This window comes from Mus musculus, chromosome 9 (assembly GCF_000001635.26).
Source record: "Mus musculus strain C57BL/6J chromosome 9, GRCm38.p6 C57BL/6J".
Taxonomy (NCBI): Eukaryota; Metazoa; Chordata; class Mammalia; order Rodentia; family Muridae; genus Mus; species Mus musculus.
Window position 1 is genome coordinate 39,075,829 of NC_000075.6, and position 72,089 is coordinate 39,147,917.

The 72,089-nt window shown below is 36.7% G+C and overlaps 2 protein-coding genes and 4 pseudogenes across 2 annotated transcripts; 2 read left to right on the forward strand and 4 right to left on the reverse strand.

Annotated features, from left to right (window-relative positions):
* Gm8543 (predicted gene 8543) overlaps nt 1–17 on the forward strand; it is a 1,818-nt pseudogene extending 1,801 nt beyond the window's left edge.
* On the reverse strand, nt 1,968–2,915 carry Olfr938 (olfactory receptor 938). The gene has a single exon (NM_146438.1). The coding sequence runs from the start codon at nt 2,913–2,915 to the stop codon at nt 1,968–1,970; it is 948 nt and encodes a 315-aa protein (NP_666649.1).
* On the reverse strand, nt 8,668–9,024 carry Olfr939-ps1 (olfactory receptor 939, pseudogene 1; annotated as a pseudogene).
* Olfr940-ps1 (olfactory receptor 940, pseudogene 1) lies at nt 16,947–17,401 on the reverse strand (annotated as a pseudogene).
* On the reverse strand, nt 28,224–29,164 carry Olfr941-ps1 (olfactory receptor 941, pseudogene 1; annotated as a pseudogene).
* Olfr27 (olfactory receptor 27) lies at nt 52,339–69,244 on the forward strand. Its single transcript, NM_146829.2, has 2 exons — nt 52,339–52,393; nt 68,259–69,244. Exon 2 carries the CDS (start codon nt 68,274–68,276, stop codon nt 69,207–69,209), a length of 936 nt encoding a protein of 311 aa, NP_667040.2. The 5' UTR covers nt 52,339–52,393; nt 68,259–68,273; the 3' UTR covers nt 69,210–69,244.
* The last annotated feature ends 2,845 nt before the right edge of the window (nt 69,245–72,089 follow it).

Below are 72,089 nucleotides of genomic sequence, written 5' to 3' on the forward strand. Positions count from 1 at the left end.
CATGAAACTGGAATAAGTCCGTCCCCCCCTTTCCTTTTTATTTTTTATTCACTTAACATCCCAGACACAGCCCCCGCCCCTTTTCAGAGTTCCTCCTTTACAAGTCCCTCCCACCATTCCCTTTTCTCTTTGTCCTCAGAAAATGGGAACCCCGCTTGTGTACCACCTCACACCGGGACATCTTGTCCCAGAAGGATTAAGCATAGCCTCTCCCACAGAGGCTCAGTTAGGCAGTCCAGGTAGGGCGAAAATGCTTCAATGGCAGGGAAAAGATATCCAGAGAGTGAGACAGTCACAGCTTCACTAGCTAAGGGACCTACATGAAGGCCAAGCCATACATTTGCTACAAATGTGCTGGGTGCCTAAGTCCAACTTCTGCATACTCCATGGTTGGTGGTCCAGGCTCTGTGAATGGCCAAGGGCCCAGGTTATTTGACTCTGTGGGTCTTTTTATGGTGTCCCTGACTCCTCTAACTTGCTCAACTCTATCTTCATATCTTCCATAAGATTCATTGGTCTCCTAATGATGTTTGACTGTGGATCTCTGCATTTGCTTCAAATTGCTGCTGGATAAAACCTCTGTGGGAACAATTACACTAAGTTCTTGTCTGCAAGTGTAGTAGAGTGTCACTGGGACTCTTTACCTTCTTCTATTCCTATTATTCGTAGGTTAGGGGCTTTGATGGTATCCCAGTCTTCCTGTATGTTTTGTGTCCGCAAATTTTTAGATTCAACATTTTCTTTGACTGGTGTATCATTTTTTATATTGTCTCTTCTATACCTGAGATTCTCTATTCCATTCCTTCTATTCTGACAACGCATCAGTCTGTTGTTCCTGTTTTCTTTCCTATGTTTCGATCTCCAGGATTTCCTCAGTTTATGTTTTCTTTATTGGTTTTATTTCCGTTTTTGTGTCTTGAAAAGTTTTATTCATTTCCTTCACCTGTTTAATTGTATTTCCCTGCATTTCTTCAAGAGATTTATTTGTTTCCTCCTTAAATGCCTCTAACTGTTTGATTGCACTTTCCTGTATTTCCTCTTTAAAGACCTCTATCTTCGTTATAAAATTCAATTTAAGGTCATTTTCTCCTGTTTCCGCCATGCTAGGATATTCAGGACTTGCTATAGTAGAATAGCTATGCTCTGAAGATGTCTCATTTTCTTGTCTTTGTTTGTTTGTGTTCTTATGCTGGCCTTTAGCCTCCTGGTTGCTTCTGGATATTCCTATTGTAGCAGTTATTGGGAGAGCCTGTAACATTGATGATCCTTGTGTGGCATGCTTCTGTTGGGTATCCTTGGACAGGACAAGTGAACTCAGGGTGTGGTATATATCTCCCAACAGCTAAATGTGCACCTAGGTGCATGGTGGCAAGGAAATTATGTGGTGGGGTTGGAGGAAGAGAGTCAGTTAGGTGACTGTTCAATGGAGGTCTGGGAAACAGCATGATTCTCGGGGTACCTGAGCTTGCCTGAGAGGACTTGGCATGGTGGGAAAGGGAAATGCTACTAAAAGAGTTCTATACGCTTTTAAATCTCAGAGTTGCACATTGCTTATTCAAATGCTTACATTACACAAGAAAGAAAATACTGTTTTGAAATCTTTGCTAGTTAAACAAGAAGGACATCTACAAAACATGGAAAGAGCTGAAGTATATTGAATGAAAGTATTTATTCCCAATTTGATGTAATGAGTGAGGTCTGCATAAACAGAGCTGTGTGTATATGTGTAAATATACCCAAACACAGATTTTGAAGAATTTTCAGGAGGTGAACTAAGTCGCTATCTCTGCATGAACTCTGGTTTCATTGTGGGTATGAAACTAAGAATCCAATTCCAACTTAGGTACATTTCTTCCAAATAAAAATGTACCAACAACAGTCACACATAGAGTTATTAATGGCTGCTTATAGAATATATTCTACCCCTAATTGTAAAGTTATATGCTATAATCTATTGCCAAGGTAATCTAATTTTTTGTTTTGAGAAAACTTATCTTTTGTAGTAACTTTTTAAGGGAAACTCTGACATCTTTATTTCTCAGGCTGTAGATCAGAGGATTCAACATAGGCACAACAATGGTATAAAACACTGATGATACTTTCCCTTGGTCCATGGAGCTGACTGAAGATGGCTGTAGATACATGAATACTGTAGAACCAAAAAATATTGCAACAGCCATGATGTGGGAGCTGCAGGTGCGAAAGGCCTTGACTCTGCCTCCAGTGGATTGAATGTGGAGAACACTGACAATGATGAAGATGTAAGAGCTAAGGATGGTCAGAGCTGGTACAATAATATTAAATGCACTGAAGGAGAGTGCTAGAACTTCATTAATATAAGTACTAGAGCACGAGAGCTCCAGTAATGGGAAAAGATCACAGAAGTAGTGGTTTATTATATCAGACTTACAAAAAAGCACTCTTAGTAGGAAGACTGTGTGAGCTGTGGCACTGATTAAGCCAATACCATACACCACAGCTACCATCAACGAACAGACTTGATAGGACATGGTTACATTATAAAGCAAAGGATTAGATATAGCCACATAGCGGTCATATGCCATTGCAGCCAACATGTGACATTCTGAAACAGCAAAAGCACAGAAGAAGTAGAACTGAGCTATGCATTGTGGGTATGAGATGATATTCATCTCTGTCACAAAGTTCAACAGCATTTTGGGAATAATGACAGTGGATTGACAACAGTCAATAAAAGACAGGCTCCTGAGTAAATAATACATGGGTGTATGTAGCTGAGAACTAATCAGAATCAATACAATCATGCCAAGGTTTCCAACAACTGTAACCAAATATACAGCTAGGAAGATAAGAAATAGAGGCAATTGGAGCTCTGGGTTCTCTGTTAACCCAGTGAGGATGAACTCAGCCACTGAGGTATCATTGATTTCTTCCATTGTCTTCTGGAAACTCTATGTAAAAATTTTTTTACAGAATTAAATTTTGAAGTATTCATTTTACCATTCAATGGATTATAAATCTGAATTCAAATCTGAAATCATCTGTCTTTTTATTTCTTTATATGAGCAATAAGAATTTTTTTTTTGCCCTGGAGAAAAGAGACATGTAAAAAAATAATCGTGCACATATTCACATACTTGTAACTCTTATTATAAGAACTAATTTTATTGGTACCCATATACTACCATGGATGAATCATTCTAGCACCTTTAATTGAGTGTTTTAAGAATTTCTTTTGGTAGGTTTTTATTTCAGGATAAAATAAAAGCATTATACACAAGAGGTCCGTAGCCATAATTACATTTGATAGTGAAAGAACTGAAGATTTTACACTAAAATAATGAACAAGAGAACCTCTTCATTTTAATTCTAGATATTTTTCTATGCAAATCAGACACAAAATTTGAACCTAAAATCCAGTAGACTAGAAATCAAGCACATTTAATACAGTACATAAATATAAGCAAATATATTTAGAACAATAAATGGCTAAAGAAAAAAATTTTATGTACAATTACAATTCACGGTATATTTAAGTAATGTAAGAAAACAGAAATCACAGAACAGTTGAAAAATTTTTTTAAAAACTAACAAATAAACCCAAATGAGAAATCCTGAAGTTATTGTTTGATGCTAGTCTTAATTTGACTCAGCAGTTGCTGGTGCCTATGCCTCACAAAGGAAAGAACCAATTCTAAACCAAAAGGAAAAGTTTCGCAGTGAATATAGGTTGATAATATTAACTCATGCTCACTTGAAATAGTGCTTATACAGCAATACCAAATGCTTAATTTTCTGAATGCCTATATACAAAGATCTCATTTTTAGTTTAATGCTTCTTTTAAGTCTATTTCTACTATAAAAGCTGAGAAACATACATCATAACTTTGTGTTATTTGTCTTAGGCTCACTTTTTCAAATGCATCTTAAATATAACCATTATTAGCAAAAATACAAATGGTTAATGATGAAGAATTGTTTCATTTTTCCTATCAGCAAATGGAGATGCAAAGAACAACACATATTTAAAATAAATTATTTTCTTGGTACGGACTTTGTAAACATTCACCATACCATGACCATTATCAATATAACTGATGCATTTAACAGTTCTCTAAATTTCCTTGTAACAATTAATGCATTTTGCTTGTCTGATTTTTTCAGTAAGAATATGCTAGAATTAATATTTAGTAAATTCAAAAGCAACATAGTTTTGAATTATACAATGTATTATTTTGAACGTTTAGCATGATACAACACAGAAAATCTTCCTGAAGATGTTCAGATGAAAAACTGACTCACTTAAACTACTGGAGATGCTGAAATACTAAAACTTTAAAATTTAAAATATTATGTATCTTATCCTCCCCATGTCGCATCCTTGTATTTTTCTGGCTCACTGGTCTTTATTGTTACAGATAATTCATATTAGTGTATCTATGCACCCTTTTTAATTTTATAGTTAGCTTATTTATTTAAGTTTCCTTCAAGCTATTCTGTATTTTTTTCAGTAAGTTCAATTTCATCTTTAGGGAATACAAAAAGTGAAGATTTAGAATTATATAATATACCATCAAATTTTTGTACACACTATTTACTAATAGAAAATATGAGTGAGAGAGCAAAATAAATCAGTTTTAATACATCATTTTTATAAGATATAATTAGGGATTGAAACTAAAAAAAAGGAGAACAGCACTTCATAGTTATAAGAATTCAAGTAATATCCAGTTTTAATATGTACATTGTAACATTTGTATCTTAGTTTTTAATATTTAATTCTGTTTTGAAAACAACATTATATCAATAGATAATACCAACTAAACACTTGTTTTAACTTTTATTAGACAAGGTACTGTATACTTACATGCTGATAGGGATTCAAGTAGATACTGTTAGGATGTTAAAGTGAACAAATATTAAAAACAAATTTCTTGTGACCTTAAAAAAATAAAGAAATAAAATACAGATTATCTGCTCTTTAGAATTGTGCAGTCTAGAAGACTATATGGAGGCACACAAGACACAGTAATAAGTATGTTATTTATAAAATCCCTGAAGGACCACAGCCACTATAATGCTTTTTCTTACTTTGTGATGGTATCAACAACGGTATTTTAGAGAATCATAATAACACTTCCGTTCCATTTGGTCTATCCTATGACCTTACCATTACAGAAAACTTCACTGAATATGCCACAGTTATAATTTGTCAGCTTCCTTTAAGCATTACTCTTATCTTCCTATCTTTTAACATAGTTTTTGTTGTTGTTAAAGGTAATGTTTGTATTTTACTCAATAATTGTTTACCATTTTTTGTAAAAAATTAAAATCAATACAATAAAGCAAAGTAGCCTAGTAAATAAGCACCATCTTAAAACTAAAGAAATGGCAAAGATATTTTTATTTTTATATTATTTAAAATACTTTTAAATTTAAATATATGTTTATATTCTTCTACTCTCCCAAGTCCTTTTGAATCCTTTCCTGTTCATTACCCACCAAGTTTACATTTTTCTCAATGAACAAACGAAACCCCAATACAATTACAACCCTCCCCAAACCCAGAAAACAAAATAAAACCACCCCCTCCAAATAAAACTACCAAATTTTAAACAAATAAACACACGTACAAACACACACACACAGACACCACAAATATGAAGCCCAGTATGTTTGTCAACCAACCCTAAACCTGAGTACATGAGCCCTGTATAAAGTGCCTGATATAGCCAGTGTTGCTGAGTGACAAAACTGATTTTTCTGTTTTCCTGCAAGAATAAATGACAGTTCAGTTTTTGTACTTTACCCTGTCTAGTTATTAACCAATCATTAATAACTATAGAAAAATGAAATATAGTAAGACTAAACAAAAATTAAAATACCAAAGTTGGACAAGGCAAACCAACTGAAGGAAACAGCTCTTTCTTTAAAAAGAAAGAATCAGAGGCTCACTCATTCCTACACTTAGGAATCCCATAAAAACACAAAACTGGAAGCCATAATACACACACGCGCATACACACACACATGCACACACACACACACACACACACACACACACACATATATATATATATATATCCAGAAGAGCAGGTACATTTTATGTTTATTTTATGCTTCTTATTTTACATTTAACAAATGCTTAACTACACATATATTGTTAGAACCCATGAATTACGTTTTCTTTCTCATTAAATTACATTTGTAGCAGTTAACACCATGCCTTGAATATATGAATTAAAAATTACTAAACAACTTAAAGTAACAAGAAGCTTCAAAATGACTGTCATGACTGTCAAATAATCACACTGCCTGAGTTTAAATTTGTGTACACACAAGAGTTTATTGTGATTTTATATTTTAACGATTAGGATACTGCTTATGGCTACTGTGGCAATCAAAATGTCTGTATATATCTTGACTGATTTCAGTTGACATGAAAGAAGGTAATGGGGGAATCTCACAAGACCATGCCCATCAATAAAAAGCTACAATTTTATGTTCTATTGCTGTGACAAATCATCATGTTCATGTCAACTTACAAAACAAGGCTTTAGCTTGTGGTTTGATTAGAGTTCCAGAGGTTCAGTCCCTATTTCTGATAGTAGGGAGGCATGCAGTGAGCATGTTACTGGGGCAGTAGATAAAAGCTACATCCTGATCTGCACACAGGAGGCAATGAGGGAAAGACTACACCTGTCACGGGCTTCTGAAAACTTAAAGCCCATCCCCAGTAACAAATTTCAACAAGGTCACACTTCTTTTAAGGTCACAAGTAAAAATGCTTCCTAAACTGTGTGCAAGCTCACACCACTTGCAAGGCTATGTTTCTTCCAAAAATTTAACATCTCTGAATCCTTCTTAAATTGTCTATCGATTGGATCTGTATATTCAATATATATGGAACTGTGTGGGCCACTATCATTCAAATTGTGACAGCTATTCAATTAAAATTTATTAGTCCTAAAGACATACAAATATGAGCAATACTTACTGAACACATCATACTGTGTGTATTTATATATATAATATACATTATATATAGTATAGATATTATATATGTTATATATTGTGTATACATATATAATACATGCATATATATCTAACAATAATTTTAAATATTAGTGATTTGAGAGTAGTTGTGAGTCAGTAGAAGTTGTAGCTAACAGAGGGAATGTTTAAGTGATATACATACATAGCATTCATGTGCGCAAACTCCTAAACAATTTTAAGTAATAACAAACACTAATAAAAAATAATATAAATACTACTTTGAAAAGGAAGTAAGGAACTTGAAATGAAAGCGAGTTCTGCGAGATAAAACATCACACATGTCTATTAACAATGAAATGTAGAACAGACTAGGGGAATCTAACATTTTATGCAGTAAGGACTTTTATCTGAACATACCTTTCCTTCTTCATAGACAGCTCAATGCCGGGAGCTTATCTATTCATTTTCACTATAAAACTGCCTGGAGCATATGAGGGGCAGATTCTGCTGAAATATTTAAGGAACTATTGCTTAAAACCCAGTTCTTACAGTACTTTGTTGTTCTACAATGGTTGGTAGGTATAAGCATTTTATAATCTGGACACCATTAACAAGAGATTGGCTATTAAAAGAATAGTGCTAGTTATCAACCTCTAGAATCTCATTACTCAAGTGTCATCTCTGGGGAAATCAACAACAAGGATTATTGTACATTCCCCAGTGGTTTTCAAATGTGTAATGTAGTCCATGGGAGGATTCCTAGTTCTTTTTAAAGAATAGACATAATAAAACCATGTTATAAGTACTAAAGTATATCTGAAAAACCTAAGATATACACTGAGGCAATTTTCTATAAAAAATGCTTTTTCAAAAGAATTAAAGAGCAGTGTATACAACTAAATATGTGAACTTTGTAATTATCATTGGCCTCTATTAAATTTGCTTAAGTTGTATGAGGGAGTCGAAAAATCCTTTTACGTAGGAAATTTCACATCAGAATTGAATAAAAGCAGTTTTCTCCCCACCCAAATTATAACGATTTTGATATTTTAAATGATTCACAAAAAAATGCCCAACAAAACCAGTAAGAGGACATTAGGATGAGAAATGGGAACTGTGGCAACAGTTAGGGCAGATGCAACAAAGAGCTACTGAACCTTTCTAAAGAAGCTGATTACATCCCAAGAGGAGAGAGATGTGTTCACCCTTTCCTCCTTTCAAGAACATTCAGTAGGCTCTCTGATTGATAAAAAATGTGAAAGTTATCAGAAACAAAAGAGAAGTAAATATATATGAATATATAAAATATATAAATATATAATATACATAATTCTTTGCTCCTATATATATTCACACATGGAAATATAATGCATACACACACACACACACACACACACACACACACACACACACACACATATATATATATATATATATATATTCCTGTGTCAAATATGGGACATACATAAAGTATATTTCCAAGTGTGAATCTAAAAATATTCATCTAACTTTATGTTGTCTTTTAAATGTGTCTTTTAAATGATTATATACTGGCATACTGGTGAAAATTTTATTAATGGTAAGACTTGATGTTGCTTATAGCCCTTCCGCATTCTCCAAACAACAACAAAAAAGTTCCTCTTTGTTCAGAAGAAATTTCTTTTGTCAGGAATGTACTCATAACAATATTTCCTAGCTATTGATCATACGATGCAGCACGGCCATAAGGATGTTATAAAACAAAGATGATACTTTTCCTTGGTCTAAAGAGATGACTCATAATGGCTGAAGGACATGAATGTTGGCAACCAAAAAGAAAGAAAGACAGACAGACAGACAAACACAAAGAAAGAAAGGAAGAAAGACAGGAAGAAACAAAGGAAGAAAGACAGGAAGAAAGGAAGGAAGGAAGAAAGAAAGAAAGAAAGAAAGAAAGAAAGAAAGAAAGAAAGAAAGAAAGAGAAAAACAAAGAAACAAAGAAAGATTGATAAAAGAAAGACAGCAGCAAACAAAATATTGGAGCTGCAAGTGCTAAAGACTTTGTATCTTTACTCAGTAGATGGAGTATGGAGAATGGCAACATGATGAATGATAAGGAAGGACCATCCAGAGACTGCCCCACTGAGGGATCCATTCCATAAACAGTTACCAAACCCACACACTATTGCATATGCCAGCAGATTTTGCTAACAGGACCCTGATATAGCTGTCTCCTGTGAGGCTATGCCTGGCAAATACAGAAGAGGATGTTCACAGTCGTCCATTGGATGAACCACAGGACCCCCAGTGGAGGAGCTAGAGAAAGTACCCAAAGAGCTAAAGGGGTCTGCAACTCTATAGGTGGAACAACAATGTGAACTAACCAGTACCCCCCCCAGAGCTCGTGTTTTTAGCTGCATATGTAGCAAAGGATGGCGTAGTTGGCCATCTTTAGGAGGAGAGGCCCTTGGTCTTGTGAAGATTATATTCCCCAGTACAGGGCAAGGAAGCAGGAGTGGGTGGGTTAGGGAGCAGGGCAGGAGAAGGGTATAGGTGACTTTTTGGATAGCATTTGAAATGAAAAATGAAGAAAACATCTAAAAAGAAAAGAAGAGAAAAGAAAAGAAAAGAAAAGAAAAGAAAAGAAAAGAAAAGAAAAGAAAAGAAAAGAAAAGAAAAGAAAAGAAAAGAAGTCCTTCCGGTCTGAGCATCACCGGGGTAGCTAGGGGGCAGAGTCGGCTGACAACTGCCAGCTACCCACAACACCCACCACAGGATCTTAAGACTTCTAGTGAGTGGAACACAGGATCTGCTCCAATCCAATCATGCAGGACCTGAGACTGCATTAGTTAGGGAAGCAGAAAACCCGGCCTGAGTAGGGGCACAAGCCCCTTCAGGTCCAAGCAGCACTGGGGTACCTAGGGCACAGAGTCGGCTGACACCCGTCAGCTACTCACAATACCAGCCACAGGATCTTAAGACTTCAGGTGATCCGGCCACCCTCCCAGCCAGAGGACAGGTCTCCGCCAGGCCCGGGAGCCCTTTGCCTCAGGATCAGAGGTAGCCATCTTGGTTCCGGGACTCTGCTGAACTTAGTCTGCTCAGGAGAGGACAAGTGTCCACCCGGCACGGGAGCCCTTTGACTCAGGAGCGGCGGAAGCCATCTTGGTTCCGGGACTCCACCGAACTTAAGAACTTAGTCTGCACAGGTGAGAGTGTGCACCACAGAAGCTGACAGCTTATGGCACAGGCGGGAGTCACAGAGCCTCTGGGGCAGCGCCCTTTTCGGGCCCCAGATATCCGGCCACCTTCCTGGCCAGAGGACAGGTGTCCACCCAGCCCGGGAGGCTTTTGCCTCTAGATTGGCAGTAGCCATCTTGGTTCCGGGACTCCACCAAACATAGTCTGCACAGGTGAAAGCGTGCAACACACAAGCTGACAGCTTCTGTGACCCGCCAAAGCAACACAGTTTCTGGGAAAGGTCCTGTTTTGGGCCTTCATCTTCGGCCAGGAGGAGGTCCAAACACCAAATATCTGTGCACCTTCCCTGTAAGAGAAGAGCTTGCCTGCAGAGAGTGCTCTCACCAGTGAAACTCAGAGGAGAGACCCTGTCTCCCAGGTCTGCTGATAGAGGCTAACAGAATCACCAGAAGAACAATCTCTAAACAGAGACAACTATAACAACTAACTCCAGAGATTACCAGATGGTGAAAGTAAACGTAATAATCTTACTAACAGAAACCAAGACCACTCACCATCATCAGAAACCAGCACTCCCACTTCGCCCAGTCCAGGACACCCCAAAACACTGGAAAAGCTAGACCCGGATCTAAAAGCATATCTCATGGTGATGGTAGAGGACATTAAGAAGAACTTTAATAACACACTTAAAGAAACAAAGGAGAACACTGCTAAAAAGGTAGAAGACATTAAAGAGGAAGCACAAAAATCCCTTAAAGAATTGCAGGAAAACCAGACCAAACAGGAGATGGAACTGAATAAAACCATCTAAGACCTAAAAAGGGAAGTAGACACAATAAAGAAAACCCAAATTGAGGCAACGCTGGAGATAGAAACCCTAGGAAAGGAATCTGGAACCATAGATGCGAGCATCAGCAACAGGATACAAGGGATGGAAGAGAGAATCTCAGGTGCAGAAGACTCCACAGAGAACATCGGCACAACAATCAAAGAAAATACAAAATCCAAAAAGATCCTAACTCAAAACACCCAGGAAATCTAAGACACAATGAGAAAACCAAACCTATGGATAATAGGAGTAGATGAGAATGAAGATTTTCAACTCAAAGGACCGGCAAATATCTTCAACAAAATTATAGAAGAAAACTTCCCAAACCTAAAGAAAGAGATGCCCATGAACATACAAGAAGCCTACAGAACTCCAAATAGACTGGACCAGAAAAGAAATTCCTCCCGACACATAATAATCAGAAAAAACAAATGCACTAAATAAAGATAGAATACTAAAAGCAGTAAGGGAAAAAGGTCAAGTAACATATAAAGGCAAGCCTATAAGAATTACACCAGATTTTTCACCAGAGACTATAAAAGCCAGAAGGGCGTAGACAGATGTTATACAGACACTAAGAGAACACAAAAGCCAGCCCAGGCTACTATACCCAGCCAAACTCTCAATTACCATAGATGGAGAAACCAAAGTATTCCACGACAAAACCAAATTCACACATTATCTCTCCACGAATCCAGCCCTTCAAAGGATAATAACAGAAAAAAACCAATACAAGGACAAAAACCACGTCCTAGAAAAATCAAGAAGGTAATCCCTCAACAAACCTAAAAGAAGACAGCCACAAGAACAGAATGCCAACTATAACAACAAAAATAACGGGAAGCAACAATACTTTTCCTTAATATCTCTTAATATCTATGGACTCAACTCCCTAATAAAAAGACATAGACTAACAGACTGGCTACACAAACAGGACCCAACATTTTGCTGCTTACAGGAAACTCATCTCAGAGAAAAAGATAGACACTACCTCAGAATGAAAGGCTAGAAAACAATTTTCTAAGCAAATGGTAGGAAGAAACAAGCTGGGGTAGCCATCCTAATATCTAATAAAATCGACTTCAAACCCAAAGTCCTCAAAAAAGACAAGGAAGGGCACTTCATACTCATCGAAGGTAAAATCCTCCAAGAGGAACTATCAATTCGGTATATCTATGCTCCAAATACAAGGGCAGCCACATTCATTAAAGATACTTTAGTAAAGCTCAAAGCATACATTGCACCTCACACAATAATAGTGGGAGACTTCAACACACCACTTTCACCAATGGACAGATCATGGAAACAGAAACTAAACAGGGACACAGTGAAACTAACAGGGGTCATGAAACAAATGGATCTGACAGATATCTACAAAACATTTTATCCTAAAACAAAAGGATATACCTTCTTCTCAGCACCTCATGGTACCTTCTCCAAAATTGACCACATAATTGGTCACAAAACAAGCCTCAACATATACAAAAATATTGAAATTGTCCCATGCATCCTATCAGATCACCATGGACTAAGGCTGATCTTCAATAACAAAATAAATAAAAGAAAGCCAACACACACGTGGAAACTAAACAACACTCTTCTCAATGATACCTTGGTCAAGGAAGGAATAAAGAAAGAAATTAAGGACATTTTGGAGTTTAATGAAAATGAAGCCACAACATACCCAAACTTATGGGACACAATGAAAGCATTTCTAAGAGGAAAACTCATAGCTCTGAGTGCTTCCAAACAGAAACTAGAGAGAGCACACATTAGCAGCTTGACAACACACCTAAAAGCTCTAGAACAAAAAGAAGCAAATTCACCCAAGAGGAGTAGACAGCAGGAAATAATTAAACTCAGGGGCAAAATCATCCAAGTGGAAACAAGAAGAACTCTTCAAAGAATCAACCAATCGAGGAGCTGGTTCTTTGAGAAAATCAAAAAGATAGATAAACCCTTAGCCAGACTCACAAGAGCGCACAGGGAAAGCATCCTAATTTAAAAAATCAGAAATGAAAATGGAGACATAAGAACAGATCCTGAAGAAATCCAAAACACCATCAGATCCTTCTACAAAAGGCTATACTCAACAAAACTGGAGAACCTGGATGAAATGGACAAATTTCTAGACAGATACCAGGTACCAAAGTTAAATCAAGATTAGGTTAGTGATCTAAATGTCCTGTATCCCCTAAAGAAATAGAAGCAGTCATTAATAGTCTCCCAACCAAAAAAAGCCCAGGACTAGATGGGTTTAGTGCAGAGTTCTATCAGACATTCAATGGAGATCTAATCCCAGTTCTTCACAAACTATTCCACAAAATAGAAACAGAAGGTACTCTACCCAACTCATTCTATGAAGCCACAATTACTCTGATACCTAAACCACAAAAAACCCCAACAAAGATAGAGAAGTTCAAACCAATTTCCCTTATGAATATCGATGCAAAATCCTCAATAAAGTTCTCGCTAACAGAATCCAGGAACACATCAAAAAAATCATCCATCCTGACCAAGTAGGTTTCATCCCAGGGATGCAGGGGTGGTTTAATGTATGTAAATCCATCAACATAATCCAGTATATAAACAAACTCAAAGACAAAAACCACATGATCATCTTGTTAGATGCTGAGAAAGCATTTGACAAAATCCAACACCCATTTATGATAAAAGTTTTGGAAAGATCAGGAATTCAAGGCCTATACCTAACCCTGATAAACGCAATCTACAGCAAACCAGTAGCCAACAGCAAAGTAAATGGTGAGAAGCTGGAAGAAATCCCACTAAAATCAGAGACTAGACAAGGCTGTCCATTCTCTCCCTATCTATTCAACATTGTACTTGAAGTCCTAGCCAGAGCAGTTAGACAACAAAAGGAGATCAAGGGGATACAAATTAGAAAAGATAAAGTCAAACTATCACTCTTTGCAGATGATGTGATAGTATATATAAGTGACCCTAAAAATTCCACCAGAGAACTCTTAAACCTGATAAACACCTTCAGTGAAGTAGCTGGATATAAAATTACCTCAAGCAAGTCAATGGCCTTTCTGTACACAAAGGATAAACAGGCTGAGAAAGAAATTAGGGAAACAACACCCTTCTCAATAGTCACAAACAATATAAAATTCCTTGGCATGACTCTAACTAAGGAAGGGATAGGTCTGTATGACAAGAATTTCAAGTCTCTGAAGAAAGAAATTAAAGAAGATTTCAGAAGATGGAAAGATCTCCCATGCTCATGGATTGGCAGGATCAACATTGTAAAAATGGCTATCTTGCCAAAAGCAATCTACAGATTCAATGCAATCCCCATCAAAATTCCAACTCAATTCTTCAAGGAATTAGAAAGGGCAATCTGAAAATTCATCTGGAATAACAAAAAACCTAGGATAGCAGAACATCTTCTCAAGAATCAAAGAACCTCTGGTGGAATCACCATGCCTGACCTAAAGCTCTACTTCAGAGCAATTGTGATAGAAACTGCATGGTACTGGTATAACAACAGACAAGTAGACCAATGGAACAGAAGTGTAGACCCTGAGATGAACCCACACACCTATGGTCACATGATCTTTGACAAGGGAGCAAAAACCATTCAGTGGAAAAAAGACAGCATTTTCAACAAATGGTGCAGGCACAACTGGCGGTTATCATGTAGAGAATGCGAATTGATCCATTCCTATCTCCTTGTACTAAGGTCAAATCTAAGTGGATTAAGGAACTCCACATAAAACCAGAGACACTGAAACTTATAGAGGAGAAAGTAGGGAAAAGCCTTGAAGATATGGGTACAGGGGAAAAATTCCTGAATAGAACAGCAATGGCTTGTCCTGTAAGATCGAGAATCTATAAATGGGATCTCATAAATTTGCAAAGCTTCTGCAAGGCAAAAGACACCGTCAATAAGACAAAAAGACCACAAACAGATTGGGAAAGGATCTTTACCTATCCTAAATCAGATAGGGAACTAATATCCAATATATATAAAGAACTCAAGAAGGTGGACTGCAAAAAATCAAATAACCCCTTTAAAAAATGGGGCTCAGAACTGAACAAAGATTTCTCACCTGAGGAATACCGAATTGCAGAGAAGCACCTGAAAAAATGTTCAACATCCTTAATCATCAGGGAAATGCAACTCAAAACAACCCTGAGATTCTACCTCATACCAGTCGGAATGACTAAGATCAAAAATTCAGGTGACAGCAGGTACTGGCGAGGATGTGGAGAAAGAGGAACATTCCTTCATTGTTGGTGGGATTGCAAGCTTGTACAAACACTCTGGAAATCAGTTTGGCGGTTCCTCAGAAAATTGGACGTAATGCTACCAGAGGATCCAGCAATACCTCTCCTGAGACTATATCCAGAAGGTGTTCCAACCGGTAAGAAGGACACATGATCCACTATGTTCATAGCAACCTTATTTATAATAACCAGAATCTGGAAATAAGCCAGATGCCCCTCAAGAGAGGAATGGATACAGAAAATGTGGTACATTTACACAATAGAGTACTACTCAGCTATTAAAAGGAATGAATTTATGAAATTCCTAGGCAAATGGATGGACTTGGAGGGCATCATCCTGAGTGAGGTAACTCAATCACAAAGGAACTCACACAATATGTACTCACTGATAAGTGTATATTAGTCCAAAAACTTAGGATACCTAAGATATAAGATACAATTTGTTAAACGCATGAAATTCAAGAAGAACGAAGACCAAAGTGTGGACACCGTGCCCCTTCTTAGAATTGGGAACAAAACACCCATGGAAGGAGTTACAGAGACAAAGTTTGGAGCTGTGATGAAAGGATGGACCATCTAAAGACTGCCATATGCAGGGATCCATCCCATAATCAGCTTCCAAACCCTGACACCATTGCATACATTAGGAAGATTTTGCTGAAAGGACCCAGATATAGCTGTCTCTTGTGAGACAATGCCGGGGCCTAGCAAACACATAAGTGGATGCTCACAGTCAGCTATTGGATGGATCACAGGGCCCCCAATGGAGGAGCTAGAGAAAGTACCCAAGGAGCTAAAGGGATCTGCAACCCTATAGGTGGAACAACAGTATTAACTAACCAGTACCCCAGAGCTCTTGACTATAGCTGCATATGTATCAAAAGATGGCCTAGTTGGCCATCACTGGAAAGAGAGGCCCATTGGACTTGCAAATTTTATATGCCCCAGTACAGGGGACTGTCAGGGCAAAAAAGTGGGTGTGGGTGGGTAGGGGATTCAGGGGGAGTGTATTGGGGACTTTTTGGATAACATTGGAAATGTAAATGAGGAAAATACCTAATCAAAAAAATAAAAAGAAGAAGAAAAGAAAAGAAAAGAAAAGGAAAGGAAAGAAAAGAAAAGAAAAGAAAAGAAAAGAAAAGAAAAGAAAAGAAAAGAAAAGAAAAGAACCTGCTGGGGCAGGGACCGTCAGTGCATCACATGCAAGCATGTTAATTCCCATGAAATTTGGGGAACTAATTAACATAATAAAAACAATAAACCAATTCATAAAAAAAAGAATTATCAAATTATGGGGCAATGAAATTAGATGCATTGGACAATATATCACTTATGAAATCACTAGAACAAGGGAGCTCTAGCAATAAAAGTGGATCACAGAAGTAGTGGCTTATCATATCAGCCTTCCAGAAAAGTACTTAGAAGGAAGAAGGTAAAAGAGGTGGCACCGGCCAAGTGGTGGTGGAGCACGCCTTTAATCCCAGCTCTTGGGAGGAAGAGGCAGGTGGATTTCTGAGTTCGAGGCCAGCCTGGTCTACTAAGTTAGTTCCCAGACAGCCAGGGCTACACAGAGAAACCCTGTCTTGAAAAAACCAAAACAACAACAATAACAACAACAACAAAAAAGAGGTGGCACCAAGTGGATACCATATACATGTATACACACACACACACACACACACACACACACACACACACACACACACACATATAGCTACTAGCTACTATCCAAGAACATACTTAATAGGACATGGATATATTGTAAAATAAAAGGGTTAGAGACAATCTCCATAGCAATCATATGCCATTGTAATGAACAGATGATATTCTGCAACAGCAAACACACAGAGATAGAACTGAGCTATACATTCTGACTAATGGATGACATTCTTCTGTGTCACAAAGTTTACCATCACTGTGGGAGTAATGACAATGAACTGACATTAGACATTAAAAAACCAAGAACTGAGAAAATGATACACGGATGTGTGCTGTTAAGAATGTAACAGACCAGTTTGACCTCTGCTGTATATGTGCAGTGGGAGAAGACAGGCTTAATTCTAGAGAGACTTGAAGCACAAGGGAAGAGGGAGTTCTAGTGGGGGTGGGTAGCAACCTATTGGAGTTCAGATGTGGGAGAAATGGGATGAGGGACTGTGGGATGGGATGGGGGATCGTGGCACGGGGCAACAACTGAAATGTAAATAACTAAAATAACTTTAAAAAAAGAAAAATGGCCAATTTAACAGCAGAAGACTACTGTTGAAAGCAATAGTTCATCAAAGTACAGAATCACAGACCATGGGGTACTTGCCTCCAATTGAAACATCTAAATACAATTGCTTCAACTAAGGCTTAGGAAACACCAGGAAGAAGAGAAAGAGAATAAGAGCTAGAGTGCCAGGAAGTCTATTGAGAAACTGGGTTCTATCTAGGAAATGGAAATGATACCCATGAATTCCCAACTACTTGGCTGCCCAATGAAGACTTGAACTATTCCAACAGAGATAACATTCCAAGGTAGATGGGAGAAATATCACAGAGCCCCATACCTAGATGATAAGCAATTAGCAACTGATGAGAGAGAAAAATCAGTCTTCACCGAGGAATAAGGCCCCTGACTGGTTATTCAATTCTTGGTGGTAAGACATGCAGGAAACATTGAATGAGTCAGCTGGTTGTATTTATGAACTGATTTATTTATATCATATGTAATAAAAATGATTGAGAAAAAAAAAAAGAAAAAAGAAAGAATAAAAAAGGAATGTAAAAGAAAAAGCTCCTGAGAGACTTTGCCAGAGCCGGACAAGCATGGAGTCGGGTGTTCACAGCCAACCATTGGATTGACCACTTGGACCCCAATGGAGGAGTTGGAGGAGGGACTGAAGGAGCTGAGGGGGCTTTCAGCCCTATGTGGACATATGTGGACATCAGTGGGAGGAACGACCCTTAGGCCTGAGGTGGTTCGATGTCCCAGTGTAGGGATATGCCAGAGTGGGAAGGCAGGGGTGGGTGAGTGGGTGGGTGGGGGCACTCTCATAGAGGCAGGGGAGGGGAGATGAGATAGGGGGGTTCTGGAAGGGAGACTTGGAAAGGAGATAGCATTTGAAATGTAAATAAAGAAAATATCCAATAAAAGGAAAAATGAAAAAATTACAAAATAATAAGAAATAGTGACCAAGAGGTGGGGAAAAAAAAGCTGTTTGGCTAGGGAAGAAAATTCCTGTACAGTTTGGGTTCATTTGTTCCTTCATTTTGGTAATATGTTAGGCTGAGACATATGCATGCAGCAGGCTTGTGTTCACAAAGCACCCTTCCTATACCTGTTTTTCACATATTGGTTTAACCTTCCTATAAACAGCCTTACTCATACTAGCAAGATTGGTACAGAAAATATAGAGAAGGGAAATCATAAAAACTAATATGAGGAAGGTACAATAAATTTAGCAACCTAGACAAAGATTGAGATAAGACTTCAAGTTAGCAAGAAGAGAGAAGTAGAGTTTCGAAGAGGCAAAACCTGCCAGAGAAGCTTTGGTGAAAGTCAGCTGTTCCCTGGAGCTGGGTATGGAGCCATGCAGCTGCTACAGAGGTTGTAGGTTCCAGGGGTGGTCTCAAACAAGTTCTGCAACTTGACTTTCACCACATGGGCACTGGCTGACTCCTGGAGGGACAGAGGAGAAGCTGGCTGCAGGAAGCAGGGAGAGAAATGGCATGATCAGATAAAGAAGCAATAGCTAAGTAGCAGCAGGCAGCACAGTATTGCAGGTTTACAGCTCTGGTATGAGTAATTAGGATTCTTGGCTTTCACACGGATGGCCTCAAATTTAAATTATATAAATTAACAAATTATACAAGTTAAATATAAATTATACTCATTGAATATAGTTAATATATAATATACCATAAATATAAGTTGTATGCATTAAATAATCATTAAAAAAAGAACTTAAGAGAGCTGAAATAACCATGCATGCATGCAAATAACCAGGCAGACCGATAGGAAGATGACGGACAGGGGCAGCTGGAGCTCTTGATCCCCATTTTGTTTTCAGAGAATTAACAATCCTGGAAAAGAAGAATCATGGAAAGAAACCATCACATATTGGTTTATATACTTTTTCACTTATGCTTTAAGAGTGGTTATTATTTTATACAATCCCTCACAACCTGTGACTTGTGTTTCAAGAATATCTTGCATCTTGTTCATAAGACTCTAGTCATTGTAGCAAAAAAACTTTGATGTGTGTGTGGTAAAACAGAAACAGTATCCACAAGGAAAGATTTGGCACTTACAGTAATGAAGAGGACAATTGTGGATTCTATCACTTTAGTTCTGTTCTTGAATTTTAGGTAGGGCAATCAGAAAGCTAAATGAATTTTAAAAGTTCCATGCTCGAAAGCAAACACTAAAATTGTCCTTACATATGAATGATTATTAAAAAAATATAAATGAGTTCATAGAAATTTCATAATCTAATAAGAATATCTATTAGAAATAAAGAATAATACAATAAATTATAGGGTACAAGATTCTCACAAAAGCTTGTTTGGAATTTCACAAACTACATATATGACCAGGGCTCTTCTTTTTCTGTAAGCCTGTGGTAACCTTTAAACCAGGCACAGGAGTCCCTCTAGTATTATTTTATTCCATTCAGGACTGCTTTGGCTATCTGGGATCCTTTGTACTTCCCTCTAAATTTTAAGACTCTTTTCTAACTCAGTGAAAACTGTCAATGGGATTGTTACTGCATTGAACATGTAAATGTTTTGGGGAGGATGCTCTTTTATAGAAGGTCATGATCACAGGCATCTTTCAACTTTTAATGCCTTCTTTGATTTCTTTTCTCACGGATTTTAATGTTTCACTACCGAGAAATTTTATTTCCTTGATTGTGTTTATATCCTGGGTGTGAGTTATTGTTTTATTTTTTTCCTTTTAGGTTGTATTGAGTGGGATTCTTTCCATAATTTCATTTTCCTTTGTTTGATTTTATATAGAGAAAGTGTTTGAAATTTTGTGGTAAGATTCTTCATCAATTCTAGAACCTTTTTGGTGGAGTTATTAGGACCTTTTATATATAACATCATATCATCTGCAAACAAAACTTATTTTTAAATCTTTTTCATCTACTTTTATTTCTTTCTTGTCTTTACCTGCTGCAGCAGGACCGGAAGGAATACATTGATAAGACTGGAGACAGTATATTGCCCTGATTCTTCCTTAGTTTATATATATATATATATATTTAAGTATTTGAGAATTACATACAAGACTTTTCCTTTTGCATCATTTCCAGCCTTCCTTGTCTACATGACAATTCCTCCTATATTCTTCCACTTTCTCTAAAATTCATGATTTTTAAAAAATACTTGTGGACAAAAGCACATGGTCTTCAGAAGAGCAATTATTGGAGCCTCTGAAACCATAGGGTGTTCACATCTTTTCTTCCTTGTGCTCTTCATTATTTCCTTAATCCTCTTTTTCCTATCTAATCATTCTTGACAATTTTTTTTTCCTATTTTTTTCTTTCTCTTTAAGCACTGAGATTTCATTATGGTGTTGTCCCCTTTCCATGGCTGTTCCTTCTGGTCTCCTGCTGACTCAAAACGTCTCATTGTTGGATCTTTTCCTTGTTTATCTTTTTATGGTAAGGTTTCTGCTGAGACTTCATCCATTTTCTCTGCCATAACTTTTGATTTCTTAGTAACACTTTGTTTTGTCTCTTTCTGGACTCTCTCTTTTTGAAGCAACAATGCCTTTTTATTGCTTGGCATACTTGTATTATCAGAATCTGTTTTGATCATAAGATTTTGGGCTTTTTTTCTTTGTTATTATACCTAATGCATTTGGCTCATATAGGAAAGTCTTTGTATGAAGGTAAAACAGAAAGTTATTAAGACTCTCTTAAACTGCTTCTATCTAGAATAAAAACAGCATCTGCCAAACTCAAAAAGTTTGACAATTATGTCAAGATGAGGAGACAAAAGCTATAGTGTTTTTTGCAAGTGGCAAATGGTGAAGCTGATAACAAGAAAAAAAATCTGTATTTTAATGGGAAAGCTTTCAAACAAAAAGACCCAAAATACTCTACTGTTCAAGCAAAAGGCTCAAAGATAAAAAAACAAAACAAAACAAACAAACAAACAAAAAAAAACCTACCCACCCAATAAGAAACAGAAAACTAAAATAAGCTGGTGCTGCCATCTGATCTACTCATAGTGTTAACACAAATCATAAGTGGGTCTGTGACAAGATTATAGACCTTGGTCACAATGCTGAATCACATTTTTTATATAAACCACTCCTGGTAGCAACAAACAAAATTCAAAAAAAAAAAAAAATTCAGTGGATTCTCTAATACCTCGCCAAGGTCCTCAGGCATTTGTGGACCAGAAGAAAAGTGCCAAACTTGCTTCTGCCCCTCTAACAATGTTTTTTTCCCATCTTCACACAACTGGAAGAGCAACTAATGTTGAACATCAGTTTGCCTCCAGGCTGTTTCAGAGTGACATTTGGAGGCAAGAAAGAAAATTGTGTTGTGCTAACTCTGTTGGGCTCTGAAGATTGATTGTTTTCTGTTCTGTATTAAAACTCCCAAGGTCAAGACCCAAAATTTTCTCCTTTATACTTGAACCTAACAAAAGAATTACCCATCTTAAAAAAAAATGATGGAAAAACAAACAAACAAACCCATCTAACAGTCAACTTGAAAAAAAAGTTAATATCACTATGTTCTCTAGTGAGAGTTTTAAGGAAAATGGTTTCTGTTTTCCTTGAAAACAAAAACAAAACAAAAACAAAAACAAAAAAGAGAAAGATGACTTAATCACGGTCATAGCAGTTAGAACCCTAACTTCTGCCCAATGCAGGGGAAGAGAGATGCCTCTTACCTGCTTGCTGAAGAAAATTTATTGATGCTTCCTTTAGGTCAAGATGTAGAACTTTGGCTCTTCCAGTACCATGCTGCTATGATTTCCCACCATGATGTTAATGGACTGAACCATCTCCAAATTAAATGTTTTCTTTTATAAGAGATTTTATAGGAGCTGTATCTTCATAGCAATGGAAACCCAAAGTAAGACAGTGGGTGATAACAATAAATAAAAGAGAGAGAGAGAGAGAGAGAGAGAGAGAGAGAGAGAGAGAGAGAGAGAGAGAGAAATCTATGAGGCTATAGAGAGAAGAAAGGGAAGAAGAAATGCTGTAGTCAGTATAATCTGAAAAAAAAAGGTTTTGAAGAATTAAAGAAAACTTTTCTTCTAGGTCCCAAGCATTATATGACATGACTTTTAGGGAAAAATACATTAAACAGGACTTAAAGTAACAATTTACATTCTTTTTCAAACTTTACCACTGTATTAGATTTTATTGTGATTTTAAATTTTATTGCAATTCATGTGTTTGCTATTTTTACATTTAGCTACATATTACCTAGATATTTATCATTAAAAATAATTTAATGCCTTTTTACACTAATATTCATATGTAAAAATTGCACAATGCCTTATACTAATGAATAACAATATTCAACATACTATGGAGAAAGCCTCAAAATGCCTATAAAACACTGAAGCCTGACTTAAAATGGGCAAACATAGAAGTATTGCTCTAGATATTCTACTGAGGTAATGGGCAGGATGCATAGAGAAGCAGTACACATGCATGCATAGAGACCCTAGAATGTCAATGGTTCTAGAAAAATAATTAGCCACCTATCTCTGTTAAATTCAGTTACAAAACAGAGCAAGGGGGCTCAGATTGTAAGAGAATTTAATAAGAATTTCTATTCAACATCAAACCCTTTTTAAGGTTTAAGTATCTCTTTTCCCTCAATTCTTTCTGAGTTATAAAAAAAAAAAAATAGGCTTTGACACTGTGTAACCTAGCCTTGTCTTTTAATTTGCTAGTAATTATTGGTAATAAAGATGGTATCTAAATTTACTTGTCTATCTCTGTACCACATTTTTAATAGGTTTATTTGATTCTCTGCAGTCTAACTTCTTGAGTTCTTTGTATATTTTGGATATAAGCCCTCTATTGAAAATAGGATAGGTAAAGACCTTTTCCCAATCTCTTCGTTGCCATTTTGTCCTATTGACAGTGTCCTTTTCCTTACAGAAGCTTTGAAATTTCACTAGGTCCCATTTGTCAATTCTTGATCTTAGAGCATAAACTATTTGTGTTCTATTCAGGAAATTTTTCCCTATGCCCATATGCTTGAGGCCTTCCCCAATTTCTTTGCTATTAGTTTCAGTGTATCTGATTTTACATGGAAGTCCTTGATCAACTTGGACTTGAGCTTCCTACAAGGAGATAAGAATGGTTTGATTTTCATTCTTCTACAAGCTGACCTCCAGTTGAACCAGAACCATTTGTTGAAAATGCTGTATTTTTTTTTCACTGGATGGTTTTACCTCCTTTTTCAAAGATCAAGTGACCATAGGTGTGTGAATTCATTTCTGAGTCTTCAATTCTATTGCATTGATCTTCCTGCCTGTCATACCTAATGGCTCAAAAACACCTAAAGAAATGTTCAAAATCCTTAATCATCAAGGAAATGCAAATGAAAACAATCGTGAGATTTAACTTCACACCATTCAGAATGGCTAAGATCAAAAACTCAGGTGACAGCAAATGCTGACTAGGATGTGGAGAAAGAGGAACATTTCTCTGTTGGTAGGATTGTAAACTGGTACAATCACTCTGAAAATCATTCTGGAAGTTCCTCAGAAACTGGACATAATATTACCTGAGGACCCAGCTATACTACTCCTGGGCATATACCTAAAAGATGCTACAACATGTAACAAGGACACATGCTCCACTATGTTCATAACAGCCTTATTTATAATAGAAGCTGGAAAAAAAAACAGATGATCTTCAACAGAGGAATACATACAGAAAATGTGGTATATTTACACAATGGAGTGCTACTCAGGTATTACAAGTGATGACTTCATGAAATTCTCAGGCAAATGGATGGGACTAGAAAATAAAATCCTGAGTGAGGTAATCCAATCACAAACGAACACCCATGGTATGCACTCACTGATAAGTGGATATTAGCTCAAAAGCTCGAATACCCAAGATCTAACTCATAGACCACATGAAGCTCAAGAAGAAGGAAGACCAAAGTGTGCATACTTCAGTCATATGGGAGGAGTACAGAGATAAAAAGTGGAGCAAATACTGAAGGAATGACAATCCAGAGACTGCCCCACCTGGAGATCTATTCCATATACAGTTATCAAACACAGACACTATTTTGGATGCCAAGTACTTGCTGACAGGAGCCTGATATAGCTGTCTCCTGAGAGGCTCCACTGGCACCTTACAAATACAGAGGTGGACTGAGCACAGAGTCCCCAATGGTGCGGCTAGAGAAAGACTCAAGGAACTGAAAGGGTTTGCAGCTCGATAGGAGAAACAACAATATGAACCAACCAGTACACCCAGAGCTTCCAGAGACTAAACCATCAACCAAAGAGTACATAGTTACAGTTGCATCTGTAGCAGAGGATGGCCTTGTTGGACATCAATGGGAGGAGAGACCCTTGGTCCTGTGAAGGCTTGATGCCCCAGTGTAAGTGAATGCCAGGACAGGAAAGCAGGAATGACTGTGTTGGTGAGCAAGGGAAAGGGGAATGGAACAGAGGGTTTTCGGAGGTAAAATGAGAAAAGGGGATAACATTTGAAATATAAAAAAAAAGAAAATATCTAATAAAATAAAATAAAGTTACTTGTCTCTCTCCCAAATATTGTTCAGAGGTAGGAGTCTGATTAGAAAGAATAGTGATAATGATCTGCCACAAGAATCTCATGTCTCCTTTTTTTAATTTATGAGATATTTTCTTTATTTACATTTCAAATGTTATCCCCTTTCCTAGTTTTCCCTCCAAAAATACCCTATCTGCTCCTCCCTCCTCCTCCTCCCCAACCCACTCACTCCCATTCCTGGTCCTCGCATTCCCCTATACTGGGGCATAGAACCTTCACAGGACCAAGGGCCTCTCCTCCTATTGATGACCTACTAGGCCATCCTCTGATTCATACATAGCTAGAACCACAAATTCCAACATGTGCATTCTTTGATTGGTGGTATAGGTCCAAGGAGCTCTGGGGGCACTGGTTAGTTCATATTGATGTTCCTCCTATGGGGCTTCAGTCCCCTTCGGCTCCCTGGATATTTCTCTGGCTCCTCCATCTCTTATAAGTGGATATTAGCCAAGAAACTTAAAATACCCAAGATACAATATGCAAAACACATGAAACTCAAGAAGGAAGGCCAAAGTGTGGATGCTTCCTTTCGTCTTAGAATGGGGAAAAAATACCCATGGAAGGAGTTACAGAGACAAAGTTCAGATCAGAATCTGAAGGAATTACCATCCAGACACTGCCCCCCTTGGGGATCCACCCCATAAACAATCACCAAACCCAGTCACTAGGCATATGCCAACAGGTGTCTGCTGACAGGAACCTGATATAGCTGTCTCCTGGGAGGCTCTGCCAGTGCCTGGCAAAGACAGAAATTAATGCTCATAGTCATCCATTGAACAGAGCACAAGGTTCCCAATGAAGGAGTCATGTCTCCTTTTTTTAACTCTAACAAAATCAACATACAAACTCCCTTCCCTTGTGTTTCTCAGTTCTGAAAAGTAGACAAGTGATAGAATTATAGCTTCTTGTATAAATACAAATTTAATGAAAATATATGAAAGATACTATCAAACTACTAAAACACTGGATTTTCTGAAGACTTAAAGATAAAGGCATTTGGTGTTCCCTGGGGTAAATTCTGGTGACAGGAAAAAAAATAAACAGGGGAAACAGAAAATATATCAGATTTGGACTTTTGATTTTTATTGACATCTACCACATATACTTAGTATGACAGACTCAAAAATTGTTTTATTTGGAAAATTTTACATGAGGACTAAATAAAAGCAGTTTTCATTCAACTCCAAGTTAGTAAGAAGTGATAGATTGTATAAGTCTTTCATATGGAGAATGTTTGATTTTGTTTGAAAAGTGACCCTCTAGCTTTCATAGACTATCCACTGTCAATAGCTCCTTAACTGTAGGTATAACTTTAAGCTAACTTCTGATTTCCATGTTGGGATTTGTTCAAAGTTATACACATCTTGTGCATGCTGTCACACCTTTCCAGGCTGTGAACCCTGTATGATGCAATAACAACTTCAACAACACATCATCCATGTCCATTCTACCTCTATTCACAATAGTTAGAAATGGAAATGGCTTAAATAACCCCAACTGATAAATTGAAAATAAAAAACATAGGACATATACACAGTGGAATTCTATTTTGCTTTAAAGAAAAACAATTATCTTGAAATTTGAAAATACTTAGTAAAGTGGTTTGGAGACAGAAAAACAAACACTATATGCCCTCACCCATCCTCTGCCCTTATTGGGGATGCCTAGACCTAAATCTTTGGCTGTGAGTTTATAATCTAATGTTACTACAGAATCAAGTACAATTAAATGGGATAATAGGGAAAAGCTTTTCTAGAGAGCGAAATAGCACAGTACAGGGGCTAAAAGGCAGAAATAGAGTAAATTGGGGGTGCATTAATTGGGGTGTTGAAAAGGAAAGAAATATAGACAGAGAATTAGGTAAAAATATAATAGCTAATAGGGATGTTTGAAAAGTCAAAGGAAATACGTTATGTTTACTTTAAATCATATATAATGCAATACTAATGCACATTCCAATATATTATATGCTACTGGCCCTGCTCTTGATTGTTTCCCAGAATTTGAATGTAAATATCTATTCCTAAGGACACAACAGGATTCAAACACAGGACTTCAGTGAATAAAGCTGGATTGGATCTAGAAAGTTACTCCCCAAGGAACATTGCTATCCAAGTTGCCAAGAAAGTAAAACAATTAATTTCTGTACTCAATTGCAACTGCTACAGTAATTCAATAATAACCAGCAAGAAAAGCTATTCTTAAAGGCATAATAGTGAATGGTGCATCGTGATAGTAAACAATAACTATCAAATGTATTTAAAACCTGAACAATAGGAGCAAAATTCATGTCAGATTCTGTAAAAATAGTCAACTATTAGCTGCATGTGAAGTCATGGAACCTAGAAGAAAATCTAATAGAGATAATTTACCAATTTGTATAATCTCTAATTGCATACTTAGTAATACTGTGTCACCCATAGATAACTATAACTATTTGTACAGCAGATGAAGATGATTACACAACTCTATAACTGTCTAACTAGAGGCAACAAATGATGGTGGAATGAAAAGTCACCATTAATCTATTTACAATACAACCCTACCACCTAAGGCTCAGGGGAACATTTTAGAAGTGGAGGAAACAATGTTCTAAAAGACAACGTAAAAGTAGTCTGTGGTAAGGGAGTGTCTACTATGTATGACTGGAAAGTGGCACTGTAAATCTCAACCATAGAGTTTCTGAAACATGAGCCAAAATCATACCAGCTGATATAACATCAGGCAATCCCACTCCTAGATTTTTAACTGTGGCCAATTATTAATTACTTAGAACAAATCACTCTTCCTATTATTAGGTCTATCTATCTATCTATCTATCTATCTATCTATCTATCTATCTATGATATTAGGAAACAAAAAAAATTAAAGGAGAGAGAGGAACATGTAAGTGGTTAGACAAAGATGAGGAAAATGTAAAAAAATTACAGCACTTAAGTATAAAATTCTCAAAATGACCTAAAAAGAAAAATATCAATTTTGTTATATTTAAGAATGAAGTTTATTATTTTTATAGTAATGTTTATAATATGAAAAAATATATGCTTAATTAATGGTTATCCATTATGGGAATGTGGATTCATGTCATCTTTACTATTTTCATATATTTTGATTTTGTGAAACACATGAGATGCTATGTGCATAGAAAATTGCATTTCTGGGTAATTTGCTCTAATAAATAATACTCATGTTACTTCTGCTTATATGAATCTTTTTCTTTCAAATATTTTCTTCAAGGCAACATTGGCATCCTTATTCCTCAGGCTGTAGATCAAGGGGTTTAGCATGGGTACAACAATTGTATAAAATACAGAGAACACTTTCCCTTGGTCCATGAAACTGACTGATGATGGCTGAAGGTACATGAATGCTAAAGATCCAAAGAAAACAGCAACAGCCAAGATGTGGGAACTGCAAGTACTGAAGGCTTTAGATCTGCTCTCTGTGGAGTGAATACAAAGGATGCTGGCAATATGAAGATGTAGGAAGTAAAAATAGTCAGAATTTGGATACAGATGTTCGTTGTACCAAAATATTGAATCAACATTTCATTGATATAGGTATCAGAGCATGCACGCTTCAAGAGAGGAAGAAGATCACAGAAATAATGATTGATCACATCTAGTTTGCAGAATTTAATCCTAAACATGAAGCCTACATTTACTGATACAGAACACAGCAAAAATATACACACTGAAAATCAAGGAAGTGTAAATCTGAGAGGACATAGTTGCATTGTAAAGCAAGGGGTTACAGATGGCAACAAAGGGGTCATATGCCATTGCAGCTAATGTGTAACCTTCTGCAATGCCAAAAATGAGGAAGCAGTAGAGCTGAGTCATGCACCCAAGGTACGAGATGATGTGTTCTTTTCGACCATAAAGTTCACCGGCATTTTAGGGGTTACAACAGTGGACTGACAGAAGTCAATGAAGGACAGGCTGCTGAGGAAGTAGTACATGGGTGTTGGCAGGTGGGAATTGAGCCCAATCAATGTGATTATGCTCAGGTTCCCTGTCACAGTGACTACATAGAATCGTATGAAGAGGAGAAATAGGGGCAGCTGGAGTTCTTGTTTATTGGAGAGCCCAGCCAAGAAGAACTCAGTCACTACACAGTGATTTCTTGCTGCCATGCCTTCCATTTAGATCCTGAAAGACTAAAATATTTGTAAGGCTTCTTTTCCATGTACTTATCTTCCCACCTAATTTTTCTGCCATGGAATGCCTTTAGTGCATAAATATATCCTGAATTATTAATTTTAAAATGTCCTTAAAACTTGAACACATTTGATAAAATACTATCACTAAGATCAAGGCTTGAAAATTTTGTGAGTTCAAAGCAATATTTCTATGTTGAGACTTAGAGTATTTATCAGTGTAGAAAATTGCTCAACTTTCATGCTGAGGCAAACTTTTCTTAAAAACAGTGAATTACTATTCAAAATCTAATATGAACAAGAGATCCACAGAGGTCTTACTTTCAGATATTTCAAAATTTTTTCTAATTCTTAACATATACAAAATCTTGAAATTTTTCAATGGGAAAATTAATTAGCATCTGGAATAAGCACTGCACTTGGTACTGGATACATGGTGCAGGTAGGATTGGGTACCAGGTATATGGTGCTATTAGCAAGCAGTTTGTAGGCTGGGAACCAGATCTTGAGAGGAGTAGAGAGGGTGAGAAATGATTGGTGAGACCAAAAATACAAAGTGCCCATACTCGCTCCCAGTCACTTACAATGACACCTTTGACTACTACAATGTATTTTTTGTTTACTTACAGTATAAAGAAATAAGTATTACTGGCATCTTATCACACACAAAAAATATGCAATATGCGTTTTTGTGTTGTTAGTTTACATTTATGTTCTCTCAAAAAAAAAAAAGTCTGAGCTGGGTGTGGTGGTGCATGCCTTTAATCCCAGCACTTGGGAGGAAAAGGCAGGCAGATTTCTGAGTTCGAGGCCAGCCTGGTCTACAGAGTGAGTTCCAGGACAGCCAGGACTACAAAGAGAAACCCTGTCTCGAAAAACCAACAAAACAAAACAAAACAAAAATCTGCAATTTTTGTACATTAAAATGTAAAAGAACTGACTCAGATCACTTTTTATATTGCCCATATATATAAGGTGAATTAGGAAGTATCACTTGATCATAGGGTTTGATGTATTTGATGGGTTCTTGGATTAAGTGTGCAGATATTTTATTAAGTATTTTTGCATCAGTGTTTATATGAAAAAATAGTCTAAAATTATATTTCTCTGTTGTGTCTGTGTTTGGTTGAAGTATCAGAGTGACTGTGAACCCATAGAATAAGTTTGGCAATATCCTTCTGTTTCTGTCTTATGGAACAGTTTGAGGAGGATTGGTTTTAGCCTTTCTTTGTAAGTCAGGTAGAATTATGTACTAAAACCATCTGGCTCAAGAAATTATTTTGTTGGGAGACTTTTAATCACTGCTTCTATTTTTTTTTATATTTTCTATTAGGTATTTTCTTCATTTACATTTCAAATGCTATCCCAAAAGTCCCCCATACCCTCCCCCCGCCCCACTCCCCTACCCACCCACTCCCACTTTTTGGCCCTGGCATTCCCATGTACTGGGGCATATAAAATTTGCAAGTCCAATGTGCCTCTCTTTACAGTGATGGCCAACTAAGTCATCTTTTGATACATATGCGGTTAGAGTCAAGAGCTCCGGGATACTGGTTAGTTCATATTGTTGTTCCACCTAGAGGGTTGCAGATCCTTTTAGCTCCTTGGCTACTTTCTCTAGCTCCTCCATTGGGGGCCCTGAGATCCATCCAATGGCTGACTGTGAGGATCCACTTCTGTGTTTGCTAGGCCCCAGCATAATCTAACAAGAGACAGCTCTATCTGGGTCCTTTCAGCAAAATCTTGCTAGTGTAAGCAATGATGTCAGCTTTTGGAAGATGATTATGGGATGGATCCCTGGATATGGCAGTCTCTAGATGGTTCATCCTTTCGTCACAGCTCCAAACTTTGTCTCTGTAACTCCTTCCATGGGTGTTTTGTTCCTAATTCTAAGAAGGGGCAAAGTGTCCATACTTTGGTCTTCGTTTTTCTTGAGTTTCATGTGTTTAGCAAATTGTATCTTATATCTTGGGTATCGTAAGTTTCTAGGCTAATATCCACTTATCAATGAGTACATATTGTGTGAGTTCCTTTGTGATTGGGTTACCTCACTCAGGATGATGCCCTCCAGGTCCATCCATTTGCCTAGGAATTTCATAAATTCATTCTTTTTAATAGCTGAGTAGTACTCCATTGTGCAAACGTACCACATTTTTTGTATCCATTCCTCTCTTGAGGGGCATCTGGATTCTTTCCAGCTTCTGGCTATTATGAATAAGCCTGCTATGAACAAAGTGGAGCATGTGTCCTTCTTACCAGTTGGAACATCTTCTGGATATATGCCCAGAAGAGGTATTGTGGGACCCTCCTAAGTCCTACTATGTCCAATTTTCTGAGGAACCACCAGACTGATTTCCAGAGTGGTTGTACAAGCTTGCAATCCCACCAACAATGGAGGAGTGTTCCTCTTTCTCCATATCCTCGCCAGCATCTACTGTCACCTGAATTTTTGATCTTAGCCATTCTGACTGGTGTGAGGTAGAATCTCAGGGTTGTTTTGATTTGCATTTCCCTGATGATTATGGATGTTGAAAATATTTTCAGGTGCTTCTCTGCCATTCGGTATTCCTCAGGTGAGAATTCTTTTTTCAGATCTGAGCCCCATTTTTCAATGGGGTGATTTGATTTTCTGGAGTCCACATTCTTGAGTTCTTTATATATGTTGGATATTAGTCCCCTATCTGATTTAGAATAGGTAAAGATTCTTTACCAATCTGTTGGTGGTCTTTTTGTCTTATTGACGGTATCTTTTGCCTTGCAGAAGCTTTGCAATTTTATGAGGTCCCATTTATAGATTCTCGATCTTAGAGCACAAGCCATTGCTGTTCTATTCAAGAATTTTTCCCCTGTTCCCATATCTTCAAGGCTTTTCCCTACTTTCTCCTCTATAAGTTTCAGTGTCTCTGGTTTTATATGGAGTTCCTTAATCCACTAAGATTTGACCATAGTACAAGGAGATAGGAATGGATCAATTCACATTCTTCTACATGATAACCTCCAGTTGTGCCAGCACCATTGTTGAAAATGCTGTCTTTTTTCACTGGATGGTTTTAGCTCCCTTGTCAAAGATCAAGTGACCACAGGTGTGTGGATTCATCTCTGGGTCTTCAATTCTGTTCCGTTGGTCTACTTGTCTGTCCCTATACCAGTACCATGCAGTTTTTATCACAATTGCTCTGTAATAAAGCTTTAGGTCAGGGATGGTAATTCCACCAGAAGTTCTTTTATCCTTGAGAAGAGTTTTTGCTATCCTAGCTTTTTTGTTATTCCAGATGAATTCGCAGATTTCTCTTTCTAATTCGTTGAAGAATTGAGTTCGAATTTTGATGGGGATTGCATTGAATCTGTAGATTGCTTTTGGCAAGATAGCCATTTATACAAGGTTGATCCTGCCAGTCCATGAGCATGGGAGATCTTTCCATCTTCTGAGATCTTCTTTAATATCTTTCTTCAGAGTCCTGAAGTTCTTATAATACAGATCTTTCACTTCCTTAGTTAGAGTCAAGCCAAGGAATTTTGTTTTATTTGTGACTATTGCGAAGGTGTTGTTTCCCTAATTTCTTTCTCAGCCTGTTTATCCTTTGTCTACAGAAAAGCCATTGACTTGTTTGTGTTAATTTTATATCCAGCTACTTCACTGAAGGTGTTTATCAGGCTTAGGAGTTCTCTGGTGGAATTTTTAGGGTCACTTATATATACTATCATATCATCTGCAAAAAGTGATATTTTCACTTCTTCCCTTCCAATTTGTATCCCCTTGATCTCCTTTTGTTGTCTAATTGCTCTGGCTAGGAATTCAAGCACAATGTTGAATAGGTAGAGAGAGAGTGGACAGCCTTGTCTAGTCCCTGATTTTAGTGGGATTGCTTCCAGCTTCTCACCATTTACTTTGATGTTGGCTATTGGTTTGCTGTAGATTGCTTTTATCATGTTTAAGTCTGGGCCTTGAATTCCTGATCTTTCCAAGACTTTTATCATGAATGGGTGTTGGATTTTGTCAAATGCTTTCTCTGCATCTAACGAGATGATCATGTGGTTTTTATATTTGAGTTTGTTTATGTACTGGATTACATTGATGGATTTCCATATATTGAACCATCACTACATCCCTGGGATGAAACCTACTTGGTCAGGATTGATGATTGTTTTTATGTGTTCTTGGATTCGGTAGCGAGAACTTTATTGAGGATTTTTGCATCGATATTCATAAGGAAATTGGTCTGAAGTTCTCTATCTTTGTTGTTTTTTTTTTGTGGTTTAGGTATCAGAGTAATTGTGGCTTCATAGAATGAGTTGAGTAGAGTACCTTCTGTTTCTATTTATTGAATAGTTTGTGAAGAACTGGGATTAGATCTTCTTTGAAGGTCTGATAGAACTCTGCACTAAACCCATCTGGTACTGGGCTTTTTTTGGCTGGGAGACTATTAATGACTGCTTCTATTTCTTTAGGGGATATGGGACTGTTTAGATCATTAACCTTAACTTGATTTAACTTTGGTACCTTGTATCTGTCTAGAAACTTGTCCATTTCATCCAGGTTCTCCAGTTTTGTTGAGTATAGCCTTTTGTAGAAGGATCTGATGGTGTTTTGGATTTCTTCAGTATCTGTTGTTATGTCTCCCTTTTCATTTCTGATTTTGTTAATTAGGATGCTTTCCCTGTGCCCTCTAGTGAGTCTGGCTAAGGGTTTATCTATCTTGTTGATTTTCTAAAAGAACCAGCTCCTCGATTGTTTGATTCTTTGAATAGTTCTTCTTTTTTCCACTTGGTTGATTTCACCCCTGAGTTTGATCATTTCCTGCCTTCTACTCCTCTTAGGTGAATTTGCTTCCTCTTGTTCTAGAGCTTTTAGGTGTGTTGTCAAGCTGCTAATGTGTGCTCTCTCTAATATCTTTTTGGAGGCACTCAGAGCTATGAGTTTTCCTCTTAGAAATGCTTTCATTGTGTCTCATAAGTTTGGGTATGTTGTGGCTTCATTTTCATTAAACTCCAAAAAGTCCTTAATTTCTTTCTTTATTCCTTCCTTGACCAAGGTATCATTGAGAAGAGTGTTTTTCAGTTTCCATGTGAATGTTGGCTTTCTATTATTTATTTCGTTATTGAAGATCAGCCTTAGTCCATGGTGATCTGATAGGATTTATGGGACATTTTCAATATTTGTGTATATATTGAAGCTTGTTTTGTTACCAATTATATGGTCAATTTTGGAGAAGGTACCATGAGGTGCTGAGAAGAAGGTATATCTATCAGCAGACCTGTGAGACTAGCACTCTCCTCTGAGTTTCAGTGATCAGAGCACTCTCTGCAGGCAACCTCTCCTCTTACAGGGAGGGTGCACAGATATCTGGTGTTTTGACTTCCTTCTGGCCGAAGATGAATGCCCAAAACAGGACCTTTCCCAGAAGCTGTGTTGCTTTGGCCTGTCACAGAAGCTGTTAGCTTCTGTTTTGCACACTCTCACCTGTGCAGACTACTTTCAGTGGCGTCCTGGAATGAAGATGGCTCCTGCTGATCCTTGCTTCTATTTTCTTAAGGGTTATAGGAATATCTAAATTGTTTATCTGATATTGGTTTAACTTTGTTAATTGTTATCTCTCAAGAAAATCATCCATTTCATTTAGGTTTTTCAATTAGGTGGTATATAGGATTTTGCAGACCTAAGAATTCCATGGATCACCTCAGTGTCCATTGTTGTGTCCCAATTTTCATTTCTGGTTTTGTTGGTTTGCATATTGTCTCTTTGCCTTTGAGTGAGTTTGGCTAATGGATAATCTATATTGGTTTCATTGATTCTTTGTATTGTTCTCTATTTTTTCTAATATACTGATTTCAGTACTGAATTTGAATATTTACTGCTATCTACTTTTACTTCATGTGTTTGCTTCTTTTTGTTCAAGAGCTTTCAGGTATGTTTTAAGTTGCTGGTACTAGAGGTCTCCAATTTCTTTATGAAGGCACTTAATGCTATGAACTTTTTTCTTAGCACTCTTTTCATGTGTCCCATAAGTTTGGAGATATTAGGCCTTTATTTACATTGAATTCTAGAAAAAAAAAGTGTAAATCAAATATTGAACCTATAACCAGATAAGACTTCCAATGGAGGATCTAATACATCAGCCCAGCTACAATTCCTTTGACCTACAATTTTTCCTGGATACAGGATGTGCTGAGGTAAAAAATGGAGCAGAAATTGAGGTAGTGGACAACCAAGGACTACTCCAGGCTAAGAACCAAGCCATGAGAAGAATCCTAGCAAAACCTGTATCAGAGATGCTTCACCCAGGAACTGATATAAACAGATGCAGAGATCCACAGTCAAACACTAGGTGGTGTTTGGGGACTCTGGTGGAAGAAAAGGAAAAAGGATTATAGGCAGCAGATGGGTCAAGAACAACACACACACACACACACACACACACACACACACACACACACACATCAAAAAACAAACAGACAGCAAATAAACAAACAAAAACCCTATAGAATCCATTAACTTGACTCCATAAGGGCCCACAGAGATTTGACCACCATTGGGGAGCTTGCTTGGAACTGACCAAGGCCCTCTGTTTCTGTTGTGCAGCTTGGTTTTCCTGTGGTATTTCTAAGAACAAGGGCAGGGGGCAGTCTCTGACTCTGTTGTCTGTTTGTAGAACCCTTGCCTCATACTGGGAAGACTAGTCTATCATTAATTGAAGATACATCTAGTATTAGTGTAATTTGATATGCCAAGATTGATTGATATCCATGCATTTTCTAAAGTGAAAAGGGGGAAGACTGGATCTGGGGGAGAGGAGCCAGTAGAGAAGGAGTGGGAAGAAAGGAGGGAGGGAAAATTGCAACATGAATGTTAATTAATTAATGAAATAAAAAATTAAGAAGAACAAAGATAATATTGAAGCATATTGAGAATTATACTGTCCCAATATGTACACTGCCTATTTAGAATCATAACTTGTATATTTTTTAGTTACATTGTTTAGATATGCCATATGTACAATGACTTCTGGGATGCTATTCAAATATCTATTAAGCAAAGCACAATAGTGCCTATACAAAAAATAAGTCTGGTTGTCTTTTTCTTTCTTTGATTTTTCAAACTTGAGTCACACCTTTTCTTACTAATCTCTTGCATGTTTTCTATTTTAAGCCTGCTTTATCATGTATAAGTCCATCACCACATGCTTTATAAAAACTTGCTAGACTTTGAGTGTCAAACAACGGTTTTATGTGGTTATTTTATTATTATGTGACCTTATATAAAAATATATTCCAGCCAGATTGTGGTGGCACATGCCTTTAATCCCAGCACTTGAGAGGCAGAGGCAGGCAGATTTCTGAGTTCAAGGCCAGCCTGCTCTACAAAGTGAGTTCCAGGACAGCCAGCGCCATACAGACAAACCCTGTCTCAAAAAAACCATAAATAAATAAATAAATAAATAAATAAATAAATAAATAAATAAAATATATTCCAATGAAATTTCTAAAATTAAAATTGAAATACAGATGACATAAAATATGAGCAAGCTATCTCCAAATTTTTGGAATTTGATCTATTAAAATACAAACAATCCTTATAAGCTGGATCTTTAAATAGTCCTGAGAGAGCTTGAGGCAAATTTTAATATGAGAACTCACCTTAATAGTATTTTACAATACTCTATATGATAAATAAATCAAGCCCCACAAACTTATGAATAAGTTTGTCACAATACAATTAATGGATTTAACATATAAAGTAATAGAATTTAAGACACCAATACATTATTTGAAACAATCGTGGTCTGCTTTGGGACATTTCATAATTCACAGTAAAAATCAATATAGCCTAATATTTAAAAAATCATCTTAAAAGATCACATATAATAGAATCTGCAGTCTGTGGATGTATAAAATGCTCATACAAAGATTTTTTTTCCCCTTGAGTATCTCTATATTCACCATGCATATACAGCATTGGTAGGTGCTTTAATTTATTTTTAAAATTCTTCATGTATTATTATGTGTTTGTTTGTATATATGCTCTGTGTGTGTGTACATGCCATGCAAGAAGGACAGATAATTTTGGAGAGCCTCTTTTCTCCTTACATTATGTAGGGCTGAAGGATAGAATTCAGGTCTTCAGGATTTTGTGACAAGTAGCTTTACCCTCTGAATTATCTTGTCTGCCCAGTCAATGCCTCAATTTCTAAGAGAGTAATGTATTCATCACTGTTAAGCTTTTCAGTAAGATGTAACAAACACATTAATATAAAGAATGTACTGATTGTGTATTTCCTAATGATGTCATTCATCATACACTTAAGATGACTATACCATTAAGAAAATTTGCCAATGCAAATATGTAAATATGTTTATGCAGAAAAGCATAAATTCCTGCAGTTTTTGTTTTTAATCTTAGCCTTATGAGTAAGGGAGAACAAAATCTCCACAGGATAGCTCCAGTATAATTTCTATCTATTCTTGAGGTCATCTCCATAGCTGTAAATAATTTGTTCCAATTGTATTTTTGTGCTCACTGATTTTTAATATTATATTGCTTGCCCACATTCTATACTCTGTAATGTTAATTAAACCAGTGGCATTACCATTATTATATTTGGAAGTTATACTTAATTGTAGATATAGAGTAATAGCTGATACAAATATTAAAATATTCTCAAAACTGTTTGCTTATCTCTTAAAATTTATTTAGTATAGAACCCTATGCCAAATTTCATGAATATAAGTCCTTTCATGTTAGAGATCTGAAGTGTCAAAAAAAAACTATAAAAATATCAGAGTAGTTGTGCCTTTGGGAGCCATTAGATTGATCATTCTAATGCCATGCTTAAAAGACAGTTTCTAGCATCTTTCTCTGTCCTTTCCCTAGATTCATTCTCTCTCTCTCTCTCTCTCTCTCTCTCTCTCTCTCTCTCTCTCTCTCTCTCTCTCTCACACACACTCTCTCTCTCTCTCTCTCTGTCTCTCTCTCTCTTTCTCTCTCTCTCCCCTCTGTCTCATCCTGCCTCTCTCTCTCTCCTTCCCCTCTCATTCTCACTCTAACTATTGCTGAATTTCAAAGAAAATGACAATGATCTTAGGTCACCACAGCAGTATAAGGTAAAATGACATCTACTCTGCTGTAAAGAATTCACAACTTAATTCTGCTATATTATTATATATTATTTATAACTGGGCTCTAAGTGTGATCAAATTTAGAGACAAAAATAAAACTAGGAAGCAGAAATAAAACTTGTAATTAAATTGTTTGTTATTACACCCTGATGGGATTATGATACATATATCAATATTCACAGTACTGTTGCATATTAATAAAACATTTGGGTAAATTCAAAACCATAAATATTTTAGTGCCATCAACTCTTTAAAATTCAAATATATGATGATAATTATTTTTACATTTTTTATCATTTATAAAAATGTTTTGCTCTCCAATTATTTCAGTGTCTATAAGTTTAATAAGATTCTCTGAAAATTCCTTTTGCTTTGAAATCACTTAATGATTTTCAGAGTAAACAAAAAAATAAAACCATATTATACTTAAGAATATTTTTTTTTCAAATTATGACCCTAACCAAAGCTGTTAGTGGATTATAAATTAATCATTGTTGTTTTATGTCCCTAACCAAAGCCAGTTTAATAGACTGTAATATCTAAGTAATATCTAAGAGAAGGTATAATCTTGTAATTGAGACCATTTTTTAAATTACAGTCATCATAACAGGAATTACATATTCAGAATGTTTTATACAGTCTAATACTATGAGAGGTTTTTTTTTTTTTTTTTCCGTTTTGACTTCACTGAGACATAACCTATTTCTCATGGTATGGAGTACATCTTCTGGCCAGCATGCCTTCCATAGAAGACAAAAGTAATTTGAACTCATTCCATATTAAAATAAAAATAAAACATCGAATCAGTTATAATAATTTGTTAAGGAAAATTGGTTTTCAACCTTTCTGTGTTTGTCAACCCCAGTTCCTTCCATTTGGGGACTGTTAGTTGGATTGGTTTTGCTTATTTCTTTTGGTCCCTGTGCCCTTAATAGATTTACCAATTTTGTGAAACCTCAGATAGATGATTTGGCAGCAAAACCTATCAAGGTGTATTATCATAAGTTAGCTATGAAGGACCCAAGACACTTGAGACAAGGTTCTTATTCCCTCTAGGGTGTTCCAAAAGGTCATCTCCACCCAACCTAAGAAAGGTGACTCCTGCCCCAGGACCAGGTAGAGAAGGGGCACCTAGAACCCCCTCTGATTGGCAATCTAAGTTCTTGCTTGGGCTGTGAGTCAAAGCACTGCAACGGAATATAAAGCAAAAACTAAAAGTATTTTCTGGGTTCCCTGCGGGACAAGCCTGACTGCATAAGGGTTGATATCCAAAAACTATCTCCTTTCAAGGAAAAAAGGGTATGGCCCCCATACCTCGCTGAACAACACCAGGACTACCAGAGCCATTACAAGGTCCTCTCTAGTCACTGGAGGTCAGGCCTCTACACCCACCTTAGCAAAGAATAAAATCACCACTGTCTTTCTATAGTAAAAGAAAGAGGGAGATGTTGGGAGTGACCCTGTTTGAATGTTACCTGCCTGGTCAGCCATATGTGCTTATTTACAAAGTCTTGACATTAGTATAGGATTAATATCAACTGGCTTAGCTGAGATTTCTATGAGAAAAGTTGAGGCTACTGTAGGAAAGTACTACCCTAGTTAAGAACAAATAGTTGTAGATCTTGCGGACATGTACATAGCAACCAAATGTGTTCTGTTCCTCCTGCTGAACTTTTTACCTAGCCAATATCCTGCCTTTGGGAACAGGTGTATTCCTCCAGAAACAAAGTGAATTTGTGTCATCAACATCCCCAAATCCTGTTTCTATTGGGTATAAAACCGGCCTGGGAAAAATGAAATTTGTCAGCTTGATCAATTAGACTTGCTGTCTGTTCTTTGTGTTTCTTGTCCCCCACTGTCTCCACAGGTGGTTCCTCAGACCCTGTTTGACTGTCCTGTGGGTAGGAACAGGAGAGCAGGCATGACCTTGGCCTTTAGGAAAAAGGCTGAGGCTGAAATCTCAAGCCTCAGCTGTCAGATTTCTACATTAAGTTCAAAGGTTCTTTTATGTCTTGCACTTGTTTTCCTAACCTTTGTCCTGGCAGGAATCCCTAGGCCAGCATTTGTTTTGTTACTGCTTCATGGGAGCTGCACCTAAAAACATTCATTTGGGAGAGAATATCTCTCCCCCAGAGATTGAATGGTAAATTGGGAATCATATAGGAGACTATGGTGCCTGAATTTCCTTCTTGATCTGTCTACCAAAGTGTCTGAGCACTGACTTGAGGGTTTTTGGAATGCCAAATTGCCTGTAAATGGGTGGCTGAATTGGTCAGTGGCCAGATAGCTGGCCAAAACCTGTCAGAAACGACAGTGGCATCAGCTCCCGAGTCTAAAAAGTCCTTGAAAAGTTTTTCCATTTAAACTCAAGGTAATCATAGGGCAAGAGGGAGTAATCTTTTGGGACCAAAAGGCCTCTGCTATTCCCATTCTTACCTGGGACCCTGGTGTCTTCATGTTAAGGATTTTAGTAGAGACACTGAGAAAAAGCAACAATTGGGCAATGGCCTGATGTTGGTATAAACACAGGACCACCTGTGGTACTTGCAAGAATCTGAATTTCTCCCTGATGGTTGGTGTCTATAACCACAGGCGTGATCTGGAGTCCCATTAATGAAAGTGAAGCTCTTCCTAGAACTATGCCAAAGGTATTTGTGGGTAGGGGGGCCATGTATGCCTGTAGGCACAGCCTGAATGCCCTCCTCAGGGGTCAGTGTTCTGCTGGAGGTGACACAGAGGTCCAATCCTGGGATGTTTTCGTAGCTCGCCAGAGTTGGGCAATGGACTGGGCAAGTGATGAAAAATCTGCTAGTGGACAAACCCTATCACCCTGGGGCTTGTCCTGGAAGAGGTGGGGGCTGGAGGCTGCCCCCTCAGGAAGTTTCCTGAACGCCATGGCACTAAGGGAGGTCGCAGGTTGTTTGTTTTGGATCTACACTCATTGGCCCAAAGTTGTTCCCTGTGGCCACGGGGGCAGAGTGGGTCAGTAATGCCCATGCAGGACCAGCATCTCCCTGGCTCTTGACAAGAGGTCTCTGACTCTGGTGGGGATGGGGACATTCAACTCCTTAGGGAGAGGGGAAACGCTAAGACCTTCTTTTTCTGATATTTTTGTTTTAATAGAGACCTGAGGCCGCTGTTGCTGGGGGGAAGGTGTTAGTACAATTTGGCCTCCAATGACTGGAGACCTCTGAAAAATTGAACATGGTCCTTTCAGGACCTTTATCTTCCATTATTGTTCTTGATAACGAACTGCTGCCTGCTGATGAAGAGACTCTTGTAGAGGAGGCAGCTCATTATGATTCAGAGCTCTATTGTGATCTGCCCAAAGTGGTCACAATTGCCCCCACACTGAGAGTCTCTGCTGCAATCCCGACTTTCTTTCTGCCATCTTAATTTTCTCCCTATGTGGGGGCAAAGAAAGATCCTTAAGAGGCAGTAAAGCTGGGAGATCTGTGATGCCATCTGCCACAGAAGGCAGAGCAGACAAGGTTCCTCTCTTAAGGGGGACAGAGGTGGTGTATGAGTTGCTAGATTAGCGGAAGGAGGACCAGAGATGGATTCTTTAAGTGACTCTTACATACCAGACATTGGAGATCTGGGCATTCAGGGGTGGTTCTAAGAATATCACTAATAAGAGAACAGTAGCTAAAAGCCATAACAGCTATTTTTCGTAGGTCCAAATGCTTCATAATGTTTGAAACAACCACTAACTCTGCGCCAGCGCTTCTCATCAATTGTCCACTCTTGGGGAACCATGGGCAAATCTCTCCCACAAAAATTTAAAACTTTCTTCAAATCCTGTTTCTTAACCCTAGTACCTCACATCTCGAGGGACTCTTTAAGCCTTGACACAAACGGTTCTTGCTTTGAAAATGCTTTTCCCATGTCTTACCTTAATTATCCTAAGATCTATGCTGCACTATTCTCTCCAGGACTGTCTCAAGGCTGGTTGGTTGTACCATAGCATCATGCCGAACCAAAGCTGCTCTCAGGAGCTTCTGTAGATGAGCTGGTAGGCCTACCCTCCAATGATGACCAGTGTTTTCTCCTCTGTGACCCTGTGGGGTACTTGTTCAAGCACCAGTTTTTCCTGACCAGCAGGACAGTCGACAGGGACTTGGGGAGCACCTGGAAGAGAATGGGGGAAAAGAGACACAATGAGCAGACAGCCAGTCAAAAGGGCTGATCAAGCTGAGAAATTTTTATTATTTCCACACAGGTTATATACTCATAAGAGCAAGAAGTGGGGTGGAGTGGGGTCGCTTTGTATCTGGGTACTACACCTTTTCCCAGGAACAGGATATTGACTGAGTAAACAGTTCAGCAGGAAGATCAGAACAGAATGGGTTATTAATCACCTGTCTAAAAAATGTATAGGTATGTGCTCTCTGATGACTTCAAGATCTGTGTCTATTGGTACTCAGCTAGACTAATACTTTCCCACAGAGGTCAAGACTTTGTGCTAGGAAACACTTAAGGCAGTTACTGTCCAAACAAGTTTGTCCCCAACATATAATTACCTTAACTGGATAATCTTAAATAAATAAAATGTATCTCTTATTTTTTAAAAGATATATTTAGAAGTTAGAAAATTGCACTTTACATAAAATACTATCACTGAACTCAAGGTTTAAAATTTTTCATTATTGAAAATTTAATCTCAAAATTAATACTTAGAGTATATACTAGTGAGCAATATTACAAGACTGTGCTGAAGAAGTATACTTTTTGTAAAAACAGTGAATGATTATCCAGAATTTATTATCCCTAGGACATCTCTAGACCTATTGGTTTTAGACATTCCATTTTTTCCAATTCCAAACATAGGTAAAGTCTTTATATACCCAATTGTGAAAGTTGATTTACATCTCAAGGAGCCATTGCATTAAGCACTGTAAACATGTGTCCATCACTTAATCCTAGTAGTATCATGTGACAAGAGCTAAAACTAGAAGCTTCCTGTGTACAGTATTTGATTTCTCCCTCTGCACTCTTGCCTACTACTCTTCTACATTTACTTCCCATCCCTGTTTCCAAAGTGCCCCCAAATATTACTTTTTCCCTCTCCATTGCAGCCGTACCCTACTATCATATTATCAAGAGTAGATATCCACCACCACCATGCCTTTTTCTTTATCTGCTTTAAGCAGTAAGGAGACCATGTGTTGTCTTTCTGTTTCTCTGTGACCTTAATCAATATTTACTAGTTCCACTTATTTACATGAAAATTTCAAAATCATAATTTTCTTTATAGCTAAATAGAATTCTACTGTGTTTTCATTATCAGTTTATCATTTGTAGGCTCTTTAGGTCATGTCTACTACTTGCCTATTGTGAATGGCAGTGCAATGAACATGGTTGAAGAGTTAACTGTGGTTTAGAATGTAAAAATTTCAGTAATATATGGTGGATTATTTATTTACTTATTTACTTACTTACGAACTTGCTTATTTACCTCACCACATAGATTTCAAAAGTAACTATAACAGTTTGCAATCCTTTGTATTCTTTATTATATTCAGACTAGTGAGAGAAGAAGTCAGAAAGTTGCATTTTTCTTTTATGCTTGTTTTTGTTATTGCTTTTTTGTTATTGTATTTGTTTTTTTTTTGTTTTTGTTTTTTGTTTTGTTTTTGTTTTTCTAATTTGGTAGTTTGCCAAAATTGAATGTTCCTAATTGCATTCTGGAGGAGATAGGCGTTCTTACTCCTGAGATATACATTTCAATAAAAATATGTGTTATTAGGAATATGTAAAACACATAAAAGTAATATATACTTGCATGATGTAATTATTGTATCTAGGACTTTCTGCCTTCTTCTGCTCTCATAGGTCTAGTCCTAGAAATTTCTAGCCTTTGTAACATCTTATCTAAAACTAGAATATTTTCAGGCTCTGAGACTTACTGATGGAAAAATGATTACCAGTTCTAGCTCTATTATAATCTCTGGCTGGATAATTTAACTCTGGTGTCTTGCACAACAATCCTCCCAAATAGAACTGATTCAGATTGGCTTTTCTCACTTCTGACTGAATTGCCTAATTTGGCCTCAAACTAACTCTAGGAAATTGTAATAATCTTCTGGCTCCTTCTCATTACCTGGCTAGCTCTGTCTTTACCTGTGTCTAGCTTGTTATCTCCTCAACCTGCCTCTGTAAAACTCTCATGGTAACAATGCCTGTCTACCTGCCTGCCCCACATCTTCCTGCTGTTATCTCTTAATAATTTGTCTTTCCCATCTATCTTGTGAGAGTTGGGAATATCCTATTCTGTAAAACCTTTATCAGATATTTCACTTAATATGCCACTCAATTAGACATAACTTCCCAACCTGGATATTTCCTTCTACTATTTTCACTGTTTAGGATTAAGAGTTTATACTAATGGCTTGTCTGTATTCCAGGCATTGTAGCCATGTTGCTAGACTGGAATTCCTCTACCCTGATACATGCTGCCAAAAGTATATTTTCATTATGATTCTGAATATAGTAGCTGATATTGTGTATTATTCATCATAAGTGAGACCCATTCTTTGTTTCCAGCACTTCAGTTTAATTGTAGCTTGTATAACTATAGCTGTCCTGAAAAGATTTTGCCCCAGGTACTTTTATCTTCTTGCATTTTCATGGATTGTTATGTTTCTTTTATGTCTCACCTTGGAGCTTAAGGAACACCCTGGGACAGCATTTCAGTAGCTAATCACAATGACTATGTCTGTAACAACCCTCAGTCTTTGTGTCAGCTGCACAAAGTCTGAACAATAGAGAGCGAAGAAATGATGTGGTCAGGTATGACTTGGAGATTTTCTAAAGCAGTTTCACCCTGAAATACTTCGTTTGCCTGTTAAAGTTTTCTGATACTGTTTATTCATTTGTTCATATTTTCTGACCAATTTTAAGTCCTTTTGTAAATTTCTAACACTTTTTGTCTTTTGTCCATCTTTGGATACAGATTGTTCCTTCTCACCAGGAAACCTCTTGCCTCCATCTTCCAAAAGCTGCTTACTCCCAACAATCTTAGCTTTAAGCAGACAATGGTCTGTATGATCGTCTGTAAAGCTGGTACCTTACAAAATATACTGGTAGGAAAAAAATGATGTTCAGTTGTTGCGGCCAGCCAGCAGCTCGCAACGTGAACAGTTCGACTGAGATGGCCACTCGAGCTAAGGGAGGAACTAGACAGGGAGAAAGAAGAAATGGAGCCAAGACAAGTTCATCCTGTTCAAAGCTCAATTTTACTAGTTCCGACATTCAGTTATAAAGGAAGGGGGAGGGAACCCGATTCCCACCAACTGGTCTCGGGGTTCAGTAGCAGGGTGAACACATGTGTGGCTCCAAGCAGCAAAGTGGCACAGTCCAGCAGTGGGCGTGGCAGAAAGAATGAGCAGGAAACTCCACCCCTATGCCAGCAGGTTCCAGGCTGGGGATGGAGAGGCTACATTCAGTGAATATAAATCTCATGCTTTGCAGTTCTCAATAGAATTCTCATGTTCATTTCAATTTCCATTCTGGTATTAAGATCTTAATATAGTAATCATGATTTCTCTAGCCATATATGCACCTTCCAGTTCTGCTAACAAACCAGTTTCAGAGCCTTGTGAATCACATGCTCCTGTATTCACAATGATCACAGCAATAAACTTGAATATGGTACTTATATTTTGTGCTAGTCAGAATTTATCCATCATGACTATAATACCCAGGAGAAATACACATATGAAAGTTGAAGGGGCTTTTCTGTTGTTTGCTTGTTTTTTTTTTTGTTTGTTTGGTTGGTTGGTTGGTTGGTTGGTTGGTTTTTTTGTTTTGTTTTGTTTTTTGATTACAGTGTCATAAAGTTCAGCATTTTAGTTGGTTAATTTATCGCTAGACTCATTAACAAAATTTAACCCAGACTTTTTCCTGTCCAAAAGAATTGCAGGTACAAAATGGAGCACAGACTGAAGGAAAGTCTGTCCTGTGACCGACCTACTTCATGGGAGGTCGGGGATTAACTGCAGAAGTGGAAAACCCAGAGGGAGCAGCAATTAGGACTGAAATGGAGAAGCTCTTCCAGCATCTGACTGAGAAAGATGCAAATACTTACAGCCAACCATTGCTCTGATGATGGTGGTCACTGTGAAAGAGTTAGGGGAAAACTGAAGGAGCTGAAGGGGTGGGTAATTACATAGGAAGAACAACAGTATCAACTCACCTGGAAACCTTAGAGCTCCCAGTGCCTGGACACCAACCAAAGAGCATACATGAGCTGGTGCATGGTGCCCAGTAAATATGTAGTAGAGGACTGCTTTGTCTGGCCTCATGTGGAGAGGATGCTCCTTATCCTATAGATACTTGAGGCCCCTTGAAAAGGGGAATGCAGTGTTGAGTGGGCTAGGAGGGTGGATGGGTAGGAGAGCACCCTCTCAGATGCAAAAGTGTTGGGTGATGGGATGAATATTTTTTAGAGAGAGGATCTGGAAGTGGACCAACATGTGGAATATAAATAAAGTAATTTGAAAATCAGTGTCCCCATGCTCCATCCAATGTTTGGCTGTGGGTCTCTGCATCTGTCTGAGTCAGGTGCAGAACATATCCTCTAAAGGGACACCCATGCTAGGCTCCTTTCTGCACACATAACAGAGTATCATTAATAGTGTCATGGATTGATGCTTGCACATGGGATATGTCTCAAGTTGGGCAAGTTAATGCTTGGTCATACTTCTTTCTTTGTTCCACCCCCCTCTCCTTGAATTTCTTGTAGACAAGATAAATTTTTGGTCAAAAGGTTTGTGAGTGTGGTGGTGTTCCTATTATTCCACTGGGATTTGTACCTGGTTACAGGAGATGGCTGCTTCAGGATCTATATCTCCAATGTTGTTAGTCTCAGTTAATATCAACCCCATTGATTCTTGGGAATGTCTCTTGTCCCAGGTCTCTTTTACATCCTTGAGATATCCCCATGCCTCACCCAAGACAGCTTCAGATTTCCATTCATTCTCCTGGCCATCTAGCCATCTCTCCAGTCTCTCCCAACATCTGATCTTGACCCACCCACCTTCCTTTTTTTTTAATCACTTTTTATCCCAATATCAGTTCCTCCTCTAATCTTAGTAGCTCCACATATATAATCTCTCTGGATCCCCCCTCCCCTTCTTCTTTAAGAAGGGAGAGCCACCCTCTAGATAACAGTTGTCCCCTCTTTACCTACCGACATCAAATTGCTATAGGACTATGCATATCCTCTCCAACTGAGGCCAGAAAATCCAGTCCATTTAGGTGAAAGAATCCACAGGCAGGCAAGCAGGCAACAGATTCAGGAAAAGCTGACGCTCCTGTTGTTGAAGACCAAGTTGGTCTTCTACTAAATATGTTCATGGTGGCCAAGATATAACCTTTGCTCATTATTTGGTTGATAATTCAATCTCTTTGAGCCTCCAAGTGTCCAGGTTGAGTTTTTCTATCTGTATATTCTCTTCTTTCAGCTCTTCCATAAGACTCCCTGAACTCCATCTAATGTTTGGCTGTGGCTCTCTACATCTTTTTCCATCAAGTGTTGGGTGGAGCCTCTCAGAAGACAGTTATGCTAAGTTCCTGTCTACAAGCATAAAAGAGTATCATTAATAGTGCCAGGGATTGGTTAATGCTCATGAGATGGTTCTCAATTCGGAACATTTGTTGGTTGAGCATTTTCCCCAACTCTGCTCTGAACATCTTGTAAATAGAGAACATATTGGGTCAAAGGTTTTGTAGGTTTGTTACTGCTGTCCTTATTTCTCTAGTGGGAGTCTTACCTGGCTAAGAGAGCAAACCACTTCTGAATCCAGATCCCCCAGTGCTAAGATTCTCAGCTAGAGTCACACAATATCCCTGCTAGGGGCTGCCTCCATTCCTAGTCACCGATTTGTCCTAGAGATTAGCCTCTCCCAGACACTGCTGTCTGTACTCTCATGTCCCCTACCACTTTCCTCTTCCCAACCCCTCTCACACCCAGTTCCCAGATCTCCAGTATCTGTTTGGATTTCCCCTTTTGAGACAGATTCAATCTCCTTGGCACTATTTGTGCCCTTCTCCTAGCTTGTGAAGGCTAAATAGACCTTAAGTGCTTGTTGGTGTTGGACCTTAAGGATACAGGTGGAGTCTTACAACTTCCTGAAACTGCAATTTCCTACAGGAGCTTGCTTTGCAAATCAATCCAGCTGAAACAAAGGATGGGTCAGTGGGCTCTCCCTATATAAATTCAGTGCTAAATATTAAACTATGAGCCTTGATCTGAACCTTTGGCCTTAATCCTTCTCTCTCACTTGGTCCTTTTTCATTTCCAGCCCCCCTTTCAGGTAACCCATTTCATTCACAGCTGATGGATAGTTACAAGTGGCAATTGAACAAGATTACTGAAAATTTGGGGAACTACACAGTAAGCAACATATAACACTAATGGTAGCAGTAGTCATAAATTTTATCTTTTGGAGATTGTTGTTGCAGTAGGCACATTAAGAGGACACTAGCTAGATCAACCCTAACAGGTACTGACCCTTTGCTGAATTCACCTAGGGATGACAGCTCATTGGGACACAGGATTTCTATATAGATATTTGGCTGAAGCCAAGAACAGCTGTGTCAGGCGAGAGGAGCAGGGCTTATAAAAGAGATGTTAAAACATTCTTATGTCAAGTAGATTTATGCTGTGAATGGTTCCCAGAAGTAAGAATGGTAAATATACAAATGACATGAGAAAAAGACAGACAGACAGACAGAGAGAGAGAGAATAGGTTTCAGAAAAGCAGTTGTCCCCTGTCTGGAACATGTTAGAGAAAGAGAAGGAAAATGAATATAAGGTATGTCAGAGCTTTCCTAGGCACAGGAGAAAATTGGGAGATGCCCAGCTTAATCTCTGGATCCTACTGGAGACAATTTTATTTCTGGTTACATCAAGTTCTTTTCCTGCTCTGTCTATTTTCTGTCCTTGGTTGACACATCTGTCCACATGTCTGTTTTTGTTTTGTTTTTTTGAATGATTGTTTTTCTGTGTTTCATGTTGAGAAGAAAAAAAAATTGGATAAAACTTTATCTGCTGGCTATCCACCACTTGATTTGATTTAAGTTGTTTAAAAGGCAGTCTCAATTTGCACAGCAAAAACTGATAAGTTACCCTGCACTGTAGCTGGGAGTCAAGCACAGCTGTAGAAGCCCTGCTAGGGGCTGATTAGAAAAATCTCTGCAATTGTGTTTATTGTGTTCAGCAAGTGACAAGGTACTTTTTCTCTTGAAATTTAAGCTAGAAAGGATAGGAACATTTTGTTTGGTCTAAATATATAAGATGTGTGTAGACACTTCATTTTTGTTTCTGACTGGCTTTAAAAGTATAAATATGTTCTGCATTTCTTGGATATAGAGTGCTGGCTTATAAGTTATTGGGGATGATTAGAAATTTGTAATATTGGTAAAGAATGTTAGCTTAAAAATGGTAACTCATGGATGGAGTCATTCTGAATCAACCCAGGAAAACAGATCTCTAAAGATACTTCTAAATTGTGATAATGTTTTATATAATTCTTATCCTAGAAATGTGACCAGGATTTAGGGCAATGTCTCTTTGAGTTATTGGAGGCTGTATTGTTATGCATTAGTGTGAAGGAACTGGCAGCCAAAAAGTTTGTAGCACGGGGGTGATGCACAAAATCATTCAACAAAATATAAGACCATAAAAGGTATAGATTCATATGAATTGAGAATACTTAAGGATTTTCAAAAATGAATGGGAGATATTAACTGTTTAAGGCCTACGATTACGATTGCATTAAATACATATTAATGGTGTAATTTTGCTCAAACATTACAAGAGATTTTAATCTAAACAGTCCAAGATGTCTAACAACTGAAGCAGAAAAATAAATAATTCTTTGAGAACAGTGAAAGGTGCATACGTGACTCAAACTGATCCTAAACTTGCTCATATTTTGATCATTTTTGCCTTCGATACATCTCCTACTGGGTTCAATATGTAAATGGAAGATATAGACTGTATTAGCTCATGAACAAAGTAAAAAATTGAAGACATATATAGAAAAGCCTTCTGACTTAGTTATAAAAAGTAGAATAAGAATTTATCAATCATCAGGAAAAGATCCAGCTGAAATTGTAATAACTCTTACAAATGCTGAGATTATGCCATTATGGGTTATCAATGAAGATCAGAAAAGAGATGGTAGTAATTACTTGGGTGAGACTAACAACAAGTATCTGAAAAGCAAACGTATACAGTTTATAAAAGGAACTCATTGGATTCTTCTACATGTCATAAGTTGAACACCAATTTCAGAGGCAACAATACTCTAAGGATTCAAACAAGATGGTATTGACATGTTTGTAAATTGGAAAAAATAAGCAAGGTGCACAGGAGTCCATACACCTCAATCCAAAAGTTATAATTATATGCAATTCTTACAGTATTATTAGGTTTTCCTGAAATTCTTAGCATAATCACTGATTATTTATATTTAGAAAGAGTTGTTTTGCATATGGAGACTGCTGAATTTGTACCTGATAATTCAGAATAAGCCTTATTACAGTTGCAACAGGCCACCAGAAGAGAGAAGTAGAAACTATCCATTATATATTACTCATATTTGGTCTCATACAAGTTTTCTAGGTCTATTAGGTCAATGAAATGACAAAATTGGCCAATTACTAATGGGAAATGTATTAGAAGCATGAAGGTTTCATGAAAAAATCATATTAATGTTAGCATAATAAACACATATACAAAAATTAATGTTTATTAATAAAAATAAATACAAAAAGAAAATGTACAAGAAACTAAAATATGTTAAAAATAGGATTGGCAGAACAGTTGAATATAGCTACAGTACATTAAATAAACTACTATTTGCTAACTTTCACATATTGCACTATAATCTTTATCCAGTTATATACCTGGCTTTCTGAAATTTTCCAAATGTCCCATATATCACCTAAGTTACTATTCACTCGAAGGAAGCACACTAGTTTAATAATATGTGAATGCAAACCTGTTTTCTATCACTTTTTCCTATGAAAATTATCTTTAAAGATATTTTGAATTTCTATAGAATATTGTGTTGTGTTGAATGGTATAAATATTAACTACATTTTGCATGCTCTCCATTAATTTGAATATTTATTATCATTAATGCTTAAAGAATAAAAATAAGGAATGAATTATTTAAACCATATTAAATAGGTTAGAATTGAAAACACATTAGTCCTTTTTTTTAATTTTTTTTTTTTTGAGATAGGGTTTCTCTGTATAGCTCTGGCTTTCCTGGGACTCACTCTGTAGAGCAGGCTGGAATCTAACTCAGAAATCTGCCTGCCTCTGCCTCCCAAGTGCTGGAATTAAAGGTGTGTGCAACCATTGCCCCGCAGTGACATATTAGCATTACAAACCCCCTTGATAGTTTAAGAATTTAGACTGTTCTCTTTTCAATCTATTTGGTCCTAAAATAACTCAACTCCTCCTATTGTCACAGTGGTGCCCCTATCTCTTTCATGTAGACCTTTCTTTTGTTTTCCTGGTTTATTAATGAGGAAGAGAGCAAGGCAGTTTGTGTTCTTGGGGAAACTGTTAACAACATTCTTGTGAATAAATTTGTTATATAAATAATGTTAAACTTAAAATAGATATATAGCTCATCAGAAAAGTCATTGCTTCTCTAAAACCTGGTTACTTCACTGTGGCCTTTGTCTGTTGTGTCATCCAAAGGCTCCTAAGAAATGTAGAGAATCTCATACCCACCAACACATGCTGGATCATTTTTCCACAGCTCTTCAGTGATCCACATGCAAAATCTTTTGTAGGAGTTGACAGTTAGAAGTTACCAGAAATCATCTGTAGATTGTCTTGGCAATTGGAGAATTAGTACTCATAATTGTTTACTTTTCTCATTAGAACATTTGTAGAATAATGAGTATCCATAGGGAATATTTATTTTACTGCAAACAGTACCTGGAGAAGATAAACTCAAGACAGAGCTTCATAACTGCTCAGTTGAGTGTGGGTGTGAAATAGAAACTACACAGGCAAAGAAGAGTTGAGTCCTGGAAGAAGGTGAATGGAAAAGCAGACCAGGCTCAAAGGTATTGTTGATATTGACTACTAGATCTTGTCTTTTAAATGCTAACTGCAGAAAACTTGGTGCTTCTTGAGAGAACTATACACAGCTGTAATGCGTCAGACATGTATTACTGCGGGGACTGGCAAATAAGTCCAAAAGGTCATCTGGCTAGTAGTATTCTTTATTTCCCAAGGAAGCATGAGGTTCAGAGTAAATCCTTTACAAGATTTTGGAGAATTACACCATGTCAGTAATACTTTTAAATGGGATATAGAAGGAATTATATATTTATCAAATAACAAAGGAAAAGTGCATAGTGATTCTCTTTCAAATAGAATGAAGAGCCTTGTAAAATGGAGACAACAAACAACTATAATATACTCTACGAACTGTAAGCAGATGATTATGTCCATCACAGAAGGAGGGGGTTTTTTGCATGAAGAATTTAAGAGGGTCAAATGAGTATACTGTTGAAGAAAATTTTGTCTATATCTGAGGGTTTCTTCCCTACCTCTAACCATTTAGTTCCCAGATAAAACACACACACACACACACACACACACACACACACACACACACACACACACACACAAACAAGTGCACAGCACAGAATATACACTTATAACAAGCCTTAATCATCACGAGAGCTGAGAGATATTTATCTTCTATGCTATTTTTTTCTATTTGCCAATAATCCTATCATTTAATTTGCCATGTTTCATGTGGGCTGCTCTTATGTCCAGTTAGCCAAACCACATGGCCATTTTTTGAAAATTCTTACCCCATTGCAACTTTATCCTCCATTCACCTTATCCTCCCCAACTTGTGGTGTTCTCTGGCATCCAGCTTAGGAATCCTAAACTCTACAAATGTTTCTTCTGGTTAGCTATTGGCTGTTGACATCCTTATGTACCAATCAAGGAAACTTCAGGGGACTTCACATAGCTTCAGTTTGGTCTATGTGTGAACTCTTTTTTCAGGGGAATCCAGGTCTTGGGGTCCTACACTTAGTGATACAATACACAGCAAAAGACAAAACCATGACAATTGACAGTGGTAGTTTTACAAATAAATTTAAGGAACTTGCTTCTCTAGGTTTATAAATGTAAATTATCTTCATATCTGTGCAGTATAACCCATAAACAAAAAATAAATATTTTCCCTTTTTTAGATAAGAAACTGGCATAATATCCCCATTTAATTATTAAGGTCTGTATTTGTTATACTTCCAAACCTCACAAACTTTCTAACAATATATTTGCTGCATACTAAATATATCACCCCTATCAAATCTGTACTTTTTGTTGCCAATATCTTTTCTTGTCTAGAACATCCACAGTGAATGTCACTACCTGAAGTTTAGCATATTAGTTTCATATTATTGTTTCCTAACTTCATGGAACATGTAAGAAATGGAAGCCTTAGCAAAGCCTTGGAAGAGAGTAAAACTGTGGTAAATGGTGAGCACTAAGTAGCTTATTGGTTTAACTTTCAGATATCATTGTGACATCTTGGCTGTATTCCATTTCAACAGCTATAGAGCTGAGAAGTCACATCAGAGATCTTTCAGAAATGACTGTTACGTAATGTATTACGATAATCTAAAATAATAAAGTATAATTTGATACATTCTAAGATTTGGTTTTCATGAAAAGTTAAGCATTTCCATTCATTTTCACTTATTCTATGAATTTTGTTATTTAATTTATTTAATATTTACCTATATTTTTACATAGGAATTAGAAACACACACATACACACACAAAGACAAGCACACACACACTTATGTATATGTTGTCATTTAAATACAATTTAGATGTTAATTTGGCCTTTTTTCAAAATTTATTTTTACTGCTTTTATATGTAACACATCATTAAAACTGATTTATTAGCTTGTTTTTATTTTAATATGTAATGAGTTCAAATTATCTTTTCCTTGTATAGATGGGGTCTTAGTAATTTGAAGGCATGCTGGCTACAAAATATACTCCTCACCATGAGAGATGTGTAATATCTCATTCAATTTAATTAAAAAAAAAAACCTCAAAGAATTAGATAGTAAAGGGCTACACAGAGAAATCCTGTCTCGAAAAACAACAACAACAAAAAAACAAAAAAAAACCCAACCAAACAAAAGGAATTAGACAGTACAAACCATCTTAATCAGTGATTCCTACAATTATGACCTTAATTGATGTAATTAATTTCAATAACAAGATTAGACCTCTTTTATTTTGTAGAAACAAACCACTGAGCTAAATTTTGGTTACTAACATAATTTGAATAACTATGCTTACATATAACATATTTCGAAAATTTATTTCATTATGATAATTATTGGAGACCAACATGAATTCTCAGAGAAAAATATTAAAACTATAGACATTGGAATAATTGCATAGCAAAACATATTTATGAATGATAAAAATGTTAAAATGTTAACATCCAAATTTTAAAAACTAAATATATTGAATAGTATTCATTTTATGGTTGTTAATTTAGTCATATTTTTGTTTGTTATGCATCAATACTGTTAATATAGGTACGTTGCTCTATTTAGTGTTAGTCCATGATTATGCAATAATAACCCATCCAGTTAGAACTTGTATTGCATCTTCCTCCTAGTTTTATTTTGTCTGCAAATTTTATCACATATTTAGAATCCATCTCTAATTAATATACACTAATAGGGAAGATTTGGGTTGTGACTTCCTTAAAGCAGAGCAGATGTCACATTAATTTATTCTGCTGCAAAGTTCAGAGTGACCAAAGTTCAGAGTTATTTGCTTTGTAATTTAGCAATATTCTGAAAGATATGGGGAGTAAGAAACAAAGAGAGAATTAGGAGGAATAATATGTGGGCAGGTGGAAAAATTTGCCAGGTTCTCTCTTTGAAGCAAAGTCTAAGAGCAATTTTACTCAACCTAATAGACCTCATGTGCATAACTCATTTGATATTCCTATGGTTTTAGAATTTTTATTCCTAATATTTTAGGTGGTTCAGATCTCCACATACTACCAGAAGAAATTTCTGCTCATGAAGTTTTGCATAAAGTTAAACACTTCATATTCAATTTTAATAAATAATCTTAAGAATATTTAATGTTTGTATAAGCAACCAGTCTATGTACCATAAAACATAATCTCCAAATACAATAATTAACAAAGAGGAAATAGTGACTGAAGAAAGCTTAATGACTTAGTATAGAGTGTGGGCATGTGATATAATATTAAAAGTCAGTTTGCTACATGTAGAATAGGAACTATTTATAGCTGTTGAGTTGATGTTGAGAAGAGATAGAGATTGAACAAGGGCTGTTCTTCAAAGGTTGTTTTCTCTTGGAGAAAAGGCTAAGACTGAAACAAAAATTGCATATTTTTTGGTTTTTGCTTATAAACATGTTTATGTTTTTGTACTGGAAAATTTTTATCAATGTTATAGCCCTCTTATTTGACTTATAAATATAAGAATGGTAGGAACTAAATTAATATATAAGTCCTATTAATATGTGTTGTACATCTGAGTGAAAAGCATACAGTTCTCTCTTAGAAATTAAGGCACTAATTGGGCAGACAAGATGACTCCAAGGGTAAATGCTCTTGCAACATAATTCTGATAACTTGAGATCTATCCTCTGAACCTGCAAGGGGGTAGGAAAAAACATGCTGTCCAAACCTAAACACTTGCATTATAACATGCACCATAATACACCATACACCGGTGCACACATACTGCATATAAAGTATATATAATAATTAAAATATCAACAAAAATAAATTGAGTATTTTAGAAAGGAAATTAAAACACTCCTAATAGAGTATGTGTATATTATATATAAAGACTTAAAGAAGAAAATGTTGTATTGAGCCCTTTATATATATCCCGATTTTCCTGATTCTATTATTTTTAATCATTTTAGACAAATTTCATTTAACATCTGGCTGTACTAATTTTTACTGTAAATCCTGAAATGACTAAACAAGAAAAATGTTGCTTCAAGTACTTCAAGTTCATTGGTATCTTAAATGCTATGACTTTATACATGAAATGCACTAGTTGGATTATGATATGCATATCCATAAGTCTTATGGCTTGATTTCTTTACCATATTGAACATTAAAGAACACTATAATTACAAGTTGTTCTCTCATTAAACTCTTCTTCACGTTCTCTCAGGGCTACTTGAAAGACTCAATATATGTGCATTGTTTGTATTTTTATTAGAATGACTTCTGAGTATTTGTTGGAAAATTTGATATTTTATGCCATTACTGTTTCATTATTCAATTTTGTAGATTCCATTGGAACATTTTTCAATATAAGGACACACAATAACAAAATATAAATATAGAATACATTGTTTGAATTTTAAGGACTATCAAGTATAAAACTTGTCATGAGGTATTTACAGTACTAATATCAGGCTTAAAGTGATACAGGAGTAAAATATGGTTTAGTGTATTGAAAATAGGTGTAATTAAAGTTTGAAAAACTAAAGTAAGAAAAACATAACAAGTATTTTTAGTGCATGGATAACTGTGCTTTGCTCAATAATTACTACAACAGCATTTACAAAGCCATTGTACAAAGGAATAATTAAGCAATATAATAAAAAATAAACAAACACAATACATACATGCAATGCTTCAAAATAGTGTGTATTCTGGGACAGTATAATATTTAATATACTTTGATATTATTTTTAAAATGCTTAAAACACAACAAGTCTTTGGTTTGACAGTACTGTGAGGTATACATTTTATCTTGTGGAGGGAAAATGCTTCAATACACTCATGATATTCATGACTTCGTTGTTGACATGAGAATATTTTCAAATCCAGATGTTAATATAGCTCACAGGTTCAACTACAGAAAAAAAATGTTGAGCAGTGGTTTCCTCCAGTAGTGTTCATATTAATTTTCAGCACTGTGAAAGCTAGTAAATAGTGATGAATGTTCAAGGCAAAGTCAGATATCTTTATAATTTTTTGTTCTATGATTCAAAAACAGTGTTCCCTCAGTAACAAGGTCATACCATTGGGCTCTAGTGTGTAATCAATGGTAATGAGAAGAGCCTGTGATTTTTTTTCAGGGGCTGATGGATTCTCTCTAACCAACAACTTTCAAAGAGAGAACCCATTCACCCGAGATGGTGGATGAATACAAGGAAACAATGTCATCCAGAGAGAGGCGACAGCTGCACATTTGAACTGATAGTGATTATAACAATATTCATAATTCCTGCGCAAGTTCAACCTGATTTGAAAAGTGTACTTCATGCTATTCCAATAATACCATGCTTTTGAATTATGTGTTTTTGACTGACTGAGTTATTTGTTCCTTAATAAATGTAACTAGAATTATATTGTATACAAAAAATGCAACAGATTATTTGGGTTCTTTCTTACTAAAGCCTCAACAATGGATGTATTCAGCTGCCAGAACATTTTCTCAATACTTATATTTTTGGTTGTGAGCCTATCATTTAACGGCTGAGCCATCTCTCCAGCCCTTATCATTTTTTATGCAGAAAATTGTTCCCATTTATCCTGGGTATAAACTAAGAAATAATAATTGAAGTGCATAGAAGATGTGTCTTCACACTTAAAATATGTTGTAAACCAGTTTTACAAAATTACAAGGCTTAACATTTTACTCCACTAACACACGTTGTGTGATGTGCCTAGATACGCCTCATCTGGGTTAGTGATTACTGGAATTTTTCAAAGTCAATTTTAATTTCTTTGTATGATGATATCTTGTATACAAATTTACTCTTCACTTACTGGCTTTCTATATATCTTATTTATAAGGTTTATTTTCAAAAATATATTTACTTAACTTTAAACATAGTTTAAAGTATGTTTTATGGTATTACAAATTATGAATATTTTAGGTATTTCACATTAAGTCCTTTAACTGTGGATCTGTCACCTGCTTTTTATAACTTTAAGCTTTAAAATATAATAATTAACTCTTACATTTTTATAAGCATGCATTGTTCATATTCACTATCTATTCTCCAACACTTCAGAGGCTAATGCTCCTTCCCTGTCTATCCCATGCAGGTTTGTGTTATCTTGTTACTGTTTTCACAGCATTCCAATTTGTTCTATTCACATTTAGTGGGTCATATGATTTACCTCTGTTGCATTGTAACCATGTCTGGTTGCAAATGAGAGAAAACTGGAATGCCATTTCAAGAGTTATCAAATGCCAATATCTCTTCTGTAAGCATGAACTCTATGTGTAACTCCCATTTCCATGGTGGCATATGGTCTACTTGGGCTCACATAGATCCTGTGCATACTGGAACAATCATGGTGAGTCTGCTCCACTGTGTCCAGACACACGGATTTTCTGTAGTCACCTACCACCTCTGAATCTCCCAAGCTTCCTAACACTCTTTACAGTGATTCCTAAGTCATTGGAAGAGGGCTGCCATTTTAAGTTTAGATGACAAACTCATTAATTTTTATTTTCATTAAAGATTTTTGAAATTTTTATACAAGTACACACCAACACACACCCACACCCACACACCCCACAGACACACACTCTGACTGGTATCACCATAACCATCTTCTGTCCAGTATTCTTTACTACAATCTATTGTACATACAATTGTCTTCTCCCTCATTGATGAATTTTTTATTTGTTTTACTATCTTATCTGACTAGAAGTTTAGAACTATACAGTGGTGTATTGTGATCTTATTAGTAAGAACACAATTGAAGACAAAGTCTGCTCCACTTTAGAACTATTAGTAGTCCATGTCTTAATAGGGAGTGGAAGTGTCAGGTCTACTTCCTCACAAAGTCATGATGTATTATTTAGAGGCTCAGTCTCATGTGCACCATTGATGTAGAAACTGCTTCTTTGAAATCATGAAAGCACTGGCTGGGTCATTGTAATTGCCAAGTACACCCCAAATTGCTGCATTACTTTGTCTCCTACAGTACTTCTGGCCCCTTTCGTATTATGATTAAAATTATTTAATGTTTTGACATCTAATAATTATTGTTATGTGTTTATTTCTAATGAATCTGAAGGTGAATTCTTCTAGAGCTGCCATTAATTTGATCTATGTTGTCTGCAAGGCCTTCTGTCTTACTCTGAGTACTTCAATATGTAAGCTTTCTTGATATTTATGCTATTATCTATGCAAGAAGTGTTTTTAAAACATTCCAAATTTTACTTTTTGTTTTTATTTTTATTGAATTATTTATATTCCAAATGTTGCCATACTTCCTGGTCCTCTTGCCTGAGTTCTTTACCCATACCTCATCCTCATTGCTTCTCATAAGGTGACAGTGAGCCCCTGTCAGAATCCCCCTTCTCTGGGGCTTCAAATATCTATAGGATTAGACTGATATTATCCCACTGTTGTGAGACAAAATAGTCATCTGCTTCTGTGAGTCAGGGACCATGGACTAGCCTGTGTATGATCTTTGATTGGTGGTCTAATTCTGAGAACTCTCAAGGTCCAGGTTAGTTGAAACTGTTGTAATTCCTATGGGGTTGCAATCCCCTTCAGCTCTAACATTCCTTCCCATAATTCTTCCATAGGGTTTCATGACCTCATTCCAATTGTAGGCTGCAAATATCAGCATTGGCACCTGTCAGCTTCTGGTAGAAACTATTAGAGGACAGTCACACTAAGCTCCTGTCTGTAATCAGAGTATGACATCAGTAATAATGTCAGAGTTTGGTGTCTCCACATGGGATGGAACCCAAATTAGGCCAGTCATTGGATAGACGATCCATCAGTCTCTTCTCCATTTTGTGCCTGCATTTGCTTTAGATAGAACAATACTGGGTCAAAACTTTTGAAGGTGGTTGACTAGCCCCATGCTTCAGCTGGGGGGGGGGGATCGGGTTCGTGGTTATGTCAATCTACTAGTGGTTGTCTCTTCAGATTCCACCTCCCCACAGTTGGGCATTTCAGCTAAAGAAATACCTATTGAGTCCTGGAAGCCTCTCACATCCTAGTTCTCTGAGATTTTCTAGTGTTTCTCAACACCTCCAACCCCTACTGCTGCATATTTCCATTCATTCTCTTGACTCCCTGGGCTTCTTTCCCATACATGATCCTGCCCTGCTTTTCCCCTCTCTCACTCAAGTCCCTTCCTCCCTCTGCCTCCTGTGATTATTTTGTTTGCCCTTTTAAATTGAATTGCATCCACACTTGGGCTTTCATACTTGTTAAGCTTCAAATGGTCTTTGAGTTGTATCATGGCTCTTCTGTACTTTTTGGCTATGATCAACTTATCAGTGAATACATACCATGTATGTCCTTTTGGGTTGGGTTACCTGGCTCAGAAGGATATTTTTTAGTTCCATTCATTTGTGTGCAAAACTCATGATGTCCTTGTTTTTAATTGGCTGGATAGTATTCTACTATATGAATGAACCACATTTTCTGCACCCACTCTTCATTTGAGGGGCATCTGGGCAGTTTCTACCTTCTGGCTATCACAAATAAGGCCACTATAAACATAAGTAGAGCATGTGTCCTTGTGGTTAAGTGGAATATCTTTTGGCTATATGCTCAGGAACGATACAACTTGTTCTTTAGATAGAACTATTTCTAATTTTCAGAGGAATTACCATATTGATTTCCATAGTGGCTGTAACAGTTTGCAATCCCATGAGCAATGTAGAAGAGTTCCTCTTTCTCCATATCCTTGCCAGTGTATGCTGTCACCTGAGATTTTGATCTTAGCCAATCTGATTTGTGTAAGGTGTAATATCAGGGTAATTTTGGTTTGTCTTTCCTTGATGGCTAAGGATGCTGAACATTGCTTTAAGTGCTTCTCAGTCATTTGAGATTCTTCTCCTGAAAATTCTGTCTGTCCCTGTGGAGAGCCATGCTGCGAGCAATCGCGTGCGTGCTGTGAGCAATCGCCATTATAAGATGGTGCTGGCTTCCACTGCGCTGGATTAGTAAATAAGCCTTATGCACAAGTGCAAGAGTGAACTCACGCCTAGTCACTGCCCATCTCCCAGCATAGTAATGGGGTGATGGGCGAGCAACGAATCAGGAGCTGTCACGCCACATCAGGTGCTGAAACATCACGCTGCGGGCTATATAAGCAGCGCCATTTTCCCGGTTCGCGTCTTCCCTCCTGATAAGTAAGCAATAAAAGCTTTGCCGCAGAAGATTCCGGTTGTCCTCAGTGTGTTCCTGCCGGCGGGGACAAAAGCTCGGGCAATATGTCCCCATATTTTCATTGGGTTATTTGGTTTTCTGGAGTCTACCTTCTTGTATATGTTGTATATTTTAGCTCTGTGTTGGACGTAGGGTTACTAAAGATATTTTCCAAATCTGTAGTCTGTCATTTTGTCCCATTGGCAGTGTTCTTTTCCTTACAGAAGAATTTTAGTTCCATGAGGTTCCATTCATCAATTGTTGATCTTAGAACCTGATTCACTGGTGTTCTGTATGAGAAATTTTCCCCTGTGCCAATGCATTCTAGATTATTTGCTACTTTCTCATGTATTAAATTTTATATGTCTGGGTTTATTTTGAGGTCCTTGATCCACATGGACTTGACCTTTGTACCAGGTAATAGATATGGATCAATTTGCATTCTTCTACATGTAGACCACCAGTTAGGCCAGCACAATTTGTTGAAGGTTATTTCTTTTTTCCATCAAATGCTTTTGGCTTCTTTGTTAAATGAGTGTCTATAAGTATGTGAGTTTATTTCTGGGTCTTCAAGTTTATTCCATTGATTGACCTGTCAGACTCTGTACCAATATTATGTTTTTACTCTCTATTGCTCTATATGTACTGCAGCTTGAGGTTGAAGAATAATGATTTCCTCCAAATGTTCTTTTATCGTTGAGGTTTTTTTTTTTTTTTTTTTTAAATCCTGGGATTTTTTTGTTTGTTTTTGTATTTGGTTTGTTTATTGTTTTTGTTTGTTTGTTTGTTTGTTTGTTTTGTTTTTTCGGTACAGGATCACTGTGTAGCCCTGGCTGTCCTGGAACTTACTCTGTAGACCAGGCTGGTCTCTAACTCAGAAATCCACCTGCCACTTCCTCCCAAGTGCTGGGATTAAAGGTGTGTATCACCACTTCCCAGCAGGGATTTTTTTAAGATTATTATTATTATTTTGGTTGTTGTTGTTTTTGCTTTTTTTTTTTATATGAAGTTGAAAATTGCTTTTTCCATGTCTTTGAAGAATTGTGTTGCCATTTTAATGGGGATTTTTTTGAACCTGTAGATTGCTTTTGGTAAGAAATCATTTTTTTTTTCAGGGTCAATCTTACCATTGCATTAGAATGGGAGAATCTTCTGTGTTCTTTGATTTCGTTCCTCTGGGATTTGAAGTTCTTTACATACCGATCTTTCACTTGCCTGGTTAGAGTTAGCCTAAGATTTTTTATATTATTTGTGGATATTGTGTAGTATTTTATTTCCCTAATTTCTTTCTCAGCCCAATTATCATTTGTATAAAGGAAGCCTAATGATTTAGTTGAGTACATTTTAAATCCAGCCATATTGCTGAAGTTGTTTCTCAATGTTAGGAGTTCTATGGTAGAAATTTTGGCATTCGTTATGTATACTATTCATACAATCTGCAAATAGTAATACCTTGGTTTCTTCCTTCCTAATTTGTGTCCACTTTGATGTTCTTTGTTGTCTAGCTAGAACTTTGAGTACTATATTCAACAGATAGGGAGAGAGTGGGGCTGCCTTTCTTGTCCCTGATTTTTGGGGCTTGCTCCTAGATTCTCTCCATTTAATTTGAAGTTGTTTGTTTGTTTGCTATATATTGCTTTTACTATGTTTAAGTGTGTGTCATGAATTCCTAATCTCAAATTTTTTAGGGTGATGGAGAGTTGCAATTTTTCAAAGGCATTTACAGGTTATTATAGGTTATGATGTGAGTTTTTTGAGTTTGTTTATATGGTGGATTATGTTGATGGATTTTCATATCCTGAACCATTTCTGCATGCCTGGGATTAAGCATAATTGATCGTGATGTATGAGGCTGTTGATATATTCTTGTATTTACTTTGCGTGAATTTTATTGAGTATTTCTGCATTGATATTCATAAGCATATTTGGGCTGACATTCTTTCTTTGTGTGTCTTTGTGTGGTTTAAGTATCTGAGGAACTGTGGCATCATACAATATATTAGGTAGGTTTCCTTATGGTTCTATTCTGTGAAATAGCTTCAGGAGTTTTGGTATTAGTTCTTGTTTGAATGTCTGGTACAATTTTGAACTAAAACCTTCTGGCACTGAGCTTTTTATGCTTGGAAGGATTTTAATGATTGTTTCTATTTCCTTAGTGGTTACAGGAGTGTTTAGATGGTTTACATGATCTTTACTTAACTTTGGTAAGTGGTATCAGTCTAGAAATTATTCATTTCATTTAGATTTTCCAGTTTTGTTGAGTACAGTCTTTTGTAGTAAGATCTGACATATATATTTTTTAATTTCCAGAGTTTCTGTTGTTAAGTCTCCCTTTTCATTTCTGATTTTGTTCATGTTGATACTGTCTCTGTGTCCTTCAGTTAATTTGACTAAGGCTGTATCTATCTTGTTGATTTTCTCAAAGAACCAGCTCATAATTTTTTTAACTCTTTGTATAGTTCTCTTTGTTTCTAACAGGTTATATCCAGATATGAGTTTGATTATTTCTTCCCTTCTACTGTCCTCCTCTTTGTTTGTTTGTTTTCTATCTTCTAGAGGTTTTAGATTTGTGGTTAAGTTGTTAGTGTAGGACCTCTCAAATTTCTTTATGAAGGTGCTTAGTATTATGGATTTTCTTCTTAGCCCTGCTTTCATTGTGTCCCACAAGTTTTGGATATGTTTTGCCTTAATTTTCATTGAATTCTTAAAAGTCTTTAATTTTGCTCTTTATTTCTTCCTTCTTCAATTTATTATCAAGAAGAAAGTTATTCAGTTTCCATGATTCTTTTTGTTTTGTTTTGTTTTTGTTCAGCCATTGTCTATGGGAGAGTATGCATGGAATTATTTTTATCTTCTTATATGTGTTTAGGCTTGTTTTGTGTCTGATTTTATTGTCCATTTTTGAGAAAGTATCATGGGGTGCTGAGACGTTATATTCTTTTGTTTTAGAGTAAAACATCCTGAAGTTATATCATAAAACCATTTGTTTTATAACTTCTGTTATTTTCAATCTTTTGCTGTGTAGTTTTGTTTTCCATGACCTCTCCATTTGTGAGAGTGTGGTGTTGACATATCCCACTATTACTGTGTGAGGTTTAGTGTGTGTTTTGAGCCTTAATAAAGCTTTTTTCTTCTTTTTATGGATGTGGGTACTCTTGCATTTGTGAGATAGATGTTCAATCTCTTTCTGTGTAGTTTTGTTTTCCATGATCCCTCCTTTGGTGAGAGTGTGGTGTTTACATATCCCACAAATACTCTGTGAGGTTCACTGTGTTTTGAGCTTTAATAAAGTTTTTCTTTATGGATGTGGGTACTCTTGCATTTGTGGGATAGATGTTCAGGATTAAGAGTTCATCTTGGTGGATTTTTTTCTTTGATGAGTATGAAGTGTTCATCCCCATTTCTTTTGTTATCTTCTGGTTGAAAATTAATTAGTTGGATATTTTAATGGCTACACAAGTTTTTGTTTTTGTTTTTTTTTTGTTTTTTGTTGTTGTTCTTGTTCTTGTTTTATATATATATATATATACTTGGAATTTTTTCCCAGCATTCTTCTCTGAAGTAGTGTCTATCTTTATCACTGAGTTATGTTTCTTGTATACAGCAAAGTTTTTGATCACATTTATTTATCCAGTTTTTTAGCTTTTGTCTTCTTATTGGAGAATTGACCCCATTAATGTTGAGAGATATTAAAGACCAATGATTGTTATTTTCTGGTAATATTGTTGATGGATATGGTATTATGTATGTGTGGTTCTCTTCTTTTTGGTGTTGTGAGATGATTACTTTCTTGTGTATTAATGGGTGTAGTTACCCTCCTTGGAATGAAGTATTCCTTCTAGTATCCTTTGCAGGGATGGATTAGTTGAAAGGTGTTGTTAAAATTTGGTTTTGTCATGGAATATCTTGATTTCTCCATCAATGGTCATTGAGTATTTTTCTGGGCAAAGTAGCCTGGGCTGATATTTCTGTTCCCTTAGAGTCTATGTGACATCTGTCCTGAGTCTTCTGGCTTTTAGAATCTCTTTTGAGAAGTTTGGTGTATTCTGGTAAGTCAACCTTTTTCCTTTACAGCCCTTATAATTCCTTCTTTGTTCTGTGCATTTAATGCTTTGATTAGAATGTGATGGGAGCATTATCTTTTCTGATCTAATATATTAGATATTATAAAGTCTTCATCTTGGTCATCTCTTTCTTTAGGTTAGGGAAGTTTTCTTTTCTAATTTTGTTGCAGATGTTTTCTTGATTTTTGACAGGGAATCTTTACCTTCTTCTATTCCTATTATTCTTAGTTTTGGTCATTTGTGTGTCCTGGATTTCCTTGGCATTTTTAGTTAAGAGCCTATTATACTTTGTTTTCCTTTCATTGATGCTTCAATATCTTTTATGGTATTTATTTTTCTATCTTTTGTATTCTGCTGGTGATGCTTGCATTTGTAGCTCCTGATCTCTTTCCTAGGTTTTCTGTCTGGGTTTGTGATTTCTTTATTCTTCTGTTTCCAGTTTTATGTCATTAACTGTTTTGTTCATTTCTTTTACCTACTTGATTTTAATTTTCTATAGTCCGTCAAGGGATATCTTAATTTTCTCTTTTAGTGCTTCTACCTATTTGCCTCTTTTCTTGTATTCCTCTAATGGAGTTTTTATAGCCTCCTTAAAAGGCTTCTACCATCTTCATAAGATGGGATTTTAGGTCAGAATATTCCTTTTCAGGTATGTTATGGAATCCAGGCATTTCATGGTGAGAAAAGTAGATTGTAATAGTGCCAGATTACATGATTTCTGTTGTTTATGTTCTTGTGCTTGCCTCTTGCTATTTGGTAACCTCTGGTGTTAATGCACATGTATATCTCTTACTGGAGCCTCCCTGGTTGGATGAAGTAGAGTTAATGACCTGGGTTAGGTCAGGCCTCCTGGATGGCAGGAAGTGCTGTTTATGTTGGGGGAGTGGGACTCTTGTGTCCCTCATTAGAATAGGCCTCCTCTGTCCCTGGTTAGAGCAGTCTTCTTATGTCCATGGTTAGGGCAGATGTCCTGCGATCCTGTTTAGGGTGAACTTCCCAGGAGACAGTCAGGTTTTGGGTTCCAAGGGTAGGATCTTCCCCAGTTCCAGATGGAGGTACAGAATAAAAGGACTATGTGGCTTAGGCAAAGCATGATACATCCCAAATCTGCTGGTCTCTGTGCAGTGGCAGGGACATGGTTTCTGTGCTTATTGTGTCAAATGTTTCAAATGTGTCCCTAGTTAAGGCTGATCTCCAGGCAATATGTGTGGTATGAAAGAGGGGCAGTCACACTGATCTATCTTACCAGGGTGAAGGTACATATCAGAAAGAAGATGGGGCTCCTGTAAAAAAGATAGATCCCACATCTGCTGGACTCTACGAAGTCCCAGTTGAAATGGGTTAGTGTGAAAGAGGTCTCACCTGTGTCCCAAATTATGTCAGACATCCTTGGAGACAAGCATGCTATGGGATGTGGTTGAAGAGACAGGCAGCAGATCTGTCCCAGAGGGAGGTTCAGATCTAAAGGATGATTGGCCTATGGCAGAGGGGATAGATCCACTTTCTGCTCCGTGGGATTTTTCAGCTGCCTTAGGTATTGGGGCAGGGATCTCAACTGTGTCCCTGGTTACAGCAGACCCCTTGGACACGGACAGGCTCTGGGGTATTTGAAAGGGGTAGGCAAGCCCATCATCTCTGAGTAGAGGTGCAGATGGGAAGAAAGAAATGTCTTTAATGACAAAATTCTAATTCATTTAGGAAGTTATTATGTGTACACAATCAATAAATGATGCAGAGTTTGAAAGAATATAAGACAGTACTTATATTTTCCCCTAGCTAATGGGTTTCTGCATTGCAATCCTCCTTATTTCACAACATATAAGTGGAAAAGGAAGATGTGACTTGAGTCTCTTTCTTTAATTTTAATATGTAGGAATACCTAAATTTCTACTTGAAAGTTTTTCAGTATTAACTTACAATGCAAAAATTGTACTGCAGATTTTTTTGAGTGATAAGATGCCAGTAATACTTAATTCTTTACACTGTAAAAATTAAAAAATATATTGTATTAGATATCAGTTTTCTTGGTATGAAATAGGAGTGAATCTGGGCACTTTGTCTTTTTGGGTTCCTTAGATAAACACTACTGACTGATTCTCTTCCAGAAATGGTTCCCCAAGCAGCATCCCATGCTAGTAGAATCATGCATTCACTACTTAATCCTAGTAGTACCAAATTTCAAATATTTAATGCAATGGGTGCTCCATAGCTCAATTAATTTTCACTTTGGTGTATTTAAAGACTTAATGTAGATTATGGATTAGAGAAATAGAAATGTCAAAATGTAGGACTCTGGAGATCCCATCTGAAATCAGATTTTGGATAATAATTCATTGCCTTTGTGGAAAAATTACTTCCTTGACACAGTAGGATATCTTTGCACACTAATACTCACTCTATATCTCAAATTTGAGGCATAGTTTTGAACACATGAAATTTTATAGCTTTAACTCAATGGTAGTATTTTATATAAATGCATTCTTAATTTTAAGTATATGTTTAAAATTTTTAAAAATTAATTGTATTTATCTAAGTTAATTCACTAAAGGAAACTATATTGATGGCAAATGTATACTTAAGCAGAAATAATTTACATGCGGACTTTTTGTACAAGTAAATGAAAAATAAACTTTAATCAGTTAATTGGTTTGCAAACTTTTTTCTCCTTTAGATTTGATTGGAGGACATGGCAGCAGGAAACCGCTGCACAGTGACTGAGTTCTTCTTAGTTGGGCTCTCAGAGAAGTCAGAACTCCAGCTGCCACTCTTCCTGCTCTTCACAGGAATCTATCTGATCACTGTGGCAGGGAACCTGGGCATGATCACACTAATTGGGCTCAGTTCCCACCTGCACACACCCATGTACTATTTCCTCAGCAGTCTGTCCTTCATTGACTTCTGTCAGTCCACAGTTGTTATTCCTAAAATGCTCATGAGCTTTCTGACAGAGAAGAACATCATCTCTTACTCTGGATGTATGGCTCAGCTCTACTTCTTCCTCATATTTGGTATTGCAGAGTGCTACACATTAGCTGCAATGGCATATGACCGATATGTTGCTATTTGTAACCCCTTGCTTTACAATGTAACCATGTCCTATCAGATTTACAGTTCTCTGATTTCAGGAATATATATTTTTGCTGTGTTCTGTTCATCCTTAAACACTGGCTTCATGCTTAGGACTCAGTTCTGCAATTTAGATGTGATTAACCACTATTTCTGTGATCTTCTACCCCTCTTGAATCTTGCATCCTCTAATACGTTTATCATTGAAATATTGATTCTAGTTATTGCTACACTGAATGTCTTTATCCCAGTGCTGACCATTATTACTTCCTACATCTTCATTATTGCCACCATCCTCTGCATTCACTCCAGGGAGGGCAAGTTCAAGGCTTTTAGTACTTGCAGTTCCCACATCTCTGCTGTTGCTATCTTTTATGGTTCTGGTGCATTCACGTACTTACAGCCCTCATCACTGAATTCTATGGGCCAAGCAAAAGTGTCCTCTGTGTTTTATACTACTGTTGTACCCATGCTGAACCCCTTAATCTACAGCCTGAGGAATAAGGATGTCAGTATTTCATTGAAGAAAATACTTGAAAGAAAAAAATTCATGTAAGCAGGAATCATGTGAACATTGTTTATCACAGAAAAGTAATTAAAAATACATAGAAATATATTTCGACTCCACCTGTCATTATTATTACTTATTTGCTAGGATCCTTTAATAATTTTACAATTAGAAATTGCAACTTAATTTTTGAGTACCTAATATGTTATATGTTTATGAGAATCAAAACATATACAAATATTATAGATTATACAAATTGTTATTCTTATAGATGACATCCCATCATTGTATGTATATTTTCCTTCATATTTGATAAACTTTACTTTAAAAATATAAACTTTTTGTTAATTACAACAAGTGATACCTTTAAAAGAATTTATTTTATCTTTTTTTACACTCCTGACTTTATCCCCTCCCTGTCCATCCTCTGAATGTTCTACATTCCATACCTTCCCCTACCCCCACCACCAGCTCCTTTCATTTTTCAGAATTTAATATGAGAGTGCTGTAATTTTAAGTGGTCCCTCATCTCCCTTTAACCACTCCCATGGTCACTCTGCTCTCTCTCAAATTAATGGCTTTGTCTCCTTTATTCCATATATGCCCATATGAAGACTAATTCTGTTCTCAGTAATTCTTATTTTCTCACAGTTCTTCATCTCAGAATGTAGTGCTTAAGAATTCTCAGTTCTACATTGAAGAGCATGTGTTGATACTCTTTCTGGCTCTGAGTCACCTCCATCAATCTTTTCTAGTTTCATTTATTTACATAAAAATTTCAAATTCTTTTTCTATTTACTTAAAATTCTACTGTATTTTCATTACATTTAATCATGTATAGTTCTTTAAGTCACTTTCATTTTTTTTGCTCTTGAGAATAGCAGTAGATGAAATATGACTAAACTGTTGTATAGAATGTCAAGTCCTTTGGTATTAGGACAGACTTGAATTTATTTATTTGTTTGTTTGTTTGTTTGTTTGTTTGTTTTTTTGTTTGTTCGTTCATTCATTCATTCATTCATTCATTCATTTGCTGGCTTATTTACACTCTTAGCTACTTATTTAACTCACCATAGAAAATTCAATTATAGTTGTAGCAGTTACCAAAATTTTGTATTCTTGATTTTTATCTGAATAGGGTAGGTTGAAATTTGAAATTTGCATTTTTGTTTTGTTTGTTTACGAGTTTGTTGCTTTCATCGTAATGAAATTGTTGAGATTAACTAATTTTCCATATTACATGAAAATTAGTATGTCTGCGTGCAAGATAGTGCGATTATGTGTCCTTGGTTTTGATTGGGAAATAAAGGTTCAAATAGCCAATGGCTGGGTACGGAGACAGAGGCAAGTTATTTAGGATTTTGATACAAGAAACCCAGGAGAGGAAGAAGAAGGGAGTCCAACATGAGAATGGTGTAGGACAGACCACTCCTTGATGGCAGAAATTCAGGTGAAAAGGGGAAAGCAGCCCCAGGAGAATTACTTAGAAGGATCTGTAGCAGAAAAGATAAAATACAGATGTAGAAAGAATAAACTCTTGATGGTCTTTCCTTCAGTCTCTGTTCCACGTTTTGTCTCTGTATCTCCTCCCATGGGTATTTTGTTCTGCCTTCTAGGAAGGACTAAAGCACACATACTTTGGTCTTGCTTCTTCTTGATCTTTATGTAGTCTGTACATTGTATCTTGGGTATTCTGAGCTTTTGGGCTAATATCCACTTATCAGTGAGTGCATATCATGTGTGTTCTTTTGTGATTGGTTTATCTCACTCAGGATGAAATTTTTAGTTCCATCCATTTACCTAAGAATTTCATTAATTCATTGTTTTAAATAGCTGAGTAGTACTCCATTGTGTAAATGTACTACATTTACTGTATCCATTCCTCTGTTGAAGGACATCTGGGTTCTTAAAAGCTTCTGGCTATTGTAAATAAGGTTTCTAGGAACATTGTAAAGCATTTGTCCTTGTTATATGTTAGAATATCTTTTGGGTTTATGCCCAGGAATGATATAATTGGGTCCTCAGAGAGTACTATGTCCAATTCTCTGAGGAACTGCCAAACTGATTTCCAGAGTGGTTTTACAAGCTTACAGTTTCACCAGCAATGGAGGAGTGTTCCTCTTTTTCTCCTTTCCAGCATCTGCTGTCACTTGAGTTTTTGACCTTAGCCACTCTAAGTGCTCTGATGTGGAATCTGAGGGTTGGTTTAATTTGTATTTCCATGATGAAAAAGATGTTGAACATTTCTTTAGGTGCTTCTCAGCCATTTGTTATTCCTCAGATGATAATTCATTGTTTAGCTCTGTACTGCATTTTTAATAGGGTTATTTTGCTCTCTGGGTTCTAACTTCTTGAGTTCTTTTTATATATTGGATATTAGCCCTCTATGGGATGAAGGTTTGGTAAAGGTCTTTCCCAATCTTTTGGTTGACATTTTGTCCTATTGACAGTGGCCTTTGCCATATAGAATCTTTGCAATTTTATGAAGGCCCATTTGTTTATTTTTGATCTTATAGTATAAGCAATGTGCGTTCTGTTCAGGAATTTTTCTCCTGTGCCTATGTGTTTGAGGTTCTTCCCCACTTCCTTTCATATTAGTTTCAGCACTTCTGGTTTTATGTGGAGGTCCTTGATCCACTTGGACTTGAGATTTGTACAAGGAGATAAGAATTAATTGATTTTCACTCTTCTCCATGCTGACCTCCAGTTGAACCAGCACCATTTGTTGAAAATGCTGTCTTTTTTCCACTGAATGGTTTTAGCTCCTTTGTCAAAGATGAAGTGATCATAGGTGTTTGGGTTGATTTATGGGTCTTCAATTCTGTTCGATTGATCAACCTGCCTGTCTCTGTACCAATACCATACAGTTTTTTTTTTTTCATCCACCACTTTGTTCTGAAGTTTTTTTTTTTAATTAGGTATTTTCTT

Bases quoted from the DNA above. Each gene is read 5' to 3' on its own strand.
- Olfr27 (NM_146829.2), top strand. From the start codon at position 68,274: ATGGCAGCAGGAAACCGCTGCACAGTGACTGAGTTCTTCTTAGTTGGG.
- Olfr938 (NM_146438.1), bottom strand. From the start codon at position 2,915: ATGGAAGAAATCAATGATACCTCAGTGGCTGAGTTCATCCTCACTGGG.